This window comes from Vigna angularis, chromosome 4 (genome assembly GCF_016808095.1).
Source record: "Vigna angularis cultivar LongXiaoDou No.4 chromosome 4, ASM1680809v1, whole genome shotgun sequence".
In the NCBI taxonomy this organism is placed as follows: Eukaryota; Viridiplantae; Streptophyta; class Magnoliopsida; order Fabales; family Fabaceae; genus Vigna; species Vigna angularis.
This window is the reverse complement of record NC_068973.1, coordinates 18,126,402-18,198,490: the sequence shown is the minus strand read 5'-3', so window position 1 is coordinate 18,198,490 and position 72,089 is coordinate 18,126,402. Positions and strand designations below refer to the sequence as shown.

Below are 72,089 nucleotides of genomic sequence, written 5' to 3'. Positions count from 1 at the left end.
GCTTTTCATATTCCCCTTTTCTTAAACTACCCAACAACCCCAAACTTGAACATTTATCAACACCACAAGATATCTTCAACTCAACTCAAGGTAAAACTTTTCAAAAAGGGTTTTCTATCATGTTCAAAGCTAAGAGTTCAAAGGTTAGAACACATTGTGCTCTCTTTTATTGGGCTAAAATCATGCATTTGGCTAATAAAAGGTAACAATAGATGGCCTTGATCATGTGATACATACAAGCAAGTGATTCAGTCATAGAAACTTTGGCAAAGTCATTCATGCTTTCAAAGTAATAGTATTCATTCACCAAAAACTCTGGAGTTCAAAACCTCACATATAGGCTCATTCACATATCTTTTGCTTCGTTCTGCCAAAAGATACTAACCCTAGGTCGACTAAAACCTTATATAGACTCTTAAAGATTACAGAAAAGTGGCGCAAGGCCCATTAAAATGCCGCTCAGCGGTAAGCGCGATTCTTTAGTTTGACGCTTAATTGTAGTTTTGCCCCTCAACGGTGACTGCGGGTCTTCAGAGTACCGCTGAGCGGTACTTGCCACTCTTCTTTTATGCACTTCTTCTTCCTTTTCTGACTCCAACTTATGGCTACTTCACTTCTTCCATTCAATTCATCTTAAAACCTGCAAAAACAAGGGAAACCAAGCATAAAACCCATCCAACTCTCTTATTTCAAAAACATAAACAAAAGCATGATTCCAAGCTAGTTTCTAAGTCATAAATGTTGTTTTTTATGTCAAATTTAAGTATAAAAATAACAGTTTTTCAACTGTTATCAGCAATAGTAAATAATAAAACCCATAAACCCTAGACAAACATCAACTTCAGAAGTTCCAGAAAAAAAAGACCATTTTCTTTTAAAAATGGTGGTGTTAGTACAACCTCCTGGTGAGCAGATCTGTGTACTCTATCCGTCTGGCGGGCAAGCCTAATTTTACAGACAAAATAAAAAAAAATATGTATAAAATGATGTTATTCATGAGAGTGAATATAATCAAAAGGGTCACCTTTTATTTTCGTGCTTGTGTCTGACAAGTAGAGCAGAAGCAAAGGAGCCTCTTCCAATCTGTTCTAGAACCTCATACTGCTCCATTTTCAGAGATGGTTCAAGACAAACAACCCTTAAAATTTTTAATCTTTCCACCTTTGCCCTTCCCTCAATCTGATATCACCTCTCTCCTTAAAATTTTTTTAAAACAAAACTCAATTTTAATGCCACATGTCATTACTCATTCAACTGAGCATGCCACGTTACCGAATATTAAACGACCGTTTGGTGAATTTGACAGCAGATCTCTAATTGAATCAAATTTACAATAATAGGGACCTAATTAATACGCCAAAAAAAAGGGACCTATTTAAGATTTCGGACAAAAATAGGAACTTTTGGTGAGATTAAACCTATAAAGAATGAACTTGAAATACAATGATCATAAACTAGTTTTCTTCTCCAATATTACAAAATGTTATACAATCCTTAATCTTATCAATTTTCTTAATTAAACTAATTTAAATGGTAACATCCCTTTAATAATATAAAACTATTAAATAAAACATTATAAAGTTTAATTACACAAAACAAATAGTTCAAAACATATATGATATTATACAATTATTCATCTTAATAATTATAGTAACATAATATATATACACATCAACTATAGACCATACGACTTTTTCAAAACAAAGCAACTCTAATATAAGACATCTAAAGAAAACTATAAATTACTCCGCCACATCCTCGTCTTCCACTAAAGGCATGTAATCACCTACCTCACCGTCTACTCGCATCATGTAGTGATAATCGTAAAAGAACAACAAATCACAAAAAAAATTATTAGAGCCTCAAGATAAGATACCCTTTCACGGAATCTCACTTACACTAAAGTTATCACCACTAAGAATTTTTTCTTGAAATTCCTTCAACATTATCACCAGACATGTCCACAACAATATTATCACTCAATATAAAACATCATAAACATAATTTGATTACTTAAAACAAACGAATTTAAATTGTTTATTGTTCTTATAGAGCCAACTACATTTCGCAAAGACTTTAACTTGAATCACTCTTAGTTCCAATTTCGCACTCTTATACTAGGATGTCTAGGTACTTGTTATCTTCAAGCCGAATAGGCGGTGCATCAGATAATAGTAAATGCGGTAATTAATGAACATAATTAATATATCTCATAGAATGTGTTATTTATATTATTATTTATGAGGGCTTACTTATATGGACTTAAGTTACATGACCTAATTATCTTTTAATCTTACTTTAACCATTCTATCGTAACTTAATCATAATTTATCAATGTCAATAGTTTGGCTGGTATGATTCTTCCATGGCCTAATACATTTAGACCAACTATATGTCAACTCAAGTGTTCGAGATGTACTTGATCAAATACAATACTTATACTCAAATGACAAAGGTGTACTTGTACATGTATAATACATTTAAGATAACTTAAAAGAGTAACTTTATTTTTAGCAATTGAAATAATTTAACATTTAATAAATTGGAATTGTCTAATTGAAATAAAAAATTAAAACAACTAAAAGTAATTTAAATTTAATAAATTTCTTGATTTTTTAAAATTCATTATCCTAATACCATTTCATCGTACTTTTAAAAAAATGGTCATTTTGCATTCATTTATTTTATTCTATTAATAAGAGAATTTTAGCAGTTAACTTTATTAGCATTTTGATTACATTAAAATGGTAAGACAAATTCTTAAATGTACTAATGAAAAGGTGAAATTTGTTCTGAGTTTACGTATTTATGAATCTAGCAGACGAAGAAAAGAATGAATTGGAACTTCTCATAAATGGGGACATTTATGAGATCACAATTTGGAATGTCCTAAAAGACCTGTATTTCTATATTAATATTTTAAACTTATAATACTAAGAATCCTTCTTAGTTTAGATTACCGATAAATAGGAAAACTGTGTAAGGTGACATGCTTCTGGACCATCCAATTTTCTCTTCTTCCCTTTTACTGCAATTTCTGTTAGTAATTTCATACATTTTTCTCCATCTTCGCAAATGTGGTAAAAATCCTAATCATTTATGTGTCCCAAACATTTCAAATTACATCATTTACAAATTCATTTTAGATGGTAAAATTCAAAATTTAAAAATATATTTAAATTACACAATTCAGAAACGTATTTTTATTTGAACTGTTTTTAAATTAATCATTCGAAAACATATTTTGGATTTTACAATTAATTATATATTTTTAAATTATGTAATTACAAAAAATTAAATTGTATAATTTAGAGTGCATTTTTTAATTATGCAATCCAAAAATTTATGAGTGAAAATTCAAAATACATTTTTCAATTCATAAAGTATCCTATGTAATTTGGAATAGATTTTCAGATTAAATAATTCATAATATACTTTTAGATAAGAAAACATATTTCAGATTCTGCAATTTAGAACATGTTTCTAGATTATCCGATTTAAAAGTCTAAAACATCGACATTTTATAATTTTCCAATACTTTGATGGAGGTGGAAGAAGACACAATGAAGTGGAAAAAGCAATTGCCCCATTGCAGTAATGCAATCCAAAGAAAGTAGCAAATGACGCAATTGGGCCCTATATTTGTGTGTCTGCAGAAGACGTAGCGAGACCATTCAACGCCGGTAGCTTCTTTCTGCACTTTCCTTTTTCCTTCCTGCACCACTAAGTTAAGCAAGTTACTATTTTACCCTCTCCTTCTTCTCCTATCCAGCCCCCTGTTCCCCAGCGACTGCAATAGCAGCGCCAAATTCACCACCACAATAAATTGTGCAAATTGTACACTGAATAGCTGGAAAGTGAATGTTATAAGAAGGATCTCTACAGCAGTCGGGCTAAATTAACATAAAGAGGTAGGGTTAGAGGTGCAGTGAAAAGAAAGAAGAGAGGTGTAAGGCGACTTTATTGAAAATTTTGCAGGAATAACATGGGATATTGAAAATTATGGGGGTGCAGGAAGAAAGAGCCTTCCAAGCTCTAGGATATTATTGCTAGAAAGCCCAAAATGTGGCTATGGCTTAGGAATAGCTTGAATAACAATTTTCATGACCTAATTACAAACTCACGATTTCATATGATATTTACACGTAAATATATGTATATAAAAGTAACAGGATAACCAATCCTACCATTCATTATGATAGATCAAACTTTAAAATTTTAATTTTCCAAACGGAAAATTTAATTTCCAAGATTAAAAATTTAGTTATTAACTATTCAAATTTAGAATATTGGATTTAATATTATTTCAATATTATTTTAATCAACTATCACTTATCCTATTGAGTTTTTCTAATCATTTATATACGGTGGAGATTCCTTTTTTTTTTATTTCATGTTTTTTTCAAGTTTATCTTCTTTAAATTAAAATAATTATTTATTAATTTTACCTTTTAAGCAACTATTTATTTATTTTTAAAATTTAACCAACTAATTCTATTTGGCCACTATTTTAAACTCAATTTTTTTAATTACAAAACTACCTACAAAATAAATAAAAAATATTTATAATAAAATTATACAAAAATATTTATATTTAATTTTATAATAATAATAATTTTGTTAATTTTATTATTTAAAAAAATTGAATACATATGAATATTTTCATTAGTATTTTGTGAAAGAAATAACATATCATAAGTTTTCCTATCCAGTCCAAAAGGTATGTTAAATAGTGCAGTTCAATAAAGTCCTTTAAGTTTTTTAATCTTGAAACAACCTACACTTATCTGTACAATATCTATATATTATAACTAAATCTTGATAGTTCGATATGTTAATTATTATTTTTCATTCTTTTACTATTATTGTATTTTTCTTATTCACTCCAAGTGAGTGTTATTCTATTAAGAATATAAGCTCACGATCCATATTGATCCTATTAGTACAACCAATATTTTTCAAGAAATACACACTTCATAACCATTATTATTAGCTTTTAGATAATTCACTAGAATCATCTTAAGTCATGTTAATTTGTGAAGGGTATTATAACCTCCGCTAAATAACTTTCACTAAATATCATTTTTTTTGTAGTGTTTAATGTTCCCCTAAGTGGTGAGCCTATTTTATTTTGAGCTCCTCTCCCTTGTTTTATCTTTCATCTTTATTCATCTTTTCTTCTTTTTCTGTCTTTTATACATGTTTCTAGTCTATTTGTATGTTCTCCATTGTATTTTTGTTTTTAGTTTCGATTAACTGAATTCTCTTCTTCCCTTTGATTCCTTGGAAGTAAACCTTTGTGAAACTCCAGAAAATGGTATTTTAGAAGTGGTGGTAGTCTAAAAATAGTGAGACTCGATTATTTTAATATTAAACGATTTTATTATAAATAGTTTTGTTATAAGCGAGTTTCATTATTTTAAAACGTACCATCTCTCTAGAAACCACTTTTCTAGAGTTCTCTACCTTCTCTCTAAGAGTTCTTGATCTCAAGTCATCTGTTCGACGATCAAGAAGTGTCTAGGCGATCACGGTGTTGAGGGTTACAACTCCTACCGATCAATTTCCTGTTTTGAGCCGGTAAGTTATTCCCCCTTTTTTTCGTACGTTCTTAGACTGTGATCATGCAACAATTCCTGTTTGCTTGTATTTGGTTGTTTCTCTTCAATTTCTAACTCAATTTGGGTTCTAAGGTTGGTTTTCTATCACAAATCGGTGAGTTGTAGGTTTTTGTAGAATTTCCTTGCGACGCAAGCTTCTGTTGGGGGTTTCTGTGAGCTGTGCTGCGTTTCTCTAAGGTAAGGGAAGCTAGATTTTTGTTTTAATTAGTAGTATGACATGTGTGTGTGATAAATTCTATGTTATGGTGCTATTTAAGTTGAATCTTAGGTTTTGAGTAGATTAAATTATCTGTTCTTTGAATGCCAAATCATGAAACTATGAAATGAGGGTTATGAACTGAGTTGGATGGTGTGTGTGCAGTTGTAATTGAACATATTAAATGTGAGTAGTCTGTTATAGTAATGATTAGATAGAAATTGAAGTGAATTGTGCTAGAAAGGTTTAGAATCACTTAGACAAGTCTAATTAGGAATATAACAAAATATAGGGGTGTTAGAAGTGGGAAAATTAGTTAGAATTGGTGAGTGGTATATGAGTTGCATTATTCTGCAGAATTTCATTCTGTAGATTATGGAGACTCGCTGTGCGGATAGTTTTGCATAGTGAGTCCTTACAGTGAGGTGCTCTCTGTTCAGTCATTCGCACAGCGAATTGGTGCGCTGTGCGAGTGACTGGAGAGGGTTGTTCTCTGTCTGATGATTCGCATAGCGAATCTGGGCGCTGTTCGACTGATGTTGGTTTGGAATCATTGTGAGTTTAAATTCGAATAACAAAGGGGGCGCATAGCGAATGAGTGAGGGTTTTGGTCTTTGTTTGGGCTTTCGCATAGCGACCTAGGTTCGCTATGCGAGGGGCTTGAAGTTTGGTACCTTTGTGAGTTAATTCGCATGGCGAGTTGTGTCGCTATGTGAGAAACTCCTAGTCTCGCTCTGCGAATGGGGTGCGTTGTAAGAAAGTTCTGAGTTTAGTTTACTATATTTTTCTATCATCTTGTGTTGTACTATGTTGGGTGTTGTTTGGTTTGTGAAGTATGTTTAAGAGTGTTTTGTATTATATAAAAGAGGATAAACATGGATGTTAACTACACATAAAAGTATGTGATTCAAAGGTATGAATGGTGATTTAAAGCGAATGAAAGTATGTGGTTTTAAAGTATGGTTCATGGACGTAATTCCATGCTCCTCACGGAGAGTTTTCATGGTGGTGCCCTGTGTATGTTTAGAATGATTTGCAGAGATCTCAATCTTGGGGGTTATCTTGAAACTCCAATGGTCTTTCATTCTCAAGTAGAGAGGATTGAACCATGTCGTGAGGAGTAGCAGGAGGTCTTAGTCTTGGGGGCTTCCAGTATGCCTCAAGGCTCGGAACAGACTAACCTCGTGAGTGTGGTAGGGTGAAACCCATTGGCAATGGCTTTGCAAAGCAATAGAGGCCACCACGAGTGCATGACCCGCCATAGCTCGACAATCATTCTAAGTTTGGACGATCAAATCTAGGTCATAACATGTTAGGATGTCTGAACTAATTTATCTTGTTTGAATAATTATGTGAATGTGTTAAGTGATTCAATTGTATGAACTCTTTTATATCTAGCTTCCCCTTTCTTTTCTGTTGTCTGTCCTTGTATGTTTTCTCTTTTGCGATGATCACCTGATTGGTGTGAGCTTAGGGAGACATCTGTTTAAGTTACTTCAGTGATAGGTGATCAAGGGGATTCGGTAAAGAAGTCGGACAAATCTACAGGTGTAGATATTGTTTTTCGTAGGTTTGTTTCTTGTATTAGTTAATTTATCATATATGTAATATTCATTTTAGTAGTATTTTACTATTAAAAATGGGATGTTATATTAATGGTATCAAAGCAGTTCGTCCTTAGGATGAAATTGTGTATCAAATTGGAAGTAGACCCATTGAAAACCTATCCTACATAACTTCGGTAATCAAATTCATGTTAACTTTTCTCTTGTGTTTTCCTTCTTTTGCTTTACTAAACAAAGACATTTCTTTGTTAACCATGAAAGCATGGGGTGAAAACATAGGAAAAAGTTAACACTTATGAATTTCAAGTAGACCCTTTGAAAACCTATCCTACATAACTTCGGTAATCAAATTCATGTTAACTTTTTTCTTGTGTTTTCCTTTTTTTCCTTTACTAAACGAAGACATTTCTTTGTTAACCATGAAGGCAAAGGGGTAAAACACAGGAAAAAGTTAACACTTATGAATTTCAAGTAGACCCTTTGAAAACCTATCCTACATTACTTCCGCAACCAAATTCATGTTAACTTTTTCCTTTGGTTTTCCTTCAATTCCTCCTGTAAACGAAGTCATTTCTTTGTTATCCATGAAGGCATGGCAGAAAACAAGAGGGAAATGTTAACAGTTATGAATTTCAAAAACATTCTCCATTGTTTTGCTTGTGTTTTTTTTACTTCCTGGTTTTGGTTATAATGTCTTCCATCATCTTTGGTCTTCATTTTAGATGTAGTGTTTTGTAAAAGGAGATTTCTTTTTGAAATCCTCTAAGATATAGGACGTTGTTGATCCCAAAAAGAGACGCCAATCTCTAGGCCTTTGCGTCGAATGCACTCAATATTTGACGTTAACTTTATAAATTTAACTTATCTTGGAGTTGTTTCCACCATAAGAAATCAAATAGCTCTGAAATCTAATGGTAGAAGACAACTCTAAGACAATTTAAAAAACGATTCAACATTGTTGAATGATGAAGTTGAACATCTTCTTTATATAATTATTTTAGATCATAAAATTGTTTCAGCATTAAACATATTGTGAACCATTTTTCTTTTTCCTAAGCGCTTCCCTTTCAGTAAGATAACTTAATCATTTCTGTACTATAAAAAACATTTTGTTGACTTGAATTTCAAAGGCCACCTTCATATGAACTGAGACCTGAATGCGACACTTTGAAATTCAAGTGAGCAAATTGCAATTTGATGAACAAAAATGCTTCGAAATCTAAGGAAAAGAAAACACAAAGGATATAAAAACCATGAATCCTAATATGTTCAACAGAGAAACAGGAGGGCAGGGATTACACGAAATTTAAGCTATATTTATAGATGAAATGATGACGTTAGACTGTCTAAGAAATAGACGTACATTATATCATGAATAATGATTAGCAACTGCCACAGTCCATCATTTGTAGCCGCATCGAAGCCCAGCCGCAGTTGACGTTCAAACATCATTCAGTGGAAAGTAATACATCTCTTTTGATTCAGATAAGAACTAATTGACATCCAGCCCCAAACAAATGACGTGAATTAGATGATCCGCTACTCCACAAAGTCGAATGTGTTATTGAATGATTAAAAATTAAAAACAAAAAAATATTAAAAATTAGATGATCCGCTGACAAAAATTAAATCATTATAAAATCAGTACATCGTGTAATTATGATTAGTAACTGCCATATTTATGAACGTCCAAGCCCCGCCGAATTCGACTTTCAAACATCATTCACTGAAAAAGTAAAAAATCTCTTTGGATTCTGATATGAACTCCTTGTGACTAAACGAAGACATTTCTATGATGAATAATGATATAGGACGTCATCGATCACAAATATTTGACAAAATCTCCAGACTTTTTCATCGAATGCACTCAACACTTGACGTCAACAGTATAAATTTAATTTTTATTGCAGTTGTTTCCACCATAAGAACTAATTGACGTCCAACCCCCAACAAAAGACGTTAAAAACATCGTTGGAAACAGCAAACCATTAGTGTCCGACTACTCCACATAATCGGACGTGCTATTGAATGATTAAAAATAAAAAGAAAAAATATTATAAATTAGATGATCCGTAGACAAAAATTAAATCATTATAAAAGCAGTACATTGTGTATTTATGATTAATTGTCTGAACGTCGAAGCCCCGTGGAATTCGACGTTCAAACATCATTTATTGAAAAAGTAAAAAATCTCTGGATTCTTATGAACTCCTTGCTGACTAAAGGAAGAAATTTCTATGATGAATAATGATATAGGATGTCATTGAGCACAAATATTTGACACAATCTCCAGTCTTTCGCATCGAATACACTCAACGTTCGACGTCAACTTTATAAATTTAATTTGTGTTGTAGTTGTTTCCACCATAAGAAATCAAATAACTCTGAAATCTAATGGTAGAAGACAACTCCAAGACAATATTTTTAAAAGATTCATACATAGTTAAATGATGAAGTTGAACAACATTTTTACATAATTATTTTAGATCTCAAAATTGTTTCAGCATTAAACATATTGTGAATCATATTTCTTTTTCCCAAGCACTTTCCTTTCAACAAGATAACTTAATCATTTCTGTACTATAAAAATAATTTTGTTCACTTGAATTTCAAAGGCCACCTTCATATGAATTGAGACATGAATGAGGCAGTTTGAAATTCAACCGAGCAAATTGCAATTTAAAGAACATACATGTTTCGAAATCTAAGAAAAGTAAAATGCCAAGGAGATAAAAAACATGAATCCTAATATGTTCAATGCAGAAAAAGGAAGCAAGGTATTACGTGATGGATGCAATATTTATAGATGAACCAATGACGTACATCGTGTAATTATGCTTACTGTCTATCTTGTCTGGACATCGAAGCCCCTCCGAATTCGACGTTCAAACATCACTCAGAAAAAAAACAACAAATTTGAGTTTGATTCATATAAGAACAAATTGATGTCCCGCCCCCTAGAAATTGTCTACTTTTGAATCACCTGCGAAGAAGGTGAGATTTGGAAGGCTTGAAGTTAAAAAGTTTGATGTGCCCCTCTATATTCATATAATTCCACTCTCAATTTTGCTAAGTTAATATAATCGATTCTAAGTAATGAAGAATCGATTCAAAGCGTTATAAATTAAGAAATGCAAATAATGTTATTCATAGTATTTTCCTAATAATGTTATTGATAGTATTTTTTTATATCATAATAATTTATACTAATAACTAATTATAATTATTAAATTATTCAAAATAATTTATCTCAATAAGGCCAATAAAAGTTGTTCTAAGAGTTCGTTTGATCTTTGATCGTCGTCGACTTTTTAAATCATAATCATTTATACTAATAACTAATTATAATTATTAAATTATACAAAATAATTTATCTAAATGTGGCCAATAAGAGTTGTTAAACATATCATTGGTCCCTAACAAAATTTTTGTTGTTCCTAGAATTTTGACAAATCTCTTTCATGACCTTGCCTGTCCGTCTCGACTTTTTTAAATTTTACTTATGGTTCATAAGACAAAGATGGAAACGCCACAGTATAGGTATAAATGTTTAAGGAACCTAAGAAACTCTAAAAGAAATATTTGCCACAAAGATGTTAATCTTTGATAAGAATCAGAGAACCAAAAACCAAAAGAATCCTCTCTCAACATTGCAAATGCAAATTTATGACTTCCAAAATGTCTACATATGTATTTGGTGTCCCTATATATAGGTATAAATGTTTAAGGCACCTAAGAAACCCAAAAAGAAAGATTCTCCACAAAGATGTTAATCTCTGATAAGAAAAATACAATTTATTTTATTTCCTATACTAATTATTAATCAGGAGATAGTCCTCTATCCTACCTTTTGCTCGGGTCAGCCCATCCCGACCTTCAACTTATGTTAGTTTATCTGGACCTTTAGTCTTAATCTCCGAAAATTCATTTTGGGTCAACCAGTCTCCACCGTCAAACCTAATCTGCCTTAATTTTCGACCCAACCCATTCTGTTTAATTTTTGGTCTAGATCTGTCTGACTATTCCCCATACACGCTGTCTCTTCTCAATATTTGACCTGGTGTGATGCATCTCTGTTGTTAAATTGTCTAAATATTTTTGGATAATTATACTTTGACAACATTTATTTCTAATTGACCTATCTTCATTTTTGTCCACAATATTCTATCTTAACACCTTTAGTTTATCAGTCAACTTAAATTTTTCTCAAACTTAAATTATTATAATCAAACCTCTCTTTAGCCTAAAACATTCATTTCAAATTACTTTTAATAATATAAAAATATTTATTATGATTTTAATTATTGTGATCTATAACTAAAACACAATTCTCATAAAATATTAGGTTTAATCCTTTTCGACATCCCTATTTATGTACGAATGTCTCAATTGGGTCCTCGTTTTCTAAAGTGTATGAAAATGGTCCCTAATTTTGAAAATTGATATCAATTGAGTCCTTTCCGTTAAGTTGGTTGGACGACGTTAAAAAAATTGATGAGTGGATGCTGAGATGACGAACGAACGCTCGTCCATCAGCGAACGAACGCTCGTCCATCAGCGAACGAACGCTCGTCGACCACCGAACGAACGGTCGTCCAGTGTGGAACGAACGGTCGTCCAGCAGTAAGAGGTCGACGAGCGTTCGTTCTCTGGTTGTTTTTATCTAAATCTGTACATTATAGCCAAGTAATCCAACCAATACTTCTGATTCAATCGCTTGTTTGTTGCACAATTTCTTTTCTTGTTTTTAAATAAGTTCCTTATAAAACATTTTTTATACATGAGTAAGATACAGTCTAATTTAAAATTCCTTATTCATGGTGCTCCTTTATTTCCCACTCACGCGCGGGTAATGATTGATGATCCAAGAGACCCCCAGGCTCGAGTACTAGTGCCTACATCTGAAATCCAATTGGTGGGGGAGGCCTTAGGCACATTTATAGCTTGGCCTAAGGCTATGATCATGCCATATTTTGGCCCACCAATGGTATTATATTCTTCTTTTTATTATCTTAAATTTTCAAGTTATAATTAAATGATTCCTAACTTTTGTAAATGTGAGTTGCAGGTCTACCGTCCTGAGAAACAACCAATTGCTCAACCTGTGAATGAGGCTCATGAGGAAGCAGAAGACCATGATGCTATATCCATATTGACCTCCAGATTAAATAAGTTGAGAAAAGGACCGGTAGAGATGTTGTGGGAGTTAAGAAAAATGCATATGAGATCATTGGTGGAGAAAAATGCTCAACATTACATGCATACAACTATGGTGCATGTAAGTTTTTTATTTGTTATTTTTCAATTTGTATATTAGTATTATTACTTTTTAATAAATATACTTAACTTTATTCTTACAGGTACATGGACACCATCGTAGTTGAATCAGGTTGGGCGTCAGTTTATGGCTTTCTTGAACCTCAGACCATTCAACCATCTGGAAACACATTAGATTTCAGAAAATCATATATTCAAACATGGATGACTGAGTCTAACAGAGAGATATATATCGCGCCATACATTGATGCGTATGTGTTTCCTAATTGTCAACTTTTATCAAATTTTAATCAATAAACTAACTCACTAGTTGTCTTTACATGATAGGGGCCATTGGCAACTCATGGTGATCATTCTAAAAAAAGCACAAGTTGTATGGTTTTGTTCTCTTCATAGGAAGATTAAAGCGGAGTTGAAGTCCTTGATACAAACGTAAGTATTACATTCATTCTTATCAATTGATTATGATATTAATATATTAACTTATGTTTCTAATGTTTCAAATTTTTTTAGAGTTGTGACTAGGACCAGAGGACAACAACTTGAAATTGTATATCCTAAGGTTGGAATTTGTTGATCTTTAACCTTTAATTTTCGTAGTCAAATTTAAACCATTACATTTGACTAAGTTCTTTCACATGTTTAGTGTAATAAGCATAATGATTCCTGGGCATGTGGTTACTACATCATGTCATGGATAAAGGCAATCATCTGAGCAGAAATCAGAGGGGAATGGACTGAGGTAGAAATTTACATTTGAAAATCTTACAAATATCAATAAACTTTTGACATTAAAATGAATATAATAGTAAAGTTTCCTTGATTATGCAGCGGTTCAACACTACCTCTCCATTGTCCACTTCAGTAATAAAGACGATAAGAGAGGATTGGGCAGGATATTTGAATAAACATTTTAAATAGCTATAGCTTTAGGTTTTTCCTTTCATGATAGTAACATTTGCTTACTTGTGCAGCTTTTAAACTGTCAATAGATTATTGTGAATAGATGAATACTGTGAATAGATGAATGGAAAACTGGGTTCTTTTAAGTTTTGATGATAACATTAGCGTCTTTTAGTTTTACTATTTAATTAGAATTGATGAATTGATGATAGCATGGTTTAAATTAATTAATTCTGTGAATATATATGAATTGGAAAACTGTTTTCTGTATTTCACGTTTGGTTAAATGAGCTAAACCGAATCAAATCTAAAAAAAAACACTGAAGGTAATGTAGAAGTATACACCGTTCGACGTATAAACATCGACAGTAGCGTCAAATATCGACAAGTTCGACGTTAACCTTACTTTCATCCCCTTATACTTGACGTTAAATATTCCTTTAAATATAAATATTTATTCAAATATTACTCAAAAATTGACGTCCTCTTTGAACTTCGACGTTAAACTTACGTCCCTTCCCTCGTACATAAGACGACAAATCTTACTATAAATATAAATATTTATTTAAATATTGAACATCATTCTCTTTACTAACGGACGTAACCTCACGTCGTTGCATAAAATCGACGTTAGGTTTACGTCAATTCTCGATCGACTCGACGTCAAATTGTCCTATTAACGTCGCCTAGTGATATTCGACGTAAAATCTACGTCACCCGCTATGACGTCGGTCGCGAATTCGTCGTTAAAAGCCAAAAATAACCGACGTAATACGTTGTTTTTATACTAGTGATTCAAGATAGGGTTTGTATTTCTGAAGATTATGAGTTGAAGAGGACAATTCTTGAAGAATAAGGTTTTAAGTTAATTTTGGTCGGGATGAGTGCATAAAGAATTCTAAGTGATGTGGCGTTTGTGGAGTTAATCTAACGGGTCAGGTTTGAAGTTTATATGGAGTGGTTTCTTGGTAGGGAAGGAAAGCGAAGGTGGTGCATCAAGTATAGTTGAACGAAAGATGAAAGCAAGTGTTATGGAATCCAAAATGTTTGATAATTGTAAGGAAAGAAGAGATGATGTTGTTCTTTCATAAATTTGAGGTGTGATCATAAGGGGGAGTTTAATTGTTTTTCTAAATCGTTTTTGGGGGTTATGGTTTTAAAAATAAGTGTTGTGTTTAAGATGGAGAACAAATAGTTATGTGTCAGAAGTGGATCAAGGTAAAAATATGAAATCAAAGGGGTTATGAAAGTCAGAAGAGTTTAACAAGGATAAGAATAAAAGAGAAGATGGATCTTTTAGTGTAAGGGTTTTGGTTGGTGTTCTGCAACAAGTATGGGAATTTTATACCTTGGAGAAGTGGTGCTCACTTTGGAATGGTGTCTAAGAAGAACTAGTGTCAGTAATATCTTTATGGATGGTTCCTGTTGAAGTTGTGTAGTATAAGAAGAAGGTGGAAGTTGGGTTAGAGCAGTAGTGTTTGGACTCAGTGTAATCATAAGGAGAACTACAAGGTTGAAGAATCTCAGAAGAGATTTAGAGGACAGGTTGGAACAGTCTAGTATAAGTCTTTGCAATTAGGAGTGATTTTGGGCATGTTCATTATGAGGAGTAGAAAACAGTGTTGAGGAAATAGGATGACAAGGTTATCATGGAAGAGAAAAGTTATCATGGAAGAGAAAAGTTATCAGGATATTGCAAGGTCATGAAAGTTTTGAAGAGGGTTTTTCAAGGGTGATCATTTTCGGGTTACAGTTGTCATGAAGAAGTGTTCATTGAGTCAACTAGTGAGCAAGGGAGTTTAAGGATCAGAGTAGCGCAGCAAATGATGGTGAGCATGTTATTGTCAGTAATAGGTATGCTTGAAGAGCTTTCATCATTGTGGATTAGTGGTTTGAGGGACGAGTTCTTTGAAACAATATTGGTGTTGTTATATGAGAATGAGTTGAGAGTGTTTGGTAATCTTCAAGAGTCAGAAGTGAGTTTAGGTATGGAGGAAATAGGTATCAGGCAAAGAAGATAAGTGAGCCTATGGTTTCAAGCTACAGGGTTAACTTTAAAGTGAGGAAGTATTAATGGATTTGGAACAGGAAGAGTGGGTCAGTGGACGAAGGAGATGATTTGAGCTATGGTTTTGAGTTATAGTGGCAATCTAAAGGTAAGGAAATGTTAACTGATGGTTCGAATAAAAAGAAGATTCAGGTTCTTGGTTTAATAAGGATTGACTAAGAGTTGGTTGAAGAATACGAAGATTGGGGTCTGTAGTAAAGTTGTAAAGCAATTTCATTAGAATAGTGAAAATACTATAACTAGTGGGTTTCTCAAAATGGTTGAGAAAGCGTAGTTTGGACAATCCTAGTTTGAGATGTATCATAAGTTGGCTTGATATTGATCAAGCTAGTGATCTCAAGTCAAAGAGGTTACCAATCTAAGTATGATTACAGGCTAGTGGATCAAGAATTGCATATGGTTTAGGTCAATGAGATAATGAAGTGAAGATAGAGTACTCAAATTTGTTTTGTCTCTACGACGGAGGAGAGTTTTAACTTGGTAATGAGATGGTATAATTGGAAACTATACTACTCAAGAGTGTAAATCAGTAAAGTAATGTGAAGTCCTCAAAATGGATATGGTTGAAGATGATCAAGAGCATAACGGTTGGTGGATTAATCAGAAGTGGTAGTGATCAAGTCAGTGGTATGGTGGGTCTTAGAAGAAGCAAGAGGAGGTAAAAGAGTACCAGTCAAGGGTTGATTTGAAGTCAAGACTAGTATAGGTTTTAGAAGAGTTTTACAAGAAGCGGCGAAGGATATGTGAGGGGTTGGCAGTGTGGCAAACACAACATGGTTGGTTAGCTGAAGGAGAGATTCTTAAAAGTTGAGGTGTTGGGGTTCAAATTTGTTTTGAGAATAATAGCTAGACCAATCTACACTATTGAACACTAGAGCATTTTAGCATAGAGGCAAGGTTTTTCATATTAGTAAGATTGTTGGGGAATAATATCTTTGTCAAATAGGAGGTTGTATTAGAGAATGTGATGAGAATAGGTTGTTCCTTCTATCTAATAAGTGAATTTTTGAGGACGCAAAATTTTTCTTGTTGAGGAGAATGTGAAACCCCAGAAAATGGTATTTTAGAAGTGGTGGTAGTCTAAAAATAGTGACACTTAATTATTTTAATATTAAACGCTTTTATTATAAATAGTTTTGTTATAAGCGAGTTTCATTATTTTAAAACGTACCATCTCTCTAGAAACCACTTTTCTAGAGTTTTCTACCTTCTCTCTAAGAGTTCTTGATCTCAAGTCGTTTGTTCGACGATCAGGAAGTGTCTAGGCGATCCTGGTGTTGAGGGCTACAACTCCTACCGATCAATTTCCTGTTTTGAGCCGGTAAGTTATTCCCCCTCTTTTTCCGTACATTCTTGGACTGTGATCATGCAACGATTCCTGTTTGCATGTATCTAGTTGTTTCTCTTCAATTTCTAGCTCAATTTGGGTTCTAAGGTTGGTTTCCTTTCACAAATTGGTGAGTTGTAGGTTTTTGTAGAATTTCCTTGCGACGCAAACTTTTGTTGGGGATTTCAGTGAGTTGCGCTACGTTTCTCTAAGGTAAAGGAAGCTAGATTTTTGTTTTAATTAGTAGTATGACATGTGTGTGTGATAAATTTTGTGTTATGGTGTTATTTGAGTTGAATCTTAGGTTTTGAGTAGATTAAAGTATTTGTTTTTTGAATGCCAAATCATGAAACTGTGAAATGAGGGTTGTGAACTGAGTTGGATGGTGTGTGCAGCTGTAATTGAACATATTAAATGTGAGTAGTCTCTTATAGTAGTGATTAGATAGAAAGTGAAGTGAATTGTGCTTGTTTAGAGTCATTTTAGAGGAAGTGAGGTAGTGGAAATGAGAATTGGAGGTCAAGGGCTTAATTGGTCTGTTGGGACAGTTTAGGTAAGTCAGATGTGACTTGTTTGAGTCATCAAAATGGTCAAAAATATGTACAAAGTGGTAGAATGGATTTTGGGTCTTTAAGTTGAGAAATTTGATGTTCTAGAATAGGATTTGGTTCATAATCTCTTTAGATTGGTGGTAGGAAGGTTTAGAATCACTTAGACAAGTCTAATTAGGTATATAACAAAATATAGGGGTGTTAGAAGTTGGGAAAAATAGTTAGAATTGGTGAGTGGTGTATGAGTTGCATTATTCTGCAGAATTTCGTTCTGCAGATTATGTAGACTCGTTGTGTTGATAGTTTCGCACAACGAGTCCTTACAACGAGGTGCTCTCTGTTCAGTCAATCGCACAACGAATTAGTGCACTGTGTGAGTGACTGGAGAGGGTTGTTCTCTGTCTGATGATTCACATAGCGAATCTGGGCACTGTGCGATTGATGTTGGTTTGGAATCACTATCAGATTAAATTTGAATAGCGAAAGGGGGCGCATAGCGAATGAGTGAGGGTTTTGGTCTCTGTTTGGGCATTGGCATAGCGACCTGGGTGCGCTATGTGAGGGGCTTGAAGTCTGGTACCTCTGTGAGTTAATTCGCACAACGAGTTGTGTCGCTGTGTGAGAAACTCCTAGTCTCGCTCTGTGAATGGGCTTGTGCGAAAGTTCTGAGTTTAGTTTACTATCTTTTTCTATCATCTTGTGTTGTACTATGTTGGGTGTTGTTTGGTTTATGAAGTATGTTTGAGAGTGTTTTGTATTATATAAAAGAGGATAAACATGGATGTTAACTACACATAAAAGTATGTGATTCAAAGGTATGAATGGTGATTTAAAGCGAATGAAAGTATGTGGTTTTAAAGTATGGTTGATGGATGTAATTTCATGATCCTCACGGAGAGGTTTCATGGTGGTGCCCTGTGTAAGTTTAGAATGATTTGCAGGGAGCTCAGTCTTGGGGGTTTTCCTGAAACTCCAATGGTCTTTCATTCTCAAGTAGAGACACTACAAGAAACACGCGTATTAGTGGCGGATAATTACCGACGATCAGGTGTCCTTCGGTAATTTGCGTCTGCCGTAATATACCGGCGGATACGAGCCTTCGGTATTGTACACGATGACTTAACCCAAATTTTGGTATTCCCTCGCTCATTTGCAATTTCAGCAGTTTCTTTCCCCCAAATTTCTCTCTTCTCTTCCCCGAAATTGAAATCTGAGGGCATGTGAGGGTACCTCCAAATTTCTCCTCATTCGTTTGGTTCCCTTTTGTTTGCGCATCATCGGTCCCTTCCATCTTCTGTTGGCATAGTAGTGTTGTGAAGAGCGCGAGCATTTCCGGTGGTTGAGCGTGTTCGTGCAATCTAGGAGGGTGCCTCCCTATTAAGTTCACAATCATTCGCAGAGGGAAACACCTATGATGGCGACAGTGGCAGAGCTAGAAGCGAAGACCTACTAGTGCCACGAATGCGATATGAGTGTGTCCACACCTCCTTCCACGAACTAATGGCCTCTCCCTTCTCCCAAAACAATGTCGAATCACCCCTCTTTGGCGTCGTTTTCCACGACGCGCTCTTACTCCTCTCCCCCAAGCCCCTCTCCGCCAAACCCTACCCTCTCCCCTCCGTCAATGTCACACCCTTGCTCATTTTCGCGCTCGACCCCAATGGCGTTGTTTTCTGCGCTATGTGCAAAGACCAACTTTCCTTCTTTGACGCTGAGGCCAAACAGTTGCCCTGCAAACGCCTCTACCATGCCGGTTGCATCACACCGTGGCTCGACCTCCACGCGTAGTGCCCGTTGTGCAGGCTCCGCCTTGAGGAAGAGGCGACATAGGAGGAGGAAGACGAAGGTGACGACGTGGTGAGGGAGATCTAGAGGGAGCCTTGAGGTGCCCAAGTGCCTTTGCTAGAAGGTGGTGCTCTGTCTTTTCTTTTCTTTGTCTTGCATCGCTTTTTTAGTGCTAAATTAGACCAGAATGTTGCTCTGATCAACTAGCTTCATTGTAAAAACTCTAAAAATGATAAATTGAAAGAAACTTACAATATATATATATATATATATATATATATATATATAAAGAAATTCAATTTCTCTTGCTATTCTTCTCCAGTATAATTGCTAATGGAGAAAGTCTTCTACCAGATCCTCTATGTAAACATATATTTTGCTGATTATATTGTGATAATTGTGAGTTTGAAACTCCAATTTCAGTTAGAGTTCGAGATGACCATTGGAGAGATAGAATTTTGGTTCGGTTAATGTGTGTGTTGTAATTGTTGAAGAGTGTTATTGATGACCAATCCTAATTGTGTTTTTCAACTGGGATCTTGAAATTTGAAGGTTGATTTACTTGAAGGAGGGAATACGTTATGATTACTGAGTTGATATTACATAATTCAAGATTGCTGAAACTTGAAATTTGTGGTGGTTTGTTTTTCTTCAAAACTATTATGAAATTGATGTTTGTAGTTGACCTGAAGCTGGTTTTCCTCCCTCCAATTGAGTTGGGGAGGGGGTGTCAGCAGACTAAAGGCGATTTTATCTTTATGTGCTAGAATGGAATTTGATCTAAGCATTTTAATTAACAGCTTAATGAATAAATATTTTCTTTAGATGAATAATGAAGTCTTATGTCATTTGATTTGATTTAATTTGAGGTAAGCCCAGTCCTAATATCTAGCTTTTACGAAGTTAGGCTCTGATGTAAATTCATCTTATATTTTGAAGGAGTGTAAGTGTTTGTGTGCATTTTAATTAGGACATCTCCAAGAAGATTCTTGTTGAACATTAAGATAATAGGGCATTAAGATGTGAATGCACACTTCAAAGGACTGATCACATAGGCATAGGCATTTTTGCCCTTGTACTAACTATTCTTCAAGTTTGTCACTGATCCATATCTAACCTTGCCTAGATAATTTTCTACATAAATTATGATAACAAAAGGAATTAAGAAAAATATTTTAATTAAGGTAAGGTTGGTACGCATATTTGTGGTCATTAACATAGTGTTGGGGATGTAATTATTTAACTGTGTTATGCATGATCATCCAACATCAATGCAATGTTCTTTCTATTTTTTGAATGCTATATTTAACTCAAATCAATATATAATTAACTCAAATCCATATATAATTAGATTCAAAATAAAGACTATCTATTAAATTGAAAATTTATCATGTTGTGTTTGGTGTTCTTTAACAGGTGTAATTTTGTTTTCCCTTTGCTAAAGGAATCCAAATATAATTTTTTTTATTAATTACAATTACGACATGGTATTTTATTGTATTGTTATTTCATAGTTATTTTATTTATATATTGTTAATACTTAAATTTATTTCATATATAAGGTTAATAGTCAAATCCTTGCAGATTTTCATAAAAGAATAAATATTTATTTTTGATTTTATTTATTCGAGTGTCCCATTTATATATACTGGTTTTTTATTTCCTTAACTTTGTTAATCCCTCTTATTACAAACTTCGGTTCCTTCACAGTATATACCAACAGGAAGTGATTCACTACAAAAAAGAAGGGCATTACCGAAGGCCAGAAGCCCTCGGATGTAGCCCAAAACCGTCAGTAAAAGGTAATTACCGAAGGCTTATCGACGGCCAAAGAGCCCTCGGTAAATCGCTTGTCGCTAACATTTACCGAGGGCTTTTGACCTTCGGTAATTACCGAGGGCCAAAAGCCTTCGGTAATTACCGAGGGCCAAAAGCCTTCGGTAATTACCGAGGGCCAAAAGCCTTCGGTAATTACCGAATAGCTGAAAAAAAAAGTATAATGGAGGGTACTCAGTCAAGGGTCTGGTAATCGTTTACACCAACCCTGTAAACGATTACTCGAGAGAAAATTGGAATTTGTACAGAAAGTCCAACACAGGTACTCAGTCAGGTGAACAGGGGTCACCATTGAAAAAAAAAGTGACTTTTAGGCACTTTTGCACTTGTCTTAGGCTGTTCCTTGTGTTTCAGTGGTGGGAGAGGGAGGTTAGTGATGTGATTATGTCCCAATGATGGAGGAAAGTGATGTTTTGGCACCCCATGATGGAGGAAAGAAACAATGTTTATGAGATGAGCAACTTGAGTGAGATAACATGCTGTCAACTTTGACCTTTGCTGGCTATTTTACTGATAACTTTTCCCACCGACCTCCAAATGATGTGATTCTTTTTTTATTAGAAACTAGACTCAAAAATCTTTCCAATGACTACTAATTTGTAATTTTTGGACATTTGAGTTGGTACAGTTTATTGTTTCAAGTTAGCGTTTCATATATTTTTGCCAACTCTGACCTTTGCTTGTTCTTTTGCTCATAACTTTCTCCACCGAACTCCAAATGAGTTGATTCTTGTTTTGTTGGAATCTATACTCAAAGACCTTTCAAATTATGCCTTAGAAATCAAATTTACACCTTCTTTGACACTGTAATCGATTACACGGACACTGTAAACGATTACCCGAGAGAAAATTGGATTTTGTACAGAAAGTCCAACACAGGTACTCAGTCAGGTGAACAGGGGTCACCATTGAAAAAAAAAGTGACTTTTAGGCACTTTTGCACTTGTCTTAGGCTGTTCCTTGTGTTTCAGTGGTGGGAGAGGGAGGTTAGTGATGTGATTATGTCCCAATGATGGAGGAAAGTGATGTTTTGGCACCCCATGATGGAGGAAAGAAACAATGTTTATGAGATGAGCAACTTGAGTGAGATAACATGCTGTCAACTTTGACCTTTGCTGGCTATTTTACTGATAACTTTTCCCACCGACCTCCAAATGATGTGATTCTTTTTTTATTAGAAACTAGACTCAAAAATCTTTCCAATGACTACTAATTTGTAATTTTTGGACATTTGAGTTGGTACAGTTTATTGTTTCAAGTTAGCGTTTCATATATTTTTGCCAACTCTGACCTTTGCTTGTTCTTTTGCTCATAACTTTCTCCACCGAACTCCAAATGAGTTGATTCTTGTTTTGTTGGAATCTATACTCAAAGACCTTTCAAATTATGCCTTAGAAATCAAATTTACACCTTCTTTGACACTGTAATCGATTACACGGACACTGTAAACGATTACCCGAGAGAAAATTGGATTTTGTACAGAAAGTCCAACACAGGTACTCAGTCAGGTGAACAGGGGTCACCATTGAAAAAAAAAGTGACTTTTAGGCACTTTTGCACTTGTCTTAGGCTGTTCCTTGTGTTTCAGTGGTGGGAGAGGGAGGTTAGTGATGTGATTATGTCCCAATGATGGAGGAAAGTGATGTTTTGGCACCCCATGATGGAGGAAAGAAACAATGTTTATGAGATGAGCAACTTGAGTGAGATAACATGCTGTCAACTTTGACCTTTGCTGGCTATTTTACTGATAACTTTTCCCACCGACCTCCAAATGATGTGATTCTTTTTTTATTAGAAACTAGACTCAAAAATCTTTCCAATGACTACTAATTTGTAATTTTTGGACATTTGAGTTGGTACAGTTTATTGTTTCAAGTTAGCGTTTCATATATTTTTGCCAACTCTGACCTTTGCTTGTTCTTTTGCTCGTAACTTTCTCCACCGAACTCCAAATGAGTTGATTCTTGTTTTGTTGGAATCTATACTCAAAGACCTTTCAAATTATGCCTTAGAAATCAAATTTACACCTTCTTTGACACTGTAATCGATTACACGGACACTGTAAACGATTACCCGAGAGAAAATTGGATTTTGTACAGAAAGTCCAACACAGGTACTCAGTCAGGTGAACAGGGGTCACCATTGAAAAAAAAAGTGACTTTTAGGCACTTTTGCACTTGTCTTAGGCTGTTCCTTGTGTTTCAGTGGTGGGAGAGGGAGGTTAGTGATGTGATTATGTCCCAATGATGGAGGAAAGTGATGTTTTGGCACCCCATGATGGAGGAAAGAAACAATGTTTATGAGATGAGCAACTTGAGTGAGATAACATGCTGTCAACTTTGACCTTTGCTGGCTATTTTACTGATAACTTTTCCCACCGACCTCCAAATGATGTGATTCTTTTTTTATTAGAAACTAGACTCAAAAATCTTTCCAATGACTACTAATTTGTAATTTTTGGACATTTGAGTTGGTACAGTTTATTGTTTCAAGTTAGCGTTTCATATATTTTTGCCAACTCTGACCTTTGCTTGTTCTTTTGCTCGTAACTTTCTCCACCGAACTCCAAATGAGTTGATTCTTGTTTTGTTGGAATCTATACTCAAAGACCTTTCAAATTATGCCTTAGAAATCAAATTTACACCTTCTTTGACACTGTAATCGATTACACGGACACTGTAAACGATTACCTGAGAGAAAATTGGATTTTGTACAGAAAGTCCAACACAGGTACTCAGTCAGGTGAACAGGGGTCACCATTGTTAAAAGAAGTGAGTTTTAAGCACTTTTGATCTTGTCTTAGGCTGGTCCTGGTGTTTTAGTGGAGGAAAGTGATGTTTTGGCACCCCATGATGGAGGAAAGAAACAATGTTTATGAGATGAGCAACTTGGGTGAGATAACATGTTGTCAACTTTGACCTTTGCTGGCTAGGTAATTCTTTGCTTTTGACAAGTTTCCTAGCTTCATTCCACTAGTTTAGACATGTTAGGATGTTCACATACCTTAGAATGAGTCTACATTAGGTGAAATGACAATTTGTCACCTTATAAGTACACTTTTTAGGTACTAAATACTCAAACTTTGAGTTTTAGGTTATTGTTTTGCTTTTTATGGATTTTTTACAATGTTTTAGTCATATCCTTACATTTGGAAACATAAACCTGCACATAAAATTGGGTTTTTCTGGTTTTTTTGGGTTTTTCTGGTTTTGGACTTTTCAAAACTGGATTGCAGGGGTGTATTTGGTTGAGTTTATGATTTGTTTTCACTTGTAGAATCATTCAAAATTGTTTGAAACCACTTCAAGCAACTTTATATGCTTAAATTGAAGGGATTCAAACTGTGAAACAGCAATGAAAACTGCCACAGTAAAATAGGATAGGACCACTTACTATATTGAACCCTAAGTAGTAAGATGTAATTTGGTGAAATGGTGCAAAATTGACCAAAGGAATAGTTAAGATGAACTTTGATGCACCAAATATATGTATAGAAACAACCAAATTGTGCCAAAATCTGCTGAATCACACTATCACTTGTTGAGTTCCAAATTTCAAGCAAAAATGGGAAGTCAAACTATGATTTGGCAGATTTAATGAAAATGGACCAAGGAAACAGTTGAAACAAGTTTCAAATGGTCTAAAACACTTGCACAAATGTTTAAACTGGTCTGAAATAGGCAGAGTCACCAAAACACGGTTGCAGTTGGTAAAAGTGCAAAAAAATGAACTAAAACTATTGCAGATTTGAGAAAGCAGTGCATTCAAAGCTGGATAGCTCAATTAAAGACTCAAACAATGCCTAAAAACACTACATCTAACTACAGATAAACAGCTAGCAGAATTGAAGCACCTAATACCAAACAAAGACTATAAGCACGGTGCAAAAAGCATGATGCTTCACGTTTATAATGATTTCACAAATTGAATGGGGGGAAGTAATAGGGGGCCACACCCATCAACTGTTTCACAAATTCACTGACAGAAGAAAAATAAACACATCCAAAATACCACCCTTTGTCAACCATGATGCTTCACGTTTATAATGATTTCACATTTACTGCATACAACTCCATATACAAGTGGCAGTCTCTTCATTTTTAATTTCTTCACATTGCACCATTTGATTTAGTAAATATTTACAGTAAAAAACTGATCATGACAGTCACCTCATGTCCTTTTAAGAGGATTCTGAAGGGAAAGCTTATGGAATAATGGTGATGAGGAAAACTTTCTACAAAAGTGTCTGAAAATATCATGAAAGGCTTTTCATCTATATGTATGATATAATTATAAGCTTTGAGGCTTTCCTAGTAGAGTCTTATATTATATTTAACATACTTTTGTAAGAATAATACCAAGTGATTAGTGCCCTTGAATTTCAGAACCAACAACATACACCATGATAGAATGAATTGGACTAATACAAATGACAACAAGCTTTTGTGTGTAAGCAGAGAGCAATGGGAGTGCAGGACAGAAGGAGGGGTACTTTTTCTGCACAAGACGAAGGAAGTATAGGAATAGCATAAGGCATAATAGACTGACTGGGTCTGGGTTCTGGAAAGCAACCAGCATAGACAAACCACTGTACTCACTAGGTGGAGAAGGCAATGATTGCATTCGACTCAAAAAAACAGTACTCTATTACCGTGGCAGTGCAGGCAAAGGCATCAAAAACTATTGGATGATGCATGACTTGACTTGCTGCTAGGGGTTCTAGTCTGGACCGCTACCTACTGCTACACTATCAACCATTTACAATATATAACATTATGTGTACGTTCATTGGAAGCAAATCAAGGGGAGGTTAGAGGTTGAAAGGTTTATAGTTCAAGTTTTGCGTACATAGAGCACACACTTGCAAGCATTACAAGCAAACGCAACAGGTTAAACAATTCCCACTATTGCTCAATCTTCACCACCTCGTTTGCTTTGATTTTCCCTAAACTACGATTAAGGTTATTTAAACCTTCTCACTGCCATGCCAATACCTTGCCCCTCATTCCAATTAAAAACCAATTTTTCTCAATCAAACAACAACATACACTCATGCCACAACAACATCAAATAAATTCAATAACATTGTCACTCATAATGAATTTTTAGACGCACAACTTACCTCAATCGAGATAGCCCTTGACGATGGCAACCTTTCTACACCACGACGGCCACGCCCCACAAGTCAGCCACTCCAACGAAGTCCCTTAACCAAGTTCCTTCAATCATATAGCAACAAGTGAATGAAAAGTAGATGAAGGCAGCAAGCAGTGTTTATGCTTCAGCAAAATGAAAATGACAGTGTGAATCAAGTTCTGTGGAACTTACCTCTACCAAGATGCCGCTTGACGACCACGACAACAACAGAAGCCCAGAACGGCCCCTTCGACAGAGTCCCTCAACCTCCACACCACCAGCCCTCAACGAACCAACCAGCGCAATACGAACCCTAGCCCCCAACTCCCTGAAAACACCACGCACCGTGAACTAAGACCGATCAACGCACCACTGACCACCGTCACGGACCACCACCGGTGACTAATGGACAAACTCACGGAGCGTATTGCAACAGAGGGAACTATGTGAAGAAAGGAAGGAGACGCACAAAAACGACGAGGCTGAAGAAAGTGAACTTGGGGATCGAAGAACCCAATTTGGGACTTAAGTTGGTCAGGTCCTTACCGACGGCTTCATAGCCTTCGGTAATCGTCTCAATACCGAGGGCTTCAAAGCCTTCGGTAAAAGTCCGTCTGTAATTCCCACTTTTCCAGTAGTGATTGGAAGATAGGCTATGGGTTCCTTTTTGGTATTATGGTTACTGCAGCGATTGTTCTTGAAGAATTGGCTTATTTGAAAAGATCAGAGATGTGTTCTCTACCTCCTAACTTCCAAATAGACCTTGTTGGAGGAGCTACATTTCTAAATAATCAAGCCCTTTCTTTCTTTTTTTCTTTCCTCGTTTTATATAATATGTTTAGTGAAAATGGCGCTAAAAAAAAAGAACTTTTAGTTCTATCTACTGATTATGTTATATACCACTTTTATGGAGCAGGGGGAATGTGATTGCTACTAGTTTTACAGTTCCATAGACGTTGTCAATTGTTTCATTTAAAGCAGCCCATACATAACCAGCTACGAGTTTGCCAAGTTGGACAATCCCTGTTTGGTATTCTCACTCAATTTCACCAGATTGAAGTCTTTCTATTTTCTTATTCATTCTTCATCGAATTTCTTTTGAAGATTGCTAAGAATGTAAATGACAAAAGAGCTTTCTTATTCATAAGAGCTTTCTATTTACAGTTAGATTTTATAATTCATAGCCTTTTTTCTTCTGTACTTTGTTCTTTGTTGAATGACAAAAGATTACATTCATTAGTACCTTCTTCAAGAGATATGTTTCGGAAAATGATTTAACTTGAAAGGAAATTACAGAGTTCATCGCATTACCAGTTGTATTACAATTTGCTAATGATTTTAAATGTAGTTCAGTGATTCTTTACCCTTTAATCCTGCCTGATTCTTACCGAAGGCCTTACCGAAGGCCTTTGCCCTTCGATAATTACCGAGGAACAAAGGCTGTCGGTAAATGTTAGCGACAAACGATTTAGCGACGGCCAATTGGCCGTCGCTAATCCGTCTGTAATGGGCATTACCGACGACTTTTTGGTTATTTCCGATGGACTTCAGCCATCCGTAATGCCCTTCTTTTTTGTTGTAAGAGGATTGAACCATGTCGTGAGGAGTAGCAGGAGGTCTTAGTCTTCGGGGCTTCTAGTATGCCTCAAGGCCCGGAACAGACTAACCTCGTGAGTGTGGTAGGGTGAAACCCATTAGCAATGACTCTGCAAAGCAATAGAGGCCACCACGAGTGCATGACCCTCCCTAGCTCAACAATCATTCTAAGTCCAGACGGTCAAGTCTAGGTCATAACAGGTTAGGATGTCTGAACTAATTTATCTTGTTTGAATAATTATGTGAATGTGTTATGTGATACAATTGTATGAAGTCTTTTATATCTAGCTTACCCTTGCTTTTCTACTATCTGTCCTTGTATGTTTTCTCTTTTGCGATGATCACCTGATTGGTGTGAGCTTAGGGAGACATCTGTTTCAGTTACTTCAGCGATAGGTGATTGAGGGGATTCAGTAAAGAAGTCGGACAAATCTACAGGTGTAGATATTGTTTTTCGTAGGTTTGTTTCTTGTATTAGTTAATTTATCATATATGTAATATTCATTTTAGTAGTATTTTACTATTAAAAATGAGATGTTACAACCTTCACATCTAAATAACCTTGGTCATATCACTAGTGCAGCGAGGGAATTTTACCGTGGTTATTTTTCACTATACGTCGCGGTTTACGAACCGCGGCATATTTAGCCGCAGTAGTAAGTCAGAGACTTTAGGCCGCGGTTATGACCGCGGTATATAGGTTGCGGAATATGCCGCAGTTGTCCAAGGAACCGTTGCCTAAATCCATTTTTTTTTAAAAAAAAAAAATTTGTCCACGATATGCCGCGGTTCAACCGCGGCAAAAGACTCCAGTATATGCCGCGGTTCTAGCACTAACCGCGGCCATATGTCTCATTTTAAAAAAAAAAACGAAACACTATATGCCGCGGTTGTGGTTACAACTGCGGCATATTCCCCTGCAGTTTTTTAAAATTGGAGGTCTGTTTTTGTGATATCTACTACCACAAAAACAGACCTGCATATAAAAACATGTACACAAATTCAATTTGAACATAACAAACACATGTTCAAATGTATTTCAACATCAAATAAAGTACAAAGTCTAAGAAAATTCAATCTAATCAAATGCAATGTTTAAATCTAAGAGCTATTGTATAATCTAATTATATACTTCGCAGCAGCGTTCCTAATGAATAATAGTGACTTCTCAGGAACTGGTGTAGTAGTCTTGAATCTTTGCAAAAGACAATTCATATTAATTAATGTATATGAATTCAACATTTGGGAAAAAATCAAAATTTGTTAAAGTTAAATATTACCGTTTCCCAGCGACTTGTGATGTGAGAACGAACAATATGGGTCATCCAATACATTACATAGTATCCGCACTCATATGACCCATTTTGTCTGTTACACTACAATATATCATCACAGTTGATAATAGTTAGTGAATAACATTAAAATAAAACAATTATAACAAAGTATGGCTTTAGCATATGTCAAACCTTGAGAGAAATCCAAGCAATCTTTCTACTATTAATAATTGATCTCCCACCCATCATCATACTTGCTGGAATAGAACTGTATATAAAAAAAAGTTTTAGCATTCATTTATATAACAAAGAAAGTCCAAACATTGAGGTTCTTACCAATCAATTTCTTGTCTGAGTTGTGTGGGAGGAGGCCTGTGCAATGAACAGAACCACAAAGCATAGTTGTCTTGCATAGACATAACAAGAAGTTGCCAATGGCGCCTGAAATTCATAATAACGTAACTATTAATATTAAAATCACATATGGAACATTATTATGTTAACAAAGTTCACTTACCCGGATATATAAGGCAAAAAGTATATTTTCTTGCCCCTTCCAAAACTTCTTATTAGATTCATGTTTATCTACTCAAAATCATTTGATTAATGAATTGATTGGGGATCAATGAATCCATAATCATCAGAATGCCCCAACTTGTTACTGACCCCAGAAATATACCTGAAATCAAAAATTAACTTTGATATAAGGATACTTGATATATAAATCAATTTTATATATAAATAATTGGTCATAGACTTACATCGTCCATAGTTGAATAATTGAAATATTCAACTCTTGTGTTCCCGACGCAAGCTCACGGACATCTTGGCTATTAAGGTATATTGGGACCTCAGAGCCTGTCCCAAATACATTAGCATCATACTCAACCTCCAAAGGCTTATCATCAAGGATGTCAGCAAGTAGATGCAATGAAGAAAGAGGGTCATCCTCAGATAGAGGAATCTTCTCTTGTGCCTGCGTCTGTTGTTACATGAAAAGATAAGATAAGTTTAGACATCAAAAACCTTTAAATTTGAGAAGTGTAAAGAAGAATTTCATATCGAGGGGTCAGAAACTGGTTTAACCAAAAATTTAGGCCAAGTGATAAACGACTTATATGCTTGTTCCACAGTGAAAATCTCTTCCGTGGACAGAGGAACCGAGGCATCTGGTATGATCATTTCATCCACTGAGACCTTCACCTCATCCTCTAATAGTTGCATACCATGACATAGAGTCGCTGACCTAAACTTTGTTCCACGAGCTACCAGCACCATCTTAGTATCCTCTAAAATGTATAGCAGACATGGACTACCATCATCCATGTCATCCTCTGGGATGGCTGATGCGGAACAACTTCCTTTCCCGCTTCTCCCTGTCAGAGTAAATGTTAGATTATACAAAAGATAGAAATAATTGCACATAAATGTTTATTAAGTTTACCTGTGGGAGGGGGAGGGATAACATGTTCCTCTATAGGAGACGGCACCGGGCGCATGCTCTGAAACTGCTGCTGGAACATGATGTGGAATTCAGCCCTCACCTCGGCCCTGATCTCCTCTCTAAGGTCTTCTCGGACCTTTTTTGTGATCTCTTCTGTCATCCTTTGTGTATCGCTGTATGAATATGAAGGCTGACGAGAAGAGCTCCCAAAATAATCTTTAATTCCTACTCCAGGACCTGCAGCACGTACACGTCCAGGGTGCTCAGGTCGTCCAATCGCAGCAGCAAGAATATCCTGGCGACCCTCTGGAGTGAATTGGCCTTGGGAGCTCTGCTCAACCAAGGCGTCCTGTAACATTACAAAACACCATTATTCTTTAAATAGTTTAATGTAGTATGTATAATGATAATACTTATTATTTTAGGAACAGTGATAACTTACAATTCTTTCAGAAATCTCTCGTGCAGTGTCGGAAGAGTAGGTGCCCGATGGTCGCATACGGGCCAACTTCCATTTCTCATGTCTAGACGGTGGAGAAGGAGGCTGAGGAGGGCTACCACCCTGAGATGGTGGTATAGCATCTGCCTTTTGCTTGAGGATTTTCTCCTCAAGCTTCCTATACCCACCACGAGATAATAGGTGGGGGTTTTTGTTGTGAGCACTTGTTCCTTGTGCTTTGCTTCTAATTTCCTGTCACATACACATTAATTAATTAGTTCATATGATATATATTTGTTAATGAGGAATTGAATAATATGAACTACACTAACCTGCCATTCCTCTGACATCCGACTCTCTTTAAAAAGCCGCCAAGTCTCCTCATCAATGGACTTATATGAACTACATGGACTTTTATGTTTAAGGTGTCCAAAGATGTATCTTGATGTCAACTTGCTTTTAAAGTTTCTGAAATTTTCTGCAACAGTTGACAAACACTTATTTCTAAGTGTTGTGACATTTGGAATGTCAAATGTCAGCTGAAAAAGACATAATAAAGTTGTATTAGTACAAAATTATCAATATAAACAAATTTTAATTCAAATGCTATTAACTAACTTACCAATATATCGTTCCAAATAATGTTCCGATCAACCTCGGACACATGATCAAAAGATGGAATGAGAATGCTAATCTTATCACGTGCCACCACTCCAAGGTATGATCGGAAGTCATCTGCATGGGGGCCAGTTGCCACACCTGTGGTGACATTCACATTCACCGGAGTTCTTTCACCACTATTTTTCCTGATCAATAGTTGTTTCATCCTAGTGGGTCCTCTAGTAGATCTGGTTGGGGGAGCCTCATCCCCTGAAGAATGTGGATGATCAGCCATATATCTGTCAAAATAAATAACAACATTAAATATTATTTCAAGACTTATGTAATATCATATAAATTAACAAAACATGTAATAGTAATCATAGGAAATGTATAAAAGGAAAACTTATGTTATATTAATAAAATACTTATACAGAAATTGAAAATTCATACATAAAGATATGGATTCAACATATGTATATTCCCTCATCATGATCTGACCGAATTGCATATACATCATCGTCAACTAGAGATTGGTCATCCAAATTTGTTGTAGTTTGAAATGAATGGTTGTTAGTAATATAAATATTAATCAGATTGTCTTCGTTAACTTCAATTTGTTTTTTGCCTTGAAGAGCAACATACCAATGGTCAGACGCAGGATCTTTGACATAAAAAACTTGAGATGCTTGATGTACCATGATAAACGGTTCGTCTCGGTAACCCACCTTGCGAAAATCAACCAGTGTCATACCCGAGTCATCTATTTTCACACCACTCTTATTGTCAAACTACTTACACTTGAACAATGGAACAAAAAACTTGGTGTAATCAACGTCCCATATCTCTTCTATTATACCATAATATCTCATTGATCCAAGTACATGAGATTGATCTTTTGATGTGGAAAATTGAAGTGACTCAGCTTCTAAACTGACTCCACTATTTTGTACTGTGCTTTTATCATCCAAAGTCTTCGTATAGAATGTGCAATTATTGACTTCATAACCTGTACAACACACGACATCAAACTTCAAACCATTTGCAAGCCACAATAAAGTTTCAGAAGAATGTGGCTCTTTGTCAATTTCAGATTTGAACCAAGACATAAATGTTTTCTTATGCTCCATCAATTGCCATTTCTCTTATTGTCTTGGATTTTTATTCTTAACAATGGCTTTGTGTGCTTCCAAAAAAGGGATCACCTCATCTGTGTTGTTCAATATATAAAGATGCGCTTGCAACAATTCTTCGCGATCTTTTGTCACCACATTGACACCTCTGATGCTTTTACTTGTAGAAAATTTATTCAACCATGCTGTGCGAGGAACTCCTATTGGATTCGTTGATGATGGAAACCCATTTAGGGCATTCCATTCAAAGGAGTATCAACTTAAGCTAAGGCTAAGAAAGGGAAGTGAAGATGGATTGTTAAAGACTCATTCTTGATTTTTCTTCTCTAAGTCTTAGTAGGATTTTCTTTAATATACTTATACTTTGTTTTGTAGGAACTAATAAATCTTGGAGACCATGATTGAGCCATCCAAGAAGTTAAATCAATAGAGCCAATCAAAGGAGCCAAAAAAGGAGGTGCTTACGGAATGGAAAATGCACCAGCATTATCCACGTGACTTGGTTGTTTTGGAATGAAGCATGCACCTTGCTGGCTGAGCTGGAATGAGGCATGGACCTTGCTGGATCAAAATGAATGTGCCTTCTTTGCTAAATAATTTGAATTTAGGAGGGAATTAAATCAGAAATTAGGCTCCTCTTCACCTATAAATAAGAGGGCCTTTTCTTTGTATTTTCTCACTTTTGGATGTAATGAAATGCTGCAGAATTGTTTGCTCAGCCTCTTATATCCCTTAGTCACTTCTGAATTTCGAATTCAGATACTCCCCTCTAGCTTCCTTCCTTAGTACGAAGGCCTTCTGAGCTTGGAGGCATCATACACACACCACATCTTCATCCAAACTTTCATCAAACACTTTTCTGTGCATCCATTTCACTGCACCAAATCTTATTCCGCTGTGCATCTATTTCGAAGCTTCTTCTTGCGTGCTTAATGCTAGGAGAGGGTTCCATCAAGTGGTATCATGAGCTTAGGTCGTCCATGCACCAAGAGCTAAGCTATTCCTCCATCTTTGCACTCCATTTCTACATTCTGTTGTGCTCTCTGTTTCAGCTTTTCCAGTTTCTGTTTTGAGTATTTTTGTTGCTTCTGTTTTACTTTTTTTCCAGTCATTAATTTCGTGTTTCCTGTTGTTGTGTTGTGTTTCCAGTGTTCATACATGTTTGTTACTCATTTTAAACGGTGAATCATTCTTTCTTATGTCTCTTCCAGCTTTAGAATTCAATTCCAGTATGTTAAAGTCATGTGCTCAAAATTCTGATGCAGTGTTTTAATTTGTCATTAAATCTGGTTTTCCTGCTTTGGTTTTTGGATGTGCTTGAGTTCAGATGAAAGTGAATTCATATATCAACCAAATAAGGCAATGAGAGCTTAATCTAGCCATGGTGATATGAGCAGAATCACTAAAACTCTGGTTCAAGTTTCAAATCTGATTGAAAATTCATTTCTGGTTTAAGTTTTCTTTGAATCTGTTTTAAGTCTTTTAAGTCTGTTCTAATGCATTGTCCACCACTGTTTAGTGTTGTCTAAGGTTGCAAATGGTATGGCAAACCATAACAAGCAATGAAATGCATCTAGCATAGCTTGGTTGCCTCATAAACCAGAAGAACCTACTGTTTTGGTCTTATTTCAAGCTTTTCACCGTGCTTAAAAATCCTTGGATGTCTAATCTGAATTTAATTCATTCTAGCTGATAATTTCCAGCTTGATCCAGAGTATTAAGACTTCCTTGAGTCATTTTCATTGTTGCTATAGCTTTTGAATAAATCAAACTTGATTTTGGTGGATTGATGGGGTATTTTTCTGCATAAATTGGCCATAACAAGGTCTGTTTTTGATTTCTGCTAATCCTGAGCTATTTGATAGCTTGAACAAGTTTAAAATGGTGTTTAAAAGTTGCTAGCAGAATTCAATTAGTAATATCTTGGCCTAAGTGCAGAGTTGTTTCTTAAACCATCATATTTTGAGTTAAAATAGGAAGTGGCAAGGTCAATCTGAGTAGCAATCTGTTTTTAACTCATTTCAGAGTTTGAACATGTTTCAAATCACTAATTAAAGTTGTTGAAGTGATTCATTTCGAGTTTAAGCCACTTCTGTGCAAATTTGAGTTTCAAACCACCAAAACCAAGCCAATTTTCTGGTGCAGTGTTGAAAACTGAATCTGTTTTGATGAATGTACTTTGAAATCCAATTTGGCTTGCAGCAATACCTGGTTCAGTGGTTAAAATTATAATTAAATGGTTAAAAGAAGCAAAGCAAAGTGTTAAAAGGGATTATGAACCGTGCAGCCTAGTCCAAACCCAAAAACACAAAATCTGGGTTTCTTTAAGGCATTTCATCGAACACCTTCTGTTTTTATCAAACAGTTTCGTGCTAATTGTCTTTCAACCTGCATTTTGAGTTTTCTTGCTTTCTTAATCTGTTCTAGCACCTTTATTAGGATCCATTTGAGTGCCTACTTCTGTTGTTAACCTATTTTTATTGCTTTTGAGTTTTTGGCCTCTTAAATTGTCAAGTTCAAGTCAAATTTTGGTGTTGAAACTGGTGCAGATTTTTTTAATCTGTTTGGTGACTGTTTTGGATGATTGCAATGGTGTTGTGAAGTCCAATTGGAGCATTCAAGTTGCAGAACCTTTTCCCTACCAAGGTAGCATCTTAGGAAGTGGAGAGGAACCTGAATTTGTGAATTCAAGTGTGCTGTCCAGCAAACATTAATTGTATTTTTTTTCAGCAGCATAAAACACTTTTCTGCAGTGAGAATTTGAGTGAAAATTGACAACTCCTATAGCCAAATTTTGAGAGACCAGCTCCATATGAAAGTGAATGAGAAATTGAGTGTTTGGAACCTAAAAGAAGCTTGCTAGATTACCCTAAAACAGTAAAGGAAGTGAGATTTGAGTGCATGCACATGAAGCCAAATAGCCTTGGCCGAGAGAAATACTGCACTATTGTCCAATGCTGAAACAGTCTAGTTTCAGAATTTGATTTGTGTTATGCAATTAGCTTATATAGTTCTGATTTGAGAAACATTTTAAATGATCAAAAGGATTTTGAAACTTGTTGATTGAACTGGTTTTTACAATTGAAGGTGCAGATTTCAGTTTTTAAAAAATTGTTCAAAACAGTTTTTATCACACCTTGTTAACCAATTCAGCTTTCTGATTTTTGGTGCAGTTTGGTGTTGTCTTCTAGACAATAACCCAGTTTTCATCCAGTTCTGTTTTGACCAGTTTGGTCCTTAAATTCAAGCTGATTCCATCATCAATTTTGGACCAATTGAATAAATTGATTTGCTGAACTGGAACATTAGATATTCTTGCTGGTTTGATATAACAGTGCAGGTTTTCACTTGAAGGGTGTCTTATAGCTTGTGCAGCAGATTTTCAAAAACTGTTTTGGAGAGCTTTGTGAAGATCATTAAAAATAGCCAACACTGTTCCAGAAGCTTGAAACCTCTTTGAGCAAGGATTGAAGGGCTAAAGCACTAAGAGAGCAGCAAAAACAAGTTTCAAATCAGTGCACATATGGATCAACAGAGTAGTTTAGTTTGATTCTTTTGAGTTTTGAACTTGTAATATGTTTCCATTTTAGTTTTCAGTTTTGTTTGTAAAAGGCCATTTAAGACCAAGTGTTTGGAAGAGTCCTTGGTGCTCTCTCCAATCTTGGCAATTTTCTTTGTTTGCTTTGATAGTAGACGGTGAGTGTGTCTTGTTAGCCAAAGCTACAAGCCTCACCTAGGATTTCCTTTGTTTTATCTTCACGCTCTAGGCATTTGTTCCATTAGAAGTCTAGGTGTTTTATCTTTCATTTTGATTGTTTGAGTCCATTTTTAAATTCAATAGTGAATCTTACTTTGAAAATGGTCAAGTAAGTAACCTTAGATATTCTGGCTAGGTAAGACTTGGTATTTAAGCGGCCTTTGGCTCACCTCTCTTACCTGGGAATTGTCTCTAGGTAAAATCTTAAACATTTTCAAACTAAGAATCCACTTTTGAAATTAAAAAGATGAATGAGGAAATCATGATCACCAAGAAAGAAATAGAAATGAGTGAGCTTAGGAACTTGTTTGCCCAATACATGAAAAATCAAAATGAAGGTGAACAAAAAGAAAGAAGGAAGGATGAAAGGTACAACCAAGCTAGGAAAGATATTCCATTCTTTGGTAGGGATATTAGTGCTTTAACATATTTAGCTTGGGAAAGAAAAATTGATAAAATACATCTTTTTCTTGCTAGAGATAGTGAATCTTTTGCTCTTAACATATATCTTTCTAGATTAGAAGAACATGCAAGTGAGTGGTGGAATCATAGGCAATATAATGTCAAGAAAGGTAGAAAATCCTCCATTCATGATTGGTATGAACTAAGAGCTTGCATGAGAAGAAATTTTGTTCCTCTTTCAGCCAAGAGAGACCTAGAATTAATGGGACACCTCATTCAAGAGGGAAAAACATTTATGAAAGGTCTAGATGGTTTCTCTAGAAGGGAAATTGAATTTAAAGAAAAACTTGAGAAACTCTTGGATAAGAGAAGAAAGAGAGAGACTAGAAGGAGAGAAGAGGAATTGAGAGAAAAGAGAAAGAGAGAAGAAGAGAAGAGAGCAGAAGATGAGAGAAGAGAAAAAGAAAAGAGAGAAAAGGAGCATTTGCTACTGATGGCAAATTCTACTCCTACAATTCAAAGGAAACCAAAAAGGGAAGGTTTCCAATCCTTTAACTCTTCTTCAATTACCTTTAAGTCTTTGCATGATAACTTCTCTTTTAAACCAATTGCCACACAAATTATCATTACACTACCCTCTTCAAAATATGGCAATTTAAATCTTGAGTTATTGTTACCCATAGGGATACAAGAAACTCAAGATAAAAGAAAAGTGACTTGTGAAATAGGACTTTCAGATTTCTTTAAAACTATAAAACAAAGTCCTTATTCTAAAGTTACTTCCATAAAAAAATTCTTTCTTGGATTGATACTAATTGGAGATATATTTGATGCTTATTGTAGATATATTTTTGATCCAGGAGGAAAGTAACAAACCAAAGTTGGGCTTCTTTATATCTTCCCGATTTGAGGACAAATCGTTTTTCAAGAGGGAGGGTATGATGGAAACCCATTTAGGGCATTCCATTCAAAGGAGTATCAACTTAAGCTAAGGCTAAGAAAGGGAAGTGAAGATGGATTGTTAAAGACTCATTCTTGATTTTTCTTCTCTAAGTCTTAGTAGGATTTTCTTTAATATACTTATACTTTGTTTTGTAGGAACTAATAAATCTTGGAGACCATGATTGAGCCATCCAAGAAGTTAAATCAATAGAGCCAATCAAAGGAGCCAAAAAAGGAGGTGCTTACGGAATGGAAAATGCACCAGCATTATCCACGTGACTTGGTTGTTTTGGAATGAAGCATGCACCTTGCTGGCTGAGCTGGAATGAGGCATGGACCTTGCTGGATCAAAATGAATGTGCCTTCTATGCTAAATAATTTGAATTTAGGAGGGAATTAAATCAGAAATTAGGCTCCTCTTCACCTATAAATAAGAGGGCCTTTTCTTTGTATTTTCTCACTTTTGGATGTAATGAAATGCTGCAGAATTGTTTGCTCAGCCTCTTATATCCCTTAGTCACTTCTGAATTTCGAATTCAGATACTCCCCTCTAGCTTCCTTCCTTAGTACGAAGGCCTTCTGAGCTTGGAGGCATCATACACACACCACATCTTCATCCAAACTTTCATCAAACACTTTTCTGTGCATCCATTTCACTGCACCAAATCTTATTCCGCTGTGCATCTGTTTCGAAGCTTCTTCTTGCGTGCTTAATGCTAGGAGAGGGTTCCATCAGTTGATGTCATGTAATCTGAACAAAACTCGATACTTTCTTCAGCAATATACCTTTCAATCATCGAACCTTCAGGACGATATGGATTTTTAACGTACCCTTTCAAAATCTTCATATAACGCTCAATAGGATACATCCATCTTAAGTATACTGGTCCGCACAACTTGATTTCTCTAACAGTTCACACAAGGACATCTAAACTTCACTTCATCATCACTTCTCCCCTCATTACGTTGCGCAAATTGTATAAATTCCTCTACATCTCTCTCGTACTCAGCACTAATACGTGGTAAATTAATCCAATTTCGATCCATATTCCTAAATATTACATAAAAAGATAAGCTACTAAAAATCAAACTTACAATTTCATACATATCATTCAAACTTAGTGAATAATATTTTAAGGTTTATAAATAATGCAAGAACTACAACACACATTACCAAAACTATAGCAAAAACTATACCATACATTACCAAAACTATAGCAATTTCATGCATTACCAAAATTTTAGCAAAAACTATACCATACATTACCAAAACTATAGTAATTTCATACATTACCAAAACTATAGCAATTGTTATTATGCAAAAACTAATGAAGAAATCATGTTAAGAATGCAAAAGGGCATAAATACCTGGAACAGGGGCGGCGATAAAGCTTGGTGCAACAAAGGGGAATGGCAGCGGAGAGGAATGACAGGCGTTTCAAAATATTTTAATCGGCTAAAATTGTTTCTTATCGTCAAAAATGGGAAATGACCGAACAATTTTGAGTTTAAACGGTGAAGAAACGAGGGAACTGAGATGGGTGGTTGGCGGGAGAAGAAAACTTGAAGTCCAGCGTCTGTGCGAACAAGACGATGCTGTTCCAAAGTTTTATTTTTTAACTCTGACTGGGGAATCTACCGCGGTTCACTACTTAACCACGGTATAAGATGGTTATATGCCGCGGTTTCACAACGAACCGCGGCCTATACTCATTAAAAAATTAACCTAAATGGCATTTTTGAAATTATTTTTAAACTATATGCCGTGGTTCAGCGGGCAACCACGGTATATTCCTCTAAATATTTCAAATTCATTTTAAATTTATTTCAGGTAGGAGAATAGGTCGCGGTTACTCTGAGAACCGTGGCCTATACCCCTGTAACGTGCTGAATACAACTGTTTCCCCAACTGCCTTTTGGGGAATATCAGTAGATGACAGGGGGTATATGCCGCGGTTGCCCAGCGAACCGCGGCATATACCCCTGTAACTTCTGAAATTCTCTGACTCAGTCAGCCCCTGCAATAAATTGGCAGGGGTATATGCCGCGGTTTTTTAGAGAATCACGGCATATACGCTGTTATTTAATTTTTTTTTCAGACGTGACGTCAAAGGGATGGTTTCTATTTACAAAACTGTCACCGCGCACCATTATGCTGCGGTTTCTAGTGAACCGTGGCATAATGTGCGCTGTAAAAACCCAATTTTTTACTAGTGTATAATTGTTCAGTGGGGATCTTTCTTGTCCTTTCTTAATCACCATCACACCATATATTGCTGATTCTAATCCGAGACATTTTTTAATAACAAAAATCATGACAAAGTTGAGTTTCAAAGTAGATAATACCTTAAATGCAGTGATTAATAACAATGCTATCTCAATGGATTTAAGATTGAAACAATTATCCTCTCCATAGTTTATAAGGATTCTTTTTTAAGATTGATATTATATATTGTTCCATCATGATTGAGTGAACTAAATAGTCTTTAATAATGTATCATAGCCTAGTCCCTCAAGTCTTGGTTCAATCAAAGCTTAGTGTTCATAGATCTTCAAACATGTAATTTTCATTGCAATAATTAAGTTATCTAGTAATTGAATTGATGATCACCTCTAAAACTATAATCTATGCAAATTTAGGTAATACATTTAGTGGAAAATTAAAAAGTTGTTTTGTTACCAAAAGATTTGGAATCAATTGTCAAAAAGGAAAATGATTTTCTAAGACTCTAAAGTTTTTGTTTCATGTGAAAAAACTAATTTTCATAACTTGTGATTTTCTTGTAATAATCTTAAGGAGAATTCCTCCTATAAGTACAATGCAACTCTAACTTAGTGGAAATTTATTTTGGTAGAATTAATAGTTTCACATCGTTTGATAATTGAGACTAATAATAATTTAAACACACGTTTTTCTTTAAAAGATGCCGTTTTAAGATAAAATTGTAATAAAATTTAAAGTTTTAAGGTAAATAATATCTCAAATGAAGTATTGATTCTAATAATATTATTTTAAACTTAAAATCAGAAAATATAAAATAATAATAATGTATATGCATATTTTATTTAAATAAAAGTTATAAAATAACTTAACAAAAGAAGTGTGAACAAACTCTATTCCTCGTAGTGCTAATAAAAGTTTCAATGTGAGAAAAAGAAAATAATGGGTAAGTCTACTTACAGGTTAACGTGCATCAGTCTGTGTAAAATACGTGTCATATTGATCCTAAGTCCCTCTACCAAAAGTAGAAAAAAACATGTAAAAATTAATTTTACCCTATTAAAAATGTTAAATTAATTAATTATTATTATAAACTTAAAGTGAAAATAGAAATAAAGATTAACCTCCAGAGCCACTGTCCCATTACGAGAATCCTTTAATATGTTTTTTAATTTTAAACTCTCATTCCCTTAAATTTTGATGTTGTAATGCATTGTAGAACTTATAAAACCTGGTCCATTACAGAATAATTTCTATAATAAATGTGTTGCAGATTTTGTGAGGTTACGATACAAAAAGTCATGCAATATTTCTAAAACTAACAACTTTCAAACTTTTGACAAAGACCATATCTTTAGAAATAATTAATTCAATAGCTCACATATATGGATATATTTATAACTTGATAAATACTTTTGTATTAAAATACTTGCAAATAAAAGTACAATAATTTAATAATTACTTTAAAAGTATAATTTTCTAAATATATTTTTGTCGTATCTTCACTCATTTCTTAATGGGATATGGAGCCAAAACAAATAGATATTATTATTTAGGGAAATTAATCCTCTGCCTCATGAATCAAAGATACTCCGTATTTATACTAAAGAAAAAATATCTTATATATGCAATGAGACATCAGTTGCAATCAATGTCTAGTCAAAAAATAAAATAGGTAGTAGAGGACTTTCGAATGCAATTCGGAATTTGGGAGAGGAGTCTTGTATCAATCTGTTACGTGTAAATGATGCATGATTGAAAGGATAAGAGGTGAGTCCTTTTTCCTCTTTGATGTAGATTTCCTAACGAAGAAGGCATATATCAATTAGTGAACATTAATGTTAAGAATCAACTTTCTCTATCCATTGTTTGATTACAAAGGGTAACTTGAGATGATGATGTTTTCTAACAGCATATGCATGCATTATTGAAACCTAGATGACAAGTTAACGTCTCATCTATTTTTGTTGACCACCATTTGACTTCATGGTTCAAGAGATTTAAATAATGATACGATGACTTTTGTGTTAAGAAATAGACTTTAAACTTAACTCAATCTTATAAAATTTACTTGTAAGATGAGATGTTCATTCACTTATATATTATAAATTGGCCTTATCTATAGTTGATGTGAAACTTCTAACACATCTCCTCATTCCGATGTATATACATCTCGAGCTTGAGACTAGACATTAATGGATGATCCAACAGTGGTCTGATAGTAGATAAAACAATATGTCCACAGAAATCTCGCTAGAATAAACTCTAACATGACTTTGATATCATATTAAGAAGTGAACTTTAAGCTTAACTCAACTCTACAAAACTGGCTTGTAAGATGAGGTTTACACTCACTTATATATATTATAAATTGACATTATCTCTAATGGTTGTGGGACTTCCAACACATTTTGATAATTCGGTTCCTTCGTTTTGTATCAGTTGGTCAACTAATAAACGATAAGCCTAGTTTCTTATTTATATTTTGCATCTAATTAATTTGATTTTTAACTGAATTGGTTCGCTAAAAATGAAGCACTATATCTAATAACAGTATCTCCATTTTATGGGAGGATCAATTCCCATATAGGAATAAGTTGCATAAACTGCTTAAACTCATTATTGGTCTGCTATTGGAACAAAATAGGTTACCAAGATTGACCTTTTAACTTCAAAGTAATTGAATTCAAAAGCTGCCGTGTGCTTCAGTGCAGTGTAGAAAATTTAAAATAATTTATGGTAAAATGTAATGCTTAAATATACAATTCAAAAACTTGATAAAAACTTAACATAAATAATTTTAATTTTTAATTAAAATATTATAATTTTAAATTCATAATACTATTTCTTTTAACCATGCTTTATATATATATATATATATATATATATATATATATATATATATATATATATATATATATATATATATATATATATATATATTCTGATCTGATCTTAACTGAAATATTTTTATCCCGTCCGCATGAAATTTCATCAATTTGATATTATTTAATGTTAATAGAATTTTTATATTTTATTTCAAAGTTAATTATGATTATTTTCGATTGCTTTTGTCAATTTTTATTGATATTAGTTATTGTTATTTATCTTTATTAACGTCGATATTTTTTTAGTTGATATAAAATATAATTTATTTTATTTTTAGTTTGTTTAAGTTTAGATTATTTTTCAATTAAAATACTTATGATATATGTTAAAACTATTTTGTATCAATACTAGATACACTTTTCTTTAGTAACATTAATATAACTATCTTTAATTGATGTGAACTAGATTTTTTTATCAAGACCGAGACTACTATTTTGTGGATGTAACATTAAGATTATTTATCTATTTGAGTTAACATTTGTGAGAATTTTATCAATTAATATCAGTAATATTATTTTTCGGTGAATGTCACCTAAATTTTTATTTTTGTTGATTGATGTATATAGGATATTATTTTCCATTAGTGAAAAAAAAATTTCTGACGTTTGTGTTTTTTTGTCGTTCACCAAAATACAATGTGATATTAAGAAACGTTAAAAATAAAAAATTTGATGTTAATTGATATCGAATATTATTTTTTTATGTTAATAAACGTCTTTTTTTGTCATGGTTTAACGTTAATAAATTTTTTTGTTTTTTTTAACTAATAGTGATCCATTTTACAACTCTGAAAGTTGAAAAACAGAAAAACAACAAATCTAGTCTAATTTTTGGTATTTTATACAGTATGAACTATGAACTATAAGCAAAAGCATAAAATCTATGACAATAATGGTATTAACTTGTGTTTTTTGGTTTTGATAGCTATGATTATTGGTTTTGGTTGGATTTGTTTATACCATTCCTTAGAACCCCTGTTTCAGAAAAAAAAAAACACTAAGAACCCTTACTTAAGGTCTATGTGAAGTATAAAAATCATTTGGAAAGTTAATTACGATAGATATATAAACGATCATAACATTTGATCTGGTTGGCTGATTTGCTAAAAAGAGTTTTCAGTCACTTGACAGCCCGTGAAGTCGGTTGTTCCTTCTAGATTTTCAAAAAATGTTGTTTTCTATTTCTCATCAATTTTTTTTTCCAAACTTTGCAAAAATATTTCACATACTTAGACTTTGAATTTTGATATAATTTTTTTTGTAAGGGCTTCTCATGATATTTTGGTGCTTTTGAACAAATTTTCAAGTCATTTGGAGTTGTTTTGAATATACTCTCAGTTTTATCCTAAACTTGCATGTATAACGTGTAGTATGAACAACAAACAAGTTCAACAATACAACAAACAAGTTCTTGAAAAAGAAAATAAAAACTAACTTTCTTGAAGGTGGATTTGTCGGAATAAAGTGTTGCCACTAGTGATAAAGAAAGGAGAACACGCCTATGAAGGAGAAGATGAAAAATCATTCAAAACAAACGAAAATCATACCTAAACTAATTAATCAACATCCATTTGTATAAAATGAAAGAAAGATTACATGTGTTGGTCGTCAAACTTCATTTGAGAAAAGTTCGAGCAAAGAGAAGGGTCTCGCACTACGATAAAGTGAATAAATTTTCAACTCCGCCCAAAATTTTATAGAATTCACTAATATAACGTTTGAAAAGTGAATATATGACGTATTATAACCTTTTGACGTCTGAAACTAAGGTATTCTACGTCATACGTAAGTACATTTTCACCTTTGCGGCAAGGATTTTCAGAAAATTTACCCAATACGAAATTAGAATTCTCAATATCCAACGTCTTATAACCAATTAATATCGGATAAGTCTAAATCCGATGTGTTAATTAAATTTTTATTTACAAAAATGTCACTAGTGATTTTTAAAGTTAACTTTTTCGTATTCTAACGTCGAAAGGGAGACGTTGAAGCCTTATTTTGCACAGGGTTAATGTTACTAGTATTACTTGGTGATAATTTCTATGTCTAATTATGATTAAAATATTTTATCCATGAACATTAAATTAAAAAAATAATTGTCTCCTCCAAATAAGGTAAAGAAAATAGAATAAAATAAACTTAATTTAATATATTGAAATTTTCTAAAATTTGTAAATTTTTTTGTCCAAGTAAAATTATAATTAAAACATTGAAAATTTAAATAAGATGTTTGAAAAACATTTCACTCATAAAATCACAATTTAAAGACTTAATTTCGTATATAATTCAATTTCTAAAAAAATTACCGTGGCATTATAACTGTTTAACTATTGTAAAAAATAATAAAATATTAAATCAATTAATTAAAATATAATTATAAAATTAATTAAAATTATTATACCATGGTGGTATAATTTTGATAAGATATCATTTTTACGATAATAATTTCGTAAATGCATCATATTAGTACTGTCAAAATGAGTTGTAACCCGTAGGTCAATCCAACTTACCACGGGTTTGAGCCGGTTGGATTTGAAAAAAATATAATTTCTTTATGCGGGCTAGTTTTCAACTCGACTCACTTAAAATCCGACTCACCGGGTTAAACTCGTGGTGAGCCGGATCGGCTCACCAACCCACCTAATTTAATTTAATTATTTATTATTTTATGTTTCAATATTATTAGTTAGCATATTTTTTATTATATTGTAGATGGTGATAAAAAAAATGATGTTTGAAGAGAAAAAAATATTATAGATTTATCTATTCAAGACTCTAATATTATAAATGGACAAGTGATACAAAAATTATCAATATTAAAAACTTATTTGTTCCTCTTTTACATGTTTTTGGATTACGTTTGGATGATATGATATGTTTTTATATTTTGAATTGTCTTTAAAGATTAACATCATTTTAGTGTGTGACCTTTATTTAGATTTGAATTAAAAAATTTTAATTTTTTAATTTTTAAAAAAATTTATAATTAAATGAGACAGTGAACCAACCTGTTTAACTCACCAACCCGCCGTCGTGGGTCAGGCTGGATTTGAATTGTGAGCCGCGTTGGGTTGAGTAATAATTGTATTGAATGTAATTTTGTTTTGTTCAATTAGTCATGATCCTTTTAAAAGTGAAATCTATTCAATGGTATTGATACATTAGGTGGTCCTATCGTGCCTAACTTTTTTAGAGAAAAAATTTTAAGTGTAAGAAGTCATAAATATATAAACATGTACACATATTTTACCTGTATTCCCTTTTCATATAAGCCGTCGTTGAAATCCCAAGTGTCGTTTTCATAGTTTTCAACTATGAAATAAGAGATGCATGAATGAGAAATGAATAAACCTGGAGGGTGTTGATTGATGTCAACCATTAGAGTCTGAATATCTTGTATAAATACTCATGTCCATGAAAGCTTCCTCGAATATACTATCCACTTAACATATATTGGAGGAAAAAACTAACCATCTTCATCTGCAGCAATGTTGTATCAATCCATTTTCCATCAAACCTTTTTGTCATTTCTCCTTTGTATCACAACTCTTTCCTTGGTTGCTTCTGATCCCACAGATGGCTTCACCCGTCTTCCACTATCTAGCTCCAACTTTCAGGTCCAAAAGCCTCACGATGTTCCACAAGACCAGCGTTACACCTTTTCAAATGGAGTGCACACATTTATTGTATTCAACACAGACAAGCCTCACACGAGTACCAGCAATACAAAACCACGAACTGAGATTCGTATAACGGTAAGACTCAACTTTAATGTTATTTTAATCATTCATTTATGAAGAATACTGTTACTCTATTTCATACACTTTTTTTTTTCTTTTTCCTTTCTCACCTATCAATTTTCACTTTTTATACTTTCTCTCTTTGTCAATATGTCCACGGAGATTGACTGTTGATAATCATGAATCATAAGCATCTTGCAGTGAAGTATACGCTGCAACCAATCCAATGAGCTTCAACTTTTTAATGCAACTAATGGTTATCTTATGAAGATGACTCTTCGTTTATATTCATTTGCGTTACAAAAGCCGTAATAAGATTTGGCTTTGCAGGGCTACGATTATACATCTGGTGTGTGGCAATTTGAAGGGTATTTCTACGTCCCCAGTGGCACAACCGGGGTGTGCATCCAGCAAGTGTTCGGTGGAGTCACCGCTGCCACAACCTCTCAGAGTAGGGTCTATAGTGGATCTCTCACTCATTACTTATCACCTACTCTGGAAACAAACATCTACAATAAGTGGTACCGTTTCAACGTGATCCATGATGTGGGTGCCAACAACGTAAAGATTTTTATCAATGGGGTGCAGAAATTTAATGGAAATGGTCGTGGAGCCGACGATCACTATTTTAAGTTCGGGGTTTATGCACAGGACGGTGCTTCCTACCGCATGGAATCTCGATGGAGGGATATCAAGATTTTTAGAAGATAATAGAGATTGAATAAGCTTTTGTTTCAGTTCCAAGTTCTATAATAAGGCAAGTAAAAAGCTTGTTTAATTAGCTATATGATCCTGAATAATTTACTTGGACTCACAGAAACAAATGTTTAGAAATTATAATATCGTAATCCTAAGTTATCCCTCTCTACCCAATCATTGGTTGTTATCTGGTAGTGTGTATATGTTGTCCTTTCATGCTTATATTTCATAATTAACTGTTGCAGAACTAATATATTAAACAACTACAGTGTTAGAAGCATAAAAACACCAAAATTGGCCCATGCAGGTCTCGAACCTGCGACCTTCGCGTTATTAGCACGACGCTCTAACCAGCTGAGCTAATAGGCCAATCTTGTTATCTAATTGCAGTTAAACATTTTGTTCTCAATATAATAACTTATGATTCTTTATAATTTGATTCTTATAAAGAGTTCAACTTCACTCAAAAAGCAGTTGCAATAAAAAGTCTGAACACAAAATTGATTGATGATATAAGAGTTACTATGAATTTTTAAAAGGAAAAATATGTGATTGAATCAAACATTTAATAGTTTAATCCTAATTAAAGGTGAAAAAACATAATATTACAAGTTTATAGCATGAAAAATTAGACATAATTTTTATGTTATCAACACTTTATATATTTTTATACATATACATAAATTTAAATTAATATATTGTAATATTTAAATTTAAGTTTTCAAAATACGTATTAACATTGATTAATAATGATAACTAAAAACATAAAGGAAAATGAAAACTATTTTTAAATCCCAAGAATCGAAATTGGAGAAACCCCAATTCCAATGAAATCAGCTTAGAATACCCAATTTGGAGTTACTTATCATGACCATTGTTCCATACATGACTACTTTCCAAATAAAAGTTAAGGAAATAACTTTTAATACCATTTTTTTCCCATATACATGTTTTGGGAATAATCTTTGTACATATTCGATCAAGTGTAAATACATTCAATAAATTAGAAAATCCTTGAAAAATAAAAATAGTAAGTATAAAAAATACCTATCTCTGCAATCTGGAATACATCATCCCCTCCCATCACCCCGGCCTTGGAGCAATTGCTGCTAAGATATACGTTGACCTTCAAGCTCAAAGGAACTGCAAGCTTCCCCAGCACTGCGACAACAAGGAGGTCCTTAAGGCTATCTCTGTTGAAGCTAGTTGGATCGTGGACGAAGATGGCACTACCTATAGAACTACTAAACGTGTGTTCTTTGATTCAGCCAAGTTCGCAATCTTGCATGTAGTGAATAAAGTTGGGGATAAGATTCATTATCGATTACATCCATCAGGGTTGTAGTATTTTGAGCTACGACAAACAAGAATTGCATTTTGCTTGGTGGAGGAAGCACCATAATGGATGAATATGATTTTTAATGCCTTTTGGAACGAGTATTCCGAAAGGAATTTTTGTATTTTGGTAGATCATATATAAAATCTAATATATAAAAATATTTTCTTAATTGAGTATTCCTTAATACATTTATAAATTCAAAAATGTTTTTAAAAATACTTAATTTAAAAAGTATTTTGGTTTAATCATACATATGCTTCCTATTTCGAGTGACTTTCTTTAAATAAGTTTCTCATTTTCTTTTGTCTCAATTATTTTTAAAATATTAAAGTAATTAAGTATTTATTGTTAGTTATGTATAACACGGTTAAAAAGAATGTCACGTGTCAGTTTATGATTTTTTAAAATTTTTTAAATATTTTTTATTTTTCTTTTAATTTTTTTATTTTTTAAATATGTCTTCTCTTGCATGATTTTGGATGGACATGTGTTATATTAAAATGAGAAAATTGGTTGTAGAATCGTGATGCGATGAAGTTGTTGGTGTGAAAAGAATTCCAAAAGTTAGTTATACTCTGTTTGGTGGGATAAGTTTCTTTATTAGTTCAAATATAGTGTCAAAATGAGAAAGTGGTGATTGTGTGTTCAAAAATTGATTGGCTAATCTAATTATGACTAGCTAAACGAATAAGAATGAATTTTCATGAGTGATGTATAGTTGCATTTGATATTGAATTGAATTGGTTGCTGGTTTGGAACCAAATGATTGATTGCATGGTTCCAAAAAATGTTAATTGTGCTTAAATTTGGATTGAATTATATATTGAACATGGTACATGTTTTTTAGGTGAAGAATTAAGGGTAATATTTGTTGTTTTTAGTTGTTGTATTGATGAAAGATTTTAGTGGTTGAATGTATAAAAATAAGCTTACTGGAGTAATATATTTGTTTTTTGGATAAACAAAATTTGTGGTGTTGAAAATACATCCTTTAACATGTAAGAGTTATCATGAAAGGATTGTTTGGAGTAGTTTAATATGATGAACTTATGGCGCGTGCAAATTTCAGATTTTTGAATACTTTTATTGATGGCTTTCGTTGACTAAGTCCATGGTAGCTAATGTACAAATGTAAGTGATTGAAAAAAAAAATATACGTTAAAAAATTACTTAGAAAAAGGTGTGGGCCGTGAGGAATTTGTTGATTAGTGTTAGCAAATATAGGAATTTGTAGATGCTACATGATGACAAGTGATGGAAAATCCCTTAGCCACGGTCAATCACTTTCAAGAGAGTGACAGTCATCCTTGAAGATGGTGTCAACTCTACCATGTGGATCACCATTGGAGCTATCATGAAGCATGAATTGAAGACTAGTGTAGGAATTTAGGCCATGTAGTTTAGGTTTGTTTAAGACTTGTATTAAGGCCTAAGAAGCATAAAATTTTCCTTAAAGTTAGACATCCAAACCAAGTGGAAAGTGTGTGCCATGTCTCATGCTTCCATTTGAGAGGATTTACTTTTTAAAAGGTAGCAACATGGCACCTTAGTAATGGAGAATTTTTGCTTTTAATAGTGGCCACATGACACTCTAGGAATGGAGATGATTGTGTTTTGTGAGTGGCTACATGTCCTCCCATCATTGGAGAAGTTAGAAGGCCACATTTTTGGCCAATGAGAGCACAGGTGGGAGATCATGTTTTTAGGGTTAGAAGGAGACATCCTTGGCCTATAAATAGAGGTGTCTCCACCCTTGTATTTCATCTTAGAATTAAGTAATGTTATGCTACCAAAATATGGCCATACTCTTCCTTGATCATAACTAGAACAACTCTAGAGGCCCTTCTAGTCACCTTTCTCCTTGAGTTGGCCTAACCTCTCTTGGAGCCACCAAACACTACACCACCATCATATCTCCTAGAGGCTTTGAGTTTCTACCCCATCCACACCTTAGCTCATCATCCTTGGACCATTTACCACCACATTTCTGCAACATTCATCCAAGGAAACCCCTCCATGCATATCTCCTAGCTTTGGCCCAATCTAGCCAAGGAGGTTGCCATCATTTGGAGTGTTGTCGAGAAAGTTATGAGTAAAACACTCAACAAAGGTAAGAGTTTCTAGAATGTTGTCATTAGCGTCTTTTTGGTTCGTTTTTGGTAGTTTTGGCTATTTTTTGGTGCCTTTTTTTAGTCATTCCTTGCTCTTTTTGTGTCATTTTTATTTTTGAATCCATCCATGTTGTCTAGAGTCATGTTTAGTCCTTTACATGTCTCTACTTTCATGTTTAACCTTTGAAAAATCACCAAAAATACATGTTTGAGTAAATTTCAAAATTTCATTTTTGAGTTTCATGTTGTATTTTGATTCTAGTAGGATTTTTACCATATGGTGTGTAGTGAATCTTTGAACTTATAAGAGCATTCAAATCTGATTTGGTGTGTGTTTGTGCTAAAAAAATTGAGAAACAAGAAGAGACGAAAGGTACAAAAGAAAAGTAGACAAAAAGCAAAAGAAAAATGTGAAAGTAAAAGCACATGCATGTAAGATATGTAACCACCACCTTTGTGGGCAGAACATATATATTCAACAATGTTGAAGCATAAAAAACACCAAAAATGACCAATGCAGGTCTCGAACCTGCAACCTTCGCGTTATTAGCACGACACTCTAACCAGCTAAGTTAATAGGCCAACTTGTTATGTAATTGCAGTTAAGCAGTCGCAATAAGAGGTCTGAACACAAAATTGATCGATGATATAAGAGTTGCTATGAATTTTTAAAAAGAAAAATTTGTGATTGAATCAAACATTTAATAGTTTAATCCCAATGGAAACATCATCTAATAATGATAATAATTAAAGGTAAAAAAAATTATTTGACAAGTTTATAGCATTAAAAATAAAACATAATTTTTATGTTATCAACATTTAATATATATTTATACATATACGTAAATTTAAAGTAATATAGTTTAAGTTTTCAAAATACGCATCAACATTGATTGATTAATAATGATAACTAAAAGAACATAAAGGAAAACGACAACTACCACATAACCGAAGTTGGAGAAACCCCAATTCCAATGAAATCACCTTAGGATACTCATGAGTTTGGTTGGAGTTACTTAGCATGGCCATTGTTCCATACATAACTACTTCTCAAATAAAAGTTTAAAAAGTAACTTTTAATACCATTTTTCCCATATACATGTTTTGGGAAGAATCTGTGTACCAAAATTGCGTAAGATATTCAATCAAGTGTAAAATTGATTACAATATTGCAAATACATTCAATAAATTAGAAAATCCATGAAATATAAAAATAGTAAGTGTAACAAATACCTATTTTCTGAAAAATTAGTTTCTTGTAGAGAGAGAAGAGCCCAAAAGTTCATGATTCGGTCCATTTCAATCCATTATTTTTGGTACTCTGAATGTTTTTCGGATTGGCTTATCCGAAAGTTATTTCGCAATCACCCCGTCCCATCACCCCGGCCTTGGAGCGATTGTTGCTAAGATCTACATCGACCTTTGAGCTCAAAGGAACTGTAAGCTTCCCAAGCACTACGACAATAAAGAGGTCTTTAAGGCTATCTATGCAGTGGTTGGTGTTGAGTCTATCGAGGAAGAGGTTCACTGGGGAGACACAACACCAATGAGGGATTGACATCACTTTCTACCACATAAGGGATTGACACCACTCTCTACCAAAAACCTTAAGGCAATGGGTTAATGGTCCTTTCACTTTTATATAATGCTCTACTTTCTTATTTCTATCCAATGTGGGAATTGAACTCACACTCGGATTCCCAACAATCTCCCCCTCAAGGGTAAGTCCCTTCCACATTGGTACATTCCCCCTCTAGTGGAAGCATTCCCAGCCAACCATTACTACGAGTATCCCTTCGTATCGCCGTTCATCTTACCGGGACATACTTACCTAGAACCCTTTGCCAGGAAGACTTTCGATATAGGGATCATTGTACTCGTCTAAGCTGGTCACCGAGACAAAGCATCGTCTCTGATACCACTATTGGGTGTATCGAGGAAGAGGTTCACTAGGGAGACACAATACCGATGAGGTTTGAGCCCAATCACATGATAACAATGCTCTAGCTAGGACAAGCCAAATCTAGAAGCAACCAAGCTAACAAGAACAAGATGCTCAAGGATTTAGATGGAATGCAGAATGATGGTGGTATAATGGAGGTTGTCACAGTTTTGGGTTAGAATGGTGATGAAAGGTGTGTTTGGTGGTTCTCTAAGAGAGGTTGGGCCAACTCTTGGAGGAAGGTGGCTAAAGGAGGCCACTTGGGTTGCTCTAGCCTAGGGTGACCTTAAAAGAGGTTGTGTGCACAAAATGACAGCATAACTTTACTATAATTTCCAAGGTGATTACATGATGGAGAGAACCTCTATTTATATTCTAAGGTGTCTCAAAATGGTTGAAACTTTAACCTAAAAGAGTCACCTTGGTTGGCTTGGAGAGCAAGGAGAAATCCTTTCCAATAGGAGAAAAACAAGTGGCAAAAAACGGCTCAAATGAGAGAGTGACATGTGGCCACTACCTATGGAAAAACTCTCCATTCCTAGAGTGACACATGACCACTAACTAGGAGGAAAAATTGTCCAATAGGGAGCTTCGACATGCCTTGGACGAAAATGACACCTTGACCTCCAAGCTTTTCCAAAAAGTTGACCCCTTGGTCAACTCACCAAAAAGGACGTCCAAGCAAGGTCAACATTAGCCCTTGGTCCTATGTTGATTTGGTTGGTCAAAACCCTATTCTTCTTGGCCCAAAATACAAGGCCCAATCAAAACTATACTATTAGACTCAAGGCCCAAATAAAATCCTACACTAGTAGGCCCAAATACAAGCCCAAAACTTATTCAATGATGGCCAATGAAAAGAAAAGTTTGACTTTGACTTCACCTTCTTTGTTTGACTCTTCTTGTATTTGTTTGGCCATGCTTCTTGTGATAGGACCTTTTGTGAGATGGTTTCCATCACCACATAAGGGATTGATACCACTCTCTACCCAAAACCTTAAGGCAATGGGTTAATAGGTCTTTCACCTTTATATAGTGCTCTACTTTCTTATTTCTATCTAATGTAGGACTTGGACTCACACTTGGATTCCCAACAGTTGGATCTTGGACGAAGATGGCACTACCTATAGAACAACTAAACATGTGTTCTTCGATTCAACCAAGTTCGTAATCTTGCATGTAGTGGATAAGGTGGGGGACATGATTCGTTATCGATTACACCCAATGGGTTGTAGTCTTTTGAGCTACAACAAACAAGAATCACATTTGTCTTTGTGGAGGAAGCACCAAAGTGGATGAAGGGATTTGGGATTTTATTGAAAAAAAACAAGGAATCATGCTTCCAGATTAAAACAATTATCATAAGTTCCATATTCTTGATAAATATTTTTTTAATGCGTTTTAGAAAGAGTATTCCGAAAGGAATTTTTGTATTTTGGAAGAACATAAAATCTGATATATAAAAATATTTTCTGAATTGAGTATTCCTTAATACATTTATAAATTCGAAAATGTTTTTCAAAATTCTTAATTTGAAGAGTATTTTAGTTTAATCATACAGATAGTCCCTATTTCAGGTGACTTTTTTCAAATAAGTTTCTCACTTTTTTTTGTTTAGATTGGGTTTCTATTTTTAAAAAATTGAAACAATTAGGTCTTTGCTGTTAGTTCTATATTAACACTATTTAAAAGGATGTCACGTGTTACTTCGTGATATTTTGAATTTTTTAAATATTTTTTGTTGTTTTAAATTTAAAACAAAATTGCCATGTGTTAAACTAACATTGTGCAATGTGGTAATGACAATGTGACATGACACAGACAGTGCCACGTGTCACCGTTAGGCCACATATCATTACATTAGTCTCAATTTGGTCAGTGTATTTTTATTTTGTCTTAATTTAGTTGTATTTTTTTTTTTTAAATTAAACAATTTTATTCATCTGCAAATTAAAGAAAAAGAATACTTTACAAATGTTTTTATTAAAAATAATATTTTTATTAAATATTTTTAACAAGATTAATTATGTTATTTAAATATACTTATAAGAGTTTAATTAGTTTTGTATCACTTACTCTTGTAAAACTGTTTTTGTTGCCTTGGTTGGCATATTTCTTTAGTTTTGATCCATTGATATCGTTTCTTCATTTAGCATTGACATCCTGAATGCAAGTTCAAGGTCCACCACTTTTAGGTGAACCAACTACTTCGTTCATGAGTGCAAGGAAGAACAAAGGTCAATTTTGGATCATTCACCTTAAATGTGTGTGTTTCCACTACCTTGGTTGCAATTTTGTTTGTGTTTTGAAGGATTCTTTTTGTGTTTTCATGAACCATTGAAGCTTCACCACTTGGAACAATAATGTCGACAAGTTCTCTACTCTCCATTAATGGCATCAACTATTTTTTTGTCAAGGTTAGTTTCTTAGTTTTGATATGCATTGCAATATACTGATTGATTATTTGATACATGATTTTTAGTTTTTCTTATTGTGTATGTATCATTGATTTATTGATTTTTGTATGTTTCTGTTACCAATGTGGACCATTGGTGTCTTGAAGATATTATGGTTTTGATGATGCCACAAGATTAAGAACTTGAAGACTCTTGTATTTATTTTAAAAGCATTTTTGTAGAATAAATTGTAATAGGAATAACTTTGTTGATGTAAACACTTGGAAGTTTTCCGGTCTTTAGAAAGTTTGCGTAGATAATCGATTATTTGGTGTAATAATCGATTATCACGAGCTCACACTAGTACAAAAACAACATATAATGTCACGCGTTCAACGTCCAACCACTGAATAACCAACATTAAAAATGACTGATGACATTTTTGTAAATAAATGCAATTATTAAAAGTCGTTTTGAATTGTAATTCGACGTAAAATGATATAAAACATCGAATGCCCCAACATTAGACGTCAAAAGGTTAGTTAATTCAATAAAAATTTGAGTGGGAGATTGAAAATTCATTCACTTTATCTCAGTGTGCGAGACCTTATTCTCTTCTCAATCTTTTCTCGAATGAAGTTTGACGACAATTTGATATAAATGCATGTTAATTAACTACTTTATGTATGATTTTCGTTTGTTTTGACCGATTATTTTTGTGCTCTCACTAGTACAAAAGTAGCGTATAACATCACACGTTCAACATCCAATAGTAGAACAACCAATGTTAACAATGACCGGTGGCATTGTTGTAAATAAATGGCTTAATAGCTTCCTTCGTCCCCAAGTTAAGAGATGAATTTCCGTTTACTACACGGTTTTAAAAATGAAGACATGCCGTCCCCATTTTATGAAAATTGTGTATCTTAAGTCATCACTATTTAACGACGTTAAAATTGAAAAAGTTGACTTGAGTGTGGATGTGAGGTGTGCAAGAAATGTGGTCGTGGCAATGAGTTGGGGTACATTAGTTGACGTGGCAGGAAAAAGAAAAAATTACGTGTTATGAAATTGGGGAAATTAAATAATAGGGTTTCTTAATCTTCGAATTAAAAGATTACACAAGTTAGGTCATAGATTGGGGATTTTTGACGTTCTGGAAGGATTGACGTTGGGCAAGGATTGACAGTGTCGAAGGAGATTGTTGACCGAAAAGGGTTAGTGAAGGAGATTCTTGAGCGAAAAGGATTGACGTTGCGGTGATAGTTGTTCGAAGTGAAAAGGTGCAAGGTACGCTCTTTATCAGTTTTTGATGTAGTTGCTTTCCCCCATGGAAGTATCTTGTCTTCTTGTCCCCTTACTATGTTGTGTTGTGGTCCCCCTAATAACGTTGGATTTGTAGTGGTCCCGTTCTTGAGTGGTTTTGGTTTTGTTTTTCGTACTGTTTGTATGGTTTTGGTCCCCAATTAGTGCGGACTGTTTTGTGCTTTTGTCCTCTTAGTGCGTAATACTATTTTGGATATGGTTTTGTTGAATGTGTGGTTGTTGTTTAACTTATGGTTGATGCATATTGATTTAAGGTTTAAGCCAAAATGGAATGTTGTAGGTGATGCAATGAATGCGTGTCATTACTTTTGTATGCCTACATGCATGTGGAGGTCATTAAATACTGATAGTAGATGCATGTGAAGGTCATTAACCAACTGCATGTAGTCTGACACTTTGTTTTATATAGGCATATAATAGTTGGTCAAATAAAGAAAATGTTTGACTTTGATATTGAGGTAGTGTTTCACCATGGGGGTAAGTTTCTGAATGATGGGTCATTTAGATACCATGGAGGTGAAACCAGTACCTTGGTCATTGACACAGACAGATGGAGTTATTTTGAAATCTTGGCCATACTAAAGAAGATGGGATATAGAAATGGTAAGGAGTTGTGGTATTCCCTGGGTGGTCGTGTATTAGAAGATAGGTTGGAATTATTAAGCTCATTTGTTTGTGGTGCACATGGTGTCCGAACCTGATTATATTAATATGTTGCAATATGATGTTGGTGAAGAAGGTGAGGATGGTGAAGATAGTGAAGGTGTTGAAGTTGGAGATGTTGATGAAGTTGGAGAAGATGGTGAAGGTGTTGTTGAAGTTGGAGATGTTGGTGATGATGGTCATGAGACAGAACATGATTTAGTTGGAGAAGTTGGATAAGATGGTGAAGGTGCTGAAGATGCTGAAGTTGGTCAAGTTGGAGGTGTTGGTGATATGCAGGAGGAGTTTTGATGTTAGTAGTTGGATAGGGTCTGATGAAGAGGCTTTTGGTAATGAAGATGAATTTGTGGATGTTGGTGTGCATGTTGATGAACAACTTGAACCTCGAAATGACAAGAGAAGAATTTGTGTTAAATGTTGTGGCTCACAAGGGAAATGTCCATGGTATGCATACTGTGCATATAGGAGTACCCAAAGTACATGGAAACTAAGGAAGATCATAGACAAGCATACATGCAGTAGAGAATTCAACATTGGTTTAGTTACCTCGAAATGGTTAAGTGGCAAATTAGAGAAGAGCATGAAAGCAAATCCAGATATAAATATGAAAAATCTGCACAGTAAGTTTTGTAAAAAATGGAACATTGGTGTGCAAGGTCTACAACAACTAAGGCAAAAGTAGTGGCAACCGCCGACATTGAGGGTTGTTTCAAACAACAATATCAAAGACTGTATGATTATGCATAAGAGTTACTAAGGTCAAACCCTAGGTCAACAGTGAAATTGAGTGTGGAACGAAATGAGGATAAGGCTATATTTAAAAGAATTTGTGTGTTTCAAAGCATGTAAGGACAACTTTGTCTCATGTAGAGCTATTATACATTTGGATGAATGTTTTTTAAACGACAAATATGGAGGTGAGCTTTTAACTACTGTTGGAAGAGATGGTAATGATTAGATGATACCTTTGGCATATGCTGTTGTTGAAGTAGAGAATAAGGAAACATGGACTTGGTTTTTAGAATAGTTAATTAATGATCTTGGAGGTGGGGGATTATGTTCAAGGTGTACCTTTGTGTCAGATCAACAGAAAGTAGGTAAAGAAGTACCTTTTCATTGATTACATTGTTCACCATGCCAATTTAAGACTGAGTTTCATTCATTACTGTCACAGGGACTTTTGCCAGCTATACAACAACTTTTACCTGGTGTGGACCAACGTTTCTGTGTAAGGCACATTTATGCAAATTGTAGGAAGAAATTTCCTGGCATAAATCTGAGATAATTACTATGGAAGGCAGCAGCAGCAACACACCCCAAGCTTTGGAATCAGTGATGAGACAATTCAAGGAAGTCAACGAAGAGGCCTTTAAACACCTTATAGTTATTCCACCAAGGCAAGTATATTTGAAGTTTACATTATATTTCATATTTGGCTGAATGTATATTTCTTTTACAAATACTTAAGTTTCTCTTGTTGCAGATTTTGGTCTAGGTCAAGATTTTTAGGAAGACCTGCTTGTGACACACTTGTCAATAACATATCTGAAGCTTTTAATAGTGTCATCTTAGATGCTAGGGGAAAACCAATCATAACAATGTTGGAAGAGATTCGTAGCTACATGATGAAGAGGTGGGCATCCAATAGAGAGAAGATAAGTAAGTTTCATGGTGGCATTTGTCCCAAAAATTCAAAAGAGACTACAGAAGGAGTTAGAGAAGACACAATATTGGATACCTAAGTAAGTAAACTACACAACGAGTTACTCATTTTCCAATATTTGTTGCTAAATTTGATTTTTAATACTTTGACAGTTGGTCAGGTCTGTAAGTTTTTGAGATCAGCCATACATGCAATATTGCTGAAAAGTTCGTGGTTGATGTAGACAAAAGAGATTGTAGTTGCAGGAAGTGGACTGTAACAGGAATACCTTGTTGTCATGCACTCACTGTCATGAGGTTTTTAAACATCAATCCAGAAGACTACATCCCAAATTGGTTTAGAACATCTAGTTATGAAGAAACTTACATTCCATTAATTTTCCCTGTGAATGGACCTGAACTATGGCAAAGGACTTCATATGCTGATGTTTTGCCTCCTCCGAATAGGGTGTTGCCAGGTAGACAAAGAAAAAAAAAGACTGGAGAGTTGGGAGAAAAAATGGGATGATACATAACTTGGACAAACAAGAATCCCAAAGACATGTGGCATTTGTAAACAACTAGGGCATAAAAGAACTAATTGCCCTCAAGTACAACACCAGCAAGCTACAACACACTCCACTCAACCAAGTGAACAACAACACCACGAAGCTACACCACTACCAACTCAAGCAAGGCAGAATACTCAACAACAAGACCACGAAGCTACACCACTACCCACTTAAGCAAGTCAGATTACTCAAGAACCCCAGACCGATCACACTACAACAACACTTTAAAAATTGTTCAACTTTCAGTTGTATTTTGGATATGTACTTTGAACTTTAAGTAGTTTTGCTAAGACATATTCAGGTCATGTTTGACCTTAAATATTATTTTGGATATGATGTATTTTACACTTAATAACTTTAACATTTTGGATGATCTATGATGTATTTTCTTAAGTGATGTTTAATCATCAATATCATATCATTTTGGAACATCTATGATGTTCTTTCTTCTCAAACTATAAACTGCAATGTTTGCGAAGTTGTTAAAATTGATGGTTTGGCAGCTTCTTAAGTGATGTTCATTAAGTTTGTAGACCTTGTTAATATTGATGGTTTGTACAGATTGTTAATATTAAACGTACAACTTTATGCTCATGAAATTTTACACTACTCAATTTAAAAATTGGGCAAACTTAAAAATTGTATTGGCAGCACCAGCTTTCATGTTTTATTCATTCTTTCTATTTTTATGGGTAAACAACTACATTAGATATGGTTTTTAGGATTACTTCATTTCATTATTAGTTTATCAGAGCAATGAAAAATAAAGTTATGGAACACTTTTAGTGGCTGTCAAAATTAACTGATGACAAAAAGAGAGGGCAATGTAAAATACATAACACATGATCACTACACTTGAAGAATAACACAAACACAATCTCATTACACGCACAATGTCATTACAACCAGAATCTTCATTAACTAACAAACAAACATTATAATATAACCCCATCAAACACCACTTCAACAAAATTAAAACATAAGACATGATGAACAAATCTTCAATCCCCGAAAACAGAGTCAAAAACTTGTTAACCCTCGGCAAGTGTAACCGAATCGTATCAAGTAATAAACCTGGCAAGACCAAGTATCGTTTTGCCAAAGGACTCATGGCCTAGACAATTGTGTGATTTTGTTGATTAATTAAGACTTGTGAACAAATTGTTGTAAGTGCAAAAGACTGAAAAGTAAATATGTATGCATGTGATGATCAATGGAAAGGAAGAAACAAAACACGTGAATTGAAATATATTGATGAATATGTTGTTGGGGTTTATGAATTTCATCCTATCCATTCTCTTGTATTTAAGAATTCATCATTCTTTTCATTAATGTTAATGCCACTTTCTAAATTACTTTAAACCCGATGTCTCAACGAAGAAAGCCTAATCATAATCACTAGTTTACATTGTCTTGTCTCCTTAGCAATTAATCATGCATTATAGTGAACAGAAGCTTAAAGGCAACCAACTATCATACTCCTTTGTCGAGGTTTGTAATATACTGTTGGAAGAATTCTCCAAATCATGATTTGTAAGATATATCTCAATAACAATCCTAGGGAGAGAAGAGGAGAGTTGTCACATCCCCAAATCGTCCAACCCTAGGGGTACGAAATCTCCTGATACTTACAAATCATAGGATTTATGCCATACATGAATAAAATATCACAAGCATTTGAGCAAAGGAGAATATCTCTAACAATTAATGAAAGAAAGCATGTATCATAAAAATGATCTTGAAGAACAAATTCCATACAAGAGAGTTTCTAAGGATTTACATTGATTCCCCAACAACAAAATAAGTTTAGTTCTCCATCCTCATGGAAGAACTAGATGAACAATGGAAGAGACAGAAAAACCCAAGAAAGAGAAGAGGAGAGCCGTCACCATCTCCAATTCTACCCCCAAGGGGTGAAAAGTGTGTTTCTGCTTCGTCCTAACCAAAGATACAAACCCTAGAACGTCTTAAAACTTATATACTATTCTAAAAAATACAGAAAAGTAGGCCCAAGCCCAGAAAAGAGTTGTACCTCAGTTTTTTCCCTCAGCTACTGTTTTTGCCCCTCAGTGGTGATTTCGGCACTTGAAAACTGGCGCTTAGCGGAAATTATCGCTCAGCGCCACTCGGTCGCAACTTTTTCTGCACTCTGGTTGACTTTTTTGCATTTTGGTTGACTGGTTGACTGGTTGACTTTTCTGCATTCCAATCATTCGATACTTCAACTCTTCTTTCAAACCATTCAATTAGCCTACAAAATAAAGGGAATCTAGCACAAAACCATTAAATTCACCTTCAACTCTCTTATTTCCAACAATTCAACAAAATTATGAGTTCAAAGCTAATTTCTAAGTCATAAAGGTTCTAATTGACGTCAATATTAAGTATAAAAATAACAGTTTTTCAACTGTTATCAACATACAAAGATGATGTTAATCAACCCCATCAAACATAAAAACCCCAACAACACCTTCTCTCTTTTCTGACAAACCACAAGTGATTTTTCCAAACAAATAATCTTTGTCCTTTGCCATCCAATTGTAGTATCCCTTTCATCTATATAATCTTCAGTGCGCCATTTGAAGAAATTACATCCTCGCACTTCCTCCTTTCGACTCCGCTGTTGAAAACATCCAACCGAAAACATCTTATGATAAAGCGAACTAATGTACCCCAAAATAAAAACACAACGTAGAAAACATACCTTGTAATTAGGACACCCCCAAAAATGCTTCCCCTCGTTCTTAACAGTTTTTGCGACTCTTAATACGACAAACTCTCCAAATAGCATATTTGGCTGCCAACCATTGATTCATTGATTCATTGACATTGCCTCCACCAACCACACAATACTGCTTCCTCGACACCTACAAAACCACCCCAATCCCAACCACCCAACTTAGGGCACCCACCTCAGAAACAACGAACTTCACAAACTGAGTTAGGACGAACAACTTAGGGCACCCCACCTCAGCTCACCACCTTTAGATCACCTCCTTCCCCTAAGCTCGTTGGAGATTAAAATGTTAGGGCAAATCCCTATGCATTTTGTTTTCCAAATTAAAAGGACATTTTCATACCTGGCGAAAGCTAAAAAATTTGCATTTTTCATGTTGGATAAATAATTTGCCACATATTTTAACCTTTAACGTCGTTCCTACCACCGTAACGGACATGACTTAAGTTACATATTTTTTGTTAAATGGGGACCAAACAGAAATTCACCTCTTAACTTGGGGACGAAGTAAGCTGTTAAGCCTAAATAAATTTATTACGCTGTCTTTAAGGAAATAACGTACGATCGTACACATAGTCGACATAAAGCAAAGACCATACTAATCACATCACGTCAGCTAAGGAAACTGCTGACATCAAATACAAAATAAATAAATACTAAATAGTGATTTACTAAATATGACGTCAACCATAACAAACATTGGACGTTGTATATTACAACTATTTTTTTATTTTGCTTTTAAATCAACCCATAAAACGTCGCAATAATTAGGGCTTCGACGTTTTATTTGCTAGCAGTTATTCTTTTTATTTTTTCTTTTAAACCAACCCCTAAAACGTCTAATTACTGGGGGCTTTGATGTTTTATTATGCCCAAAGGGTCACTCCATTACACGTCACATTCGCTTGGGGCTTCGACGTTTTATTTACTAGTCAAAAGCCAAAGGGTCAATCCCTTTTTTATTATTTTTCCTTTTTTCTTTTAAACCAACCACAAAACGTCGAACTCTTTTGGACTCCGACGTGATTGACATTGGAGTAGTTATTCCCAGGAGTTATTCTTTTTTTTCCTATAAATACAATTTCGGAGCCTTGGATAATCTCTACACCTCTATTTATAAAATTTCTCGTAAGAACTCCTTCAAGGTTTCTTTGTGTTAACTTTTTCTGGCTTTTTATCAACTCCTTGAAGGTGACAAAAACGAGTCATTTGCTTGTGGTTAAATTCTTTGTCATGTTGAAAAGCTTGAAGGAGTGATAGAAATCTAAAGAAAAAGGTCAAGAGATTTGGATTTCGCACCCTTTCAAAACGCTACAACCTCCATTCACCAAAATCCTTCTACATTTTAACTACCTCATGGATCTTTTCATGGTTAGATTTTCATTTTTTTTTCTATGTTTAGTGTTAGAATTGATGAGCTTTGTTTCTCAACACCAAGAGTGGGGGTGAATTGGTGTTTTATAAAATTTTGCACTTTTGAAATCTTTTTCGCAAATGATATTGTTCTTGAAAACTTTCTTGTGCCGTAAGCAATGTGTGTGCAATGTAATAGTACGTAATCGATTATATAAAAGAGATAGTGAGAGGAAAATCAAACTCAATTTTTATACTGGTTCGGCCTCAATACCTACATCCAATGTCCTTTCAATCAACCTGAGATTGAAAGCCAATTGCACTATAAAGATCTTAGTTTTTACAGCAAGGCTTTACATCGACCAATCTATCAAAATGTAAACCACCTCTCTGACTCACTAATCTAATATAGCCAATAACAAGACCTTGCAGCAAGAACAATCCTCTCCTACAGTCACCCCTTTGAGACACCTCTCAAAGTGCAAAGAACTTCCCGCTCTTTCTTCCTGGCCGCACGCATAAGGAAGTGCAAATCAAAGATTGTTAATCTTCTCCTCCTGATCACACAGAAAGCACCTCAGTTGTGCAGAATGGCCAGTCTCTTCAATCTAGTTACATTTGCTACTCAAGAATTCTTCAAGATTTGTAAAACACTTTCTTTCTTGATTCTTTGAGCTTTGTATCACTCTATAAAACTTCTCAAACAAATATCAATCAGATATGAAAGTGGAATTTTCCATTGTCTTACAGAAAATCAATCAATGCGTCAATATATAGTTTTTGTCAGTCCTGACGCTATGAAATCGATTAGCCAAATTACGTTATCGGTTACATTAAACAGGCTTAACAGAATTACAACCAATTTGGTTCCTTAATTGAATATGCAATTAATACAATCGATTTCCATTAAATGCTGGTCAAACATATTTAAAAATATGATCGTTATAGCAGTTATGACCGTATGAAATCAGTTTTCAAATCTTAACAGACTTAATTGAATACACAATTAACGTAATTTATTAAGCTTTAACAGTTAAAAGGTTTTTCAAAACTTTTCTTTCCAAAACACATCACAACACATTTTGCAAAAGATATATGCAAACACACGAGTTTTAATCGATTCACCAACTAAAGTAATCGATTCAAAACTAGTTGTTTTGCCACAGTGTAAAACTCAAGCTGTCTGATGACCTTAATTGATTATCATTCCAATGTAATCGATTTAGTCATGCAGATATGATTTTGTGCTTGTGATTTTCATATCACCAAAACATGTATTGTGCATACACAGATATAATGCCTTCATAAACACAATAGTATGCATCAATAAAAAAAAAATATCTTCAACAAATGTGACAAACACAATAGTATGCATCAATCAATATAATATGTTCAACAAATGTGACAAACACAATACGTGTATATTACACAATAAATATGTACACATTCAACTTTTATATCACACAGTACTCACATATATGTGTTTATTAACAATGTGTTGTCATCATCAAAACCAACATCACAAGGATTGGGTTTAGCTAACACTCTGCTCCCTTATCAATATTTAGTGTTATTATGTATTTCTTTTGTTTTTGTTTTCGTTTATGAACATACGCTTTGTAAAAATAAGGAGTTTTATGTCGAATACTTATAGCACTTGACGTCCCATTCTATATATGATTCGATTACTAAGTTTCTTGAAGTTGTTTTCTAAAGAAACAGTGGATCTGATTTTTGGTAGAAAACAACTCTAGGAAAACATAATAAATGAATCATTCAAAAATGATCACACTGTACAATGGTATATTTGGATGATTCTTGTTTTAAGTTTTCTCAAGTTGTTTTTCATAATGAATTTGTTTGCTCTGAAATCTGATTGTAAAAAAAAACTAGAGCAAAACTTAAAAAACGAATCATCCAACTAATTAACGACGAACCGCTTCCTAATTCGACGTGAATCTCTTCGTTTGTAATTTATGATGAGCAACAAACTGCCTTTCCCACATATGTCGAGTGGTGTCAGACTTCATCTTTAATCTTTTCGTTTGTAACAACAACATTTTGCCCATATAAAGTGGACTTCGAATAGTTTCATACTTCGACTTTAATCTTTTCGTTTGTAACAACAATGTTTATCAAGACTAACCAAATACACTTTCCCATGCACAATTAACGTCAAAGATTTTCCAAATTCGAAGTTCATATCTTCGTTTCTTACAATAGCATTTATGATGACCAAAAAACTGTCGTTTCTTACAAAGTCAACGTCAAAGTTTAAGTCCACTTTCTTTAAATACAGTTTTGGATCCTTGATGTTGACCTCCACTTATAAAATTTTGTCTTTGGTTTTCTCTTAGCTCTTTCAAGGTCACAAAAGTTTGGGTGATGCATGAAGGAGCAATAGAAATCCAAAGACATAAGTTAATAGATTTGGATTTCTTTTCAAGAAGTACCATTTGGAAACCTACACTACATAACTTCCCTAACCAAATTCATGTTAACATTTTCCTTTGGTTTTCCATTAATTCCTCCACTAAACGAAGACATTTCTTTGTTAACAATGAAGGAATGGTGGAAAACTAGAGGAAAATGTTAACACTTATGAATTTCAAGTAGTACCCTTTGAAAACCTACACTACATCAGTTCCTTAACCAAATTCATGCTAACTTTTTCGTTTGGTTCTCCATCAATTCCTCCACTAAACAAAGACATTTCTTTGTTAACGATGAAGGCATGATGGAAAACCAGAGGAAAATGTTAACATTTATCGAATTCAATGACAACCTTTAACAGGGAACTTAAAAATTAATAAACTTAATGTTTTAAAATGAATAATTTTTAAAGTTGACGTCGCTTATTGTAAAAATTGGACATGAATCTCTTCGTTTCTAGAAACCAACAAACTACCTTTTCCCATATAAAGTAGACGTCGCATATTGTAAAAATTGGACGTGAATCTCTTCGTTTCTAGTAACAACATTTATCATGACCAGCAAACTGCCTTTCCCATATTAAGTAGACGTCGAATTGTGTTAGAACTAGACGTGAATCTCTTCGTTACAACATTTTTCATTATTTATCATAGGTTTAATCATCCTGGACATCCCTATTTGTGCAGAGTCGTCTCAATTATATCCTCGTATTGTAAATATTCTCAATTAGGTCCTTGTTTCTGTAAAATTGAGTCAATTGGAGCCTTGCCATTAATTTTGTTATAACAGCGTTAAGATTGCAGTGATGTAGGATGCTGACTTTGCAACATGAATATGTGATGTGGAATTTAATTATTTTAAATTTTGAAAAACTGTCCTCCTTCTTTATCGCATTCATCCTCTTCCTCTTTATCCTCTCCCCGCCATCTCCCTCTGCCTCCCCCGCCGCACCCTTGGAAACTCCTGGCGGCTACCACTAGGAGAAGTGTGTTTCAAAATCCTCATGCACGACCCCCAATCCGGCCTCGTCTTGATCCGCTCCCCCTTACTCCCCCTTACTCCCCCTCAAACGTCACTATTTTGTCCCTCGTCAAAACCCTACCCTACAATGTCACCATCTTCGCCGTCAATTCCCTCCTCATTCCCTATGGCCTTGAACTGATGGCGTCCGAAACCCGCCCCAACATCGTCCTCAACATCGCCAAAGCCCTAATTGACGACCACAACTTCAACGTCGTCGCCTCAATGCTCGCAGCCTCTGGCGTAGTTCAAGTAGTGTTGGTGATTCAGATACTGAGTTTGAATTTCATTAGTTAGTTTCTACATGTTATTGATGTGAAACTCTCTATCATATGTACATTATTTAGACTTTGACATTTAACTAACTGTTTAATTTCCAATTTTAGGAATTTGAGGCTGATGAGGGTGATGTTGGAATCACTCTTTTCGTACCGGTGGATGATGCCTTTACTGATCTTCCACCTTCTGTGGCCCTTCATTCTCTACCTGCAGATAAAAAAGGGGTGGTTCTTAAATTCCACATCCTCCATTCCTATTACTCTCTTGGCTCGCTTGAATCGGTTGTTAACCCCTTCCAACCCACCCTCGCCACTAAGGCCATGGGTGCTGGTAGTTTCACAGTCAACATTTCACGTGTGAATGAATTTATTGCCATCAACACCGGCATTATACAGGCCTCAGTTACGTAGACCGTCTTTGATCAGAACCCTGTTGCCATTTTTGGGGTTTCCAATTTTCTCTTGCCTTAGTTTACATTTTGTTTCATATTTAGCTTGTGTCGGTTTTCTTTTAGCTTGAGCACTAGAGCTAATATTTTTTGTGGTGGCCTCTTTTCTAGACAATAGGTGTTTAGTGGATCTTCTTTAAAGTTGGACTATTTGACCTAATCTCATTTTTTTGAAGATTTTGGATTTGTTGAGAAAGTGAAAATGTCAAACATAGTAAAGACAGAAGATGAACTTTTCTTCCCTGTTCCCTCCTTCAACACCCTCACATTCAAATCGCCTAGTTCTCATCTCCACCTCCACCACAATCTCGCCGGTTCAGCGTGATCGAAGAAGTGACCCAGTGACCCATTTGGTATAGAGGTGGGTCCCACCTCATAGGAGATGGAAGAACTCGATGGAGCCTTGGAATCATGTGAAGAACCATTCATTCGGGTGATTCAGACCAGTTCAAGTATTGGAGGTAGTGAAGAAAGATATTTTGGGAATAGGGGTATGATAATAAGCTGTGTTTTGATTAAATTAAACTTATTTAAAAATATAAATAAAAAAAATCCACCCAAGGCGACCAACCTCTGCTACGTCAGTAAAACTTGGTTATGTCACCAAGCCACGCACCACAACTTTTAACACTGTCCAGCCTAATTAATGGCCAGGACTAAATTGATTCAATTTTTCATAATAAAGGCCCTAATTGAAATTTACAATATGAGGACCTAATTGAGACGACCTTGCACAAATAGGATTGTCCGAGATGATTAAACCTTTATCATATTAAGTGGACGTCAAATGTTGGCACAATTCGACATTCATCTCTTCGTTTCTAATGGAAAAATAAACGTCTAAGCCCCCATAGAATTCGACGTTTTGTTGTTGGTTTAAAAGAAAAAGAAAAAAAATAATAATAAAGGGACTGACCCTTTGTCTTGTGTAGGCAAATAAAACGTCGAAGCCCCAACAGTATACGCCGTCATATAGTTTGATTAAAAGAAAAAAAAGAAAACATAGTGGCGCATTGGTTTGAATAATTACGACCATAGAACATCATGTTGTCATGGTATTTGACGTGCTTTTCTTATATTATATTTAATTTGTAAATCTATCTTGTATCATTGTTAGAAACTAGATTCTTATACCCTTCTTGTAAATCTCTAAATCTAGTTCTCAAATGGGTTCTTCATCTTCACGGTGTGAAAAGAAAGCTGCATACTTTGTAAGAAATGCTAGTCCAAATGGGTGGATCAGTGATGACGAAGAACGATACAAATTTGGATGTTATAGAAAACACTTCGAGGTGGTCCCTCACAAGTTCTTGGATCTGGAATTATTCAGAAGGGAAGGGTTTCTCTTTCAAGAATGGCTTGTCGATGGGGGTCTTGCAAAATTTGTTCAAATGACCGGTGATTGCTATCCTGACCTGGTAGAAGTCTTCTACCATAATTTGAAGTTTGTCAATGGTGTTATATGCTCTCGGGTGAAAGGTATCGATATTAAAATTGATGATGAAATATTGCTATCTTTTACTGGTCTCAAAGCATAAGGCTTCATGTCTCATGAAAAAAATTCTGAACTTAACCAAAGGACCAACAAAAAGAGGATTTACAAGGAATTTCTGAGATATCCAAAAAGGCTAAAGGTATACAAGCCGTATCTACTTGGTGGTTTGAATATGGAAAAAAAAGTGTGTGCTTTTGTACTTGCTTAAGTAATACTACCTGGAAGAGGTAGACTTGATCGTCTAACTACTGAAGAATTATTTTTGGTTCATGCCATAAAACCCGAATACCAACCAACTAGGTTGTTGTTATGAGTGATCACATGATTGAAATTGCAAGTCATCATGGACATAATCTATGCTATGGTGTTTTTATCAACAATGTATTGAAGCATGATAACTCCCTAATTTTACATATTTTTCTGTGTTTAGGAGTCTTTCTTAGCTTCTTTTTGTTCTTAATTGTATAGAATTAGATTAGTTTTAGGTTTTTCTATTAAATCTTAGGTTTTGTGAAATTTTAGTTAAAAATAGGTTTTTAGATGTAATTTTTAGTTTTTGTTAATAATTAGGAAATTATTATTTTTTTTCTAAAAATATTTCAATAAAAATTTTTTGTTTTAATTGCATATGTTTTTTTCTTGTTGTTCTTATTTTCATTTTTACCCTTTAATTTTTTTATTTTTCTTAATTGGGCTGTTTTGTGCAGAGGTAAATTAGGCTAAGATGAAATCTGATCTGGGCTGGTGAAATTGGAATGGAAATTGGGTTGTTAATGAGCGCAGCGTTTTGGAGTGGCTTTGTCTGCTGCACATTTGGACCGTTGGCACTTGCAATGCACTGTCATTGTTGTTGAGAATAGAATGGGTTGGGCTGCTAGATTAGGCAAAAAATTAAGTGAAACGCAACGTTTTAGTGGCTGCCACTACCTTAGGGGTCCTCGTCTCACACACATCATTTAGCAACAAAGAAACCCACGAGCTAGGGCTAGGAGAACGCGAGAGAATGAAGGAGGAAGAGAAAGCTTACCTCATACCACTTACCAGAAGATTGAAGACTAGAGGCACGTGACAGATGTTGATCAGTGAGAAGCTCAAGTTGATCGGAGGGCTAGGAAAGAAAGCAACTCCTGACCGTCCGATGAAGAGAAGATTAAAGCGTCACGAGCAAGTCTCCTCTTTTCCCTCTTTCATTTTCTTTTTTCTTTTTACACCCTATAAAAAGGGGCTTATGCCATGTAAATAGATATATTCACTTTTAGTTACACAGTTTTACAAATTCTTTAGATTATGGCTTTTACTCGCTTTTCTTAGAGGTAGAGTTCTTGTATGCTGGATTTCGCCGATAGGCTTGCGAGGGTGACAGACTGCGAGTGAATTGGTGAATCTGGTACTGTGTAATTCGTTTTTAATGTTAATAAAGTTCAGTTTGTGTTTTTGTTCTATTCTTGTTTGCGTTTCGATTTTGTTCTTTGCTTTTGATTTCTGCACTTGTTATCTTTTGAGAAATTGATTTGGACTCTAGAACTCTGCATTCTATGATTCCTTTTTGGAATTAAATGACTCCACAATGAGCATTCTTTGTTGAGATGTCTTCTTGAGTCAGAGATGAGTCCAATGCATAAAGATTCATTCAGATTTATGTTTCTACAATTTTCTTTCTATTATTTCTAGTATGTGTGATTTAAATTGTGTAATTGGACTGTGTTTGAGAATTTTGAAGGAAAACATGCAAACCTTTTCATCTGTTTTGGATGTAATAGGACCCCGAGGTGGGCTAGATTTTCAAGAAGTCTTCTTGAGAGATGTTAAGCTTCATAATTGTTGGACTAAGTTCAATTTCAGTGTTATATTTTCGTTCTTGTGAACATGTGCATTGGTTGAATAATTGAGTGAGAATTGGCATTTCAAGTTCTGAAATATGAACTAAAAGGACCCTAAAGAGGGCTTAACTTTCTCATAATGTCTTTCTGAAGAGTAATTGAGACTCTTTCTTTCAATCTATTGCACATTTGCCTCTGTTATTTGCTTTTGATAGTGATAGTTGAAGTTCAGTTTGAGTTTTGATGTTCTGGTTGTTTACTTTAAGTATTTTAGAATTTATAATCTGCTTTACTTCTATTTCAGCCGTTACATTCTTGTTGATATGATGCTTTTCAATCTTGAGTTTTAAGTTCTGTTCAATTTGGTTGCATTTCTGATTTCTTGAGAGTTTAGCATAGGTTCACCAGTTATGCTTGTAGGTATTGTAACTGTAGTGTAGTTCAGGTGTTACTTGCTAAATTGTTCTTCATTTTAGTTTGAGTCTTTTATCTGCAACTTGTAGGTCTAGTTACTTGTTTTATATTTTTGAAATTGCAACTTTGTTTCGTAGATTATAAATTCTTATAGATTTTTTTTTTTAATTTCATTCTTTCATTTTTAATTTCCCCACCTTGTATTCTGGTTAGTAGTAAATAAAATAACAGGAATTAACTTTACACTTTAAACTTAATTGTACCGAGTCCAAGGATTGATACCTAGGTTGTCCCTATACTTCATTAGTGGGGAAACTTAGTTTGTTTTGATTTTGTGGATCCAAAATCCAGTTTAACAAAGCATCATCAAGTTGATCTTACTGGTGAAAAAAAATTTGGGTGCACCAAATCAAATGAAATAGGAAAAGTAGCATTGACCTTTAATGGTCTAAAGAAAACAAAAGATGGTTTGGTGTTCAAGGATGTCCGTACACCTATTTAGGATGTTGATGAAACTCCTTCTACCTTCACTCCACACACTAAGTTTGAAAGACTTGTTGAGGATCAATTTCGAAGGCTTTCGACAAGAATTTCAAAAGTTGAAAACTCTGTGAACATGATTCAAAAGAAACTAGATGAAGATGCTCTCAGAACTTCCTCAGCAAGTGAATCTGATGATGAAGAAGACACACTAGAA

At 34.5% G+C, this 72,089-nt stretch overlaps 1 protein-coding gene and 2 non-coding genes across 3 annotated transcripts; 1 reads left to right on the top strand and 2 right to left on the bottom strand.

Annotated features, from left to right (window-relative positions):
* The first annotated feature begins 46,452 nt into the window (after positions 1-46,452).
* Positions 46,453-47,577, top strand: LOC108331082 (citrate-binding protein). The gene is made up of 2 exons (XM_017565700.2): positions 46,453-46,719; positions 47,035-47,577. The coding sequence occupies exons 1-2, from the start codon at positions 46,453-46,455 to the stop codon at positions 47,413-47,415; spliced, it is 648 nt and encodes a 215-aa protein (XP_017421189.1). The 3' UTR covers positions 47,416-47,577.
* Positions 47,578-47,698: 121 nt separating this feature from the next.
* Positions 47,699-47,772, bottom strand: TRNAI-AAU (transfer RNA isoleucine (anticodon AAU)). Its single transcript has one exon. It is a non-coding gene; the product is annotated as a tRNA-Ile (tRNA).
* A 3,589-nt stretch (positions 47,773-51,361) lies between these two features.
* Positions 51,362-51,435, bottom strand: TRNAI-AAU (transfer RNA isoleucine (anticodon AAU)). Its single transcript has one exon. It is a non-coding gene; the product is annotated as a tRNA-Ile (tRNA).
* Positions 51,436-72,089: the final 20,654 nt, after the last annotated feature.

Bases quoted from the DNA above. Each gene is read 5' to 3' on its own strand.
- LOC108331082 (XM_017565700.2), top strand. From the start codon at position 46,453: ATGTTGTATCAATCCATTTTCCATCAAACCTTTTTGTCATTTCTCCTT. The intron at 46,720-47,034 runs GTAAGACTCAAC...TTGGCTTTGCAG, and splicing joins GAACTGAGATTCGTATAACG to GGCTACGATTATACATCTGG.